The sequence below is a fragment of the Anguilla rostrata genome, chromosome 2 (assembly GCF_018555375.3).
Source record: "Anguilla rostrata isolate EN2019 chromosome 2, ASM1855537v3, whole genome shotgun sequence".
Lineage (NCBI taxonomy): Eukaryota > Metazoa > Chordata > Actinopteri > Anguilliformes > Anguillidae > Anguilla > Anguilla rostrata.
This window is the reverse complement of record NC_057934.1, coordinates 74,163,332-74,235,420: the sequence shown is the minus strand read 5'-3', so window position 1 is coordinate 74,235,420 and position 72,089 is coordinate 74,163,332. Positions and strand designations below refer to the sequence as shown.

The 72,089-nt window shown below is 45.7% G+C and overlaps 3 protein-coding genes across 16 annotated transcripts; 1 reads left to right on the top strand and 2 right to left on the bottom strand.

The window, feature by feature from the left end:
- Nucleotides 1-14,049: 14,049 nt before the first annotated feature.
- LOC135249132 (dynamin-2) lies at nucleotides 14,050-45,619 on the bottom strand. 6 transcript variants are annotated; one of them, XM_064324427.1, is made up of 20 exons: nucleotides 45,186-45,619; nucleotides 40,479-40,552; nucleotides 40,247-40,396; nucleotides 39,883-40,086; nucleotides 38,176-38,274; nucleotides 37,239-37,399; nucleotides 36,945-37,087; nucleotides 36,050-36,185; nucleotides 35,821-35,888; nucleotides 34,791-34,929; nucleotides 28,866-28,952; nucleotides 28,390-28,460; nucleotides 27,975-28,026; nucleotides 23,999-24,109; nucleotides 22,958-23,067; nucleotides 21,723-21,834; nucleotides 21,117-21,281; nucleotides 20,227-20,453; nucleotides 17,584-17,808; nucleotides 14,050-15,919 (listed from the first exon to the last, which is right to left on the bottom strand). In XM_064324427.1, exons 1-20 carry the CDS (start codon nucleotides 45,344-45,346, stop codon nucleotides 15,850-15,852), a joined length of 2,565 nt encoding a protein of 854 aa, XP_064180497.1. In that variant the 5' UTR covers nucleotides 45,347-45,619; the 3' UTR covers nucleotides 14,050-15,849. The 6 variants fall into 6 exon arrangements, with proteins under 6 accessions (XP_064180497.1, XP_064180499.1, XP_064180498.1 ...); XM_064324429.1 differs by having other exon boundaries at nucleotides 14,050-15,916; XM_064324428.1 differs by lacking the exon at nucleotides 34,791-34,929 and adding an exon at nucleotides 33,279-33,417.
- A 9,612-nt stretch (nucleotides 45,620-55,231) lies between these two features.
- Nucleotides 55,232-56,858, top strand: LOC135249542 (beta-1,3-galactosyltransferase 1-like). The gene has a single exon (XM_064325153.1). It carries the CDS (start codon nucleotides 55,369-55,371, stop codon nucleotides 56,659-56,661), a length of 1,293 nt encoding a protein of 430 aa, XP_064181223.1. The 5' UTR covers nucleotides 55,232-55,368; the 3' UTR covers nucleotides 56,662-56,858.
- A 5,085-nt stretch (nucleotides 56,859-61,943) lies between these two features.
- On the bottom strand, nucleotides 61,944-70,531 carry LOC135249130 (PDZ domain-containing protein GIPC1-like). Of its 9 annotated transcripts, none has more exons than XM_064324419.1 (8): nucleotides 69,582-70,531; nucleotides 68,697-69,293; nucleotides 66,114-66,299; nucleotides 65,575-65,755; nucleotides 64,854-65,084; nucleotides 64,733-64,769; nucleotides 64,275-64,356; nucleotides 63,464-63,603 (listed from the first exon to the last, which is right to left on the bottom strand). In XM_064324419.1, the coding sequence occupies exons 2-7, from the start codon at nucleotides 68,976-68,978 to the stop codon at nucleotides 64,275-64,277; spliced, it is 999 nt and encodes a 332-aa protein (XP_064180489.1). In that variant the 5' UTR covers nucleotides 68,979-69,293; nucleotides 69,582-70,531; the 3' UTR covers nucleotides 63,464-63,603. The 9 variants fall into 9 exon arrangements, 8 of the variants coding, with proteins under 8 accessions (XP_064180495.1, XP_064180489.1, XP_064180491.1 ...); XM_064324421.1 differs by having other exon boundaries at nucleotides 69,607-70,531; XM_064324418.1 differs by having other exon boundaries at nucleotides 68,697-69,752; nucleotides 70,304-70,531.
- Nucleotides 70,532-72,089: the final 1,558 nt, after the last annotated feature.

The following is a 72,089-nucleotide window of genomic DNA, read 5'->3' as shown; positions in this document are numbered from 1 at the left end:
CTGTAATTGGTAGTCCCTTTCACCCCTTTCTAATTGAGAGCACCTGGGGGTAAACCCTATAATAAGGAAGCCCCAGTGCTTTCTGGGCCGCTTTTTCTCTTTCTTTCTCACTCTGTTCCAGGTAATCCTGCACCAGGTCTGGCGGTTGGACGGCCCGCGGGTTTTTCCCTTCACCCTCTTTTCTTCACAGGTTTTGCGTGGTACATTCACATCCCATATTTGCACACGCGCATCCACACACATTTAATACAAATACCCTATATTTCACTCATACATGTATCATTGTTTTCGTCTTAATAAATAATTCCTTTGTTTAAAAGTATACCTTGTTGTGTTGTCTCCCTTTTTGTCACGACTATAGCTTAAGTCGTAACAGTGGTCTTACATTTTTGGTCTTATAGCTCTACTGGCATTGTTACATTTTGATCACTGGCTTTTTGGAATATTCTGCCATCTTTTGGTTTTTTAACTTTGGCCTTCGTTACCTTTGATAATTAAACAATCAAATAAAATAAATTTATTTTACACGTCAGAAGTATGAACTGTTGATGATCTTGTGTTCTGTGATCAGATTGCCAAACATTAATTGAGGTTGTTAGCTGTTAAACTGCTTGATTCAGAAACTGTCATTTTAAACAGATTCTCACTTCCCTGACAGGTTGATAGCGTATTCCTTAGATAGTAGCAGACCTGGGTCAAATACGTATTTGTTTTGGATACAAATAATTTTCTGTGCTCTATTTATCTTCTCTGGTGTAATTGCACCTGTCAATATAACCAGAAGGTGGGGTTTGCACTTTTTGAGAGTACTTCATTGGTTCCAATACACCAGAAAAGATCAGTAAAGCGTAGAAAAGTATTTGAATCCAAAACAAATATGTATTTGACCCAGGTCTGGATGGTAGCAATGGGCCTCATTCACTAACGTTGCGTACACACAAATCTGTGCTTAAACCCTGTGTATGCATGTTTTAGGCACAATTGTGGGATTCATCAATATGTTCTTGAATTTGTTCTTATTGTGCGAACAAATTTAGAGCTGCCTCAGACCATGCGTACGCAAAAATCATTAAGTCTTCAAAAATAATTTTAAAATTGTAAATTCATCTTAGACAAATAGTAGAAAAGGGTAAATATTCAATATTTGAAATTGTAAATATTTACTAATAATGGAGCATCGCGTAGTTCTGGCAGGCCACGAGAGTCCAGCGCTCCGGCTGAATCAGCTGATGGCTCAGCTGAGTGATGTTCGCCTATCACAGTACATTCACTAACAGGGCGGTCTACTTAAACAGCCTCCCTCTACTCATTCGGCTGCTCCTCCTGCATGCAAGCGCTGCACGTTGCTGCGTAAATCGGCGCTTCTTCCTGCAATCCAGCTAGCCTACGGCACGTTGCCAGTCTAAATCAAGTCTACTTGCTACACGTTAGCTGCTAGTCTAAGCTCACAGCCTAGGCACTATGAAGAAGTCTCGCTATTCATGTGCATTGCTCCTTACCTCTAAGCTCCAGCTGCAGCAGGCAGGCGATCCATTTCGGGGCCAGCCACGCAAAGCGTTGTCTAAGCGGCTTATTCCAAATATCGAGGATACCGGTGCACTGTCCTCACTGCTAACTGGCCAGGGAGCTTCATTCAAGGAGCGCTGCTTTGCGGCGGCGCCGCCCCTCCATGGAGGACGCCATGTTCAAGCCTGGAAGCTGCTGCCACGTCCATATCTGCTAGCTGCAGATTTTTCCGGGTAATGTCATCAACCTTATTTAAATTCTGCTGAGCTCTGAGTCTAGCGTAAACGCATAATATACAGTGTTGCCAACTAATTCTATAGAAAGTAGCTATGGCCTCCTCTAAAAATCGCTAAATTGACAACACCGAATATACACGTTCGATTGCGGGGACGTCTCACAGAGGGGCTGATTCCACGAATATCGCAAGTCTTTCGCAAAAAACGGAAACGTTCCAACACATGCGGGAACAAGTTAATGGCATGCTTATTGTCGAGTTTCTCACCACCAGAGTCAAAGCTAGATGCGTCACTGCTAAAGAATTCCTGGCGTGAATGTTTTCGGCTACCTTCATGAACGCAGTAGAATTGGGTCGTACGCTACATCCTCTACTTGATTGAATTGAGAACGCCAAAGTTCTCAAGCTTGGCTGAGATTGGAAAAGTAGGCGTATCGATAAAGAATCTTTTGTTCATTACGAACGGCTGACGGATTAAGGACAGTCGCTAACACGCAGCTACTAGATAGCCCCATGCCTACTTCCTGGTGTAGACAGTTCCGGAAAAATTGGGCTGCGAGATGGCAATTAAACTCTGGCTGTTATAGGTTTGGCAGATTGAACATGGGCGGCAGGGCGTGTTGCAAAGAGCTGAGATGTCTAAATTGTTCAAAGCTGCATTCTACCCTTCGCTGAATCGCTACACTACACGGAGTGTAGGACTGTTACCGGCAAGTAAGCTACAGCCAATGTTGTAAATGCAAACCAGCTTCGGCTTCAACTTTCGGTTTCTGAAAGTTGTTCTCCACTGATTCACGATTTGCGCTTAAAAAGCCGGTTCCCTATCAGGACCCAATCATCGCGACAGAAAAATAAAAACAAATTCATATTGGTGTTAAATCTGCGAGGATACAATTTGGTTGGCTATCTAATTTAGCTGTCAGATCACGATGCTGAATGTTTAGGGATTGCTAATGATTATTGTAATGAGACAAATTAGGCTAACGTTGTCTTATCCAACTGGTTCTCTCAATATTGCTGTTGCAAGACGCGAATGTGTACGTTCCGCATTCATAAGTGTATCGTTGTATTTCATGACACCTAAACAGGCGTTTAGGCTTATCACAGGAGGAATTTCATGTAGCCTTCTCCGCGTCACTGCTCTGACCTCTTCACCGTGCATGTGATCAGGCATGTGACCACACGACTGAGCACACATGCTGAGGAAAACAATTATACCTCCTGCTACGGACATGCTCCACATAGCCTAGGTATTGGCTTCGCCGTCTCTACAATTGCATGCTCACGCGAATGGCGTGGCGCGTCATCCTTGGACCTGCTGCCGGTATGGCTGGTTCCAGGCAGATTTGTAGCATGTAGACTATTCAGCCTCATAACTGCGTTCACAACTGGTCTCTTAAGGCAAGTGTTTCAACCCCGGAGTACCCACTGTTGGAAACTGCATTTCTTTATGCTTCATGGTTCTTTATATGATCTCACCATGGCAAATATGCTTAAATTAGCTATATATTGTATACACCTCAAGCTTTTAATCTAAGAAAATGAAGAAAACTTGTGTCATTATTGCATACTAGCACTGTTTTCCGTCCTCTCCTCCATTATCCGGTACCTGTGGTGGCGCCCCCATGCGAGCCCTGAGGAGGGATTAACAAAACAAACTACAAAAGATTCTTCAGTTTGAGTTCTGAGAGTAGAACACGTGGCATAAATGACAATTAGCAAAAGGTAAATTCTGCCCAGACATTAGGGTAGAAATATATTTTATTCCCACGCAGAGTAGTCACTGCGTGGACTAGCTTGCCAGGTCATGTAGTTGAGGCAAAGTCACCCACTCCAATGGTCAAACTCACCGACTAATGAGCAAACTCACTGACTAATGAGCAAACTCACCCACTCTATTGAGCAAACTCACCCACTCTAATGAGCAAACTCACCCACTTTAATGAGCAAACTCATTCACCCACTCTAATGAGCAAACTCATTCACCCACTCTAATGAGCAAACTCATTCACCCACTCTAATGAGCAAACTCATTCACCCACTCTAATGAGCAAACTCATTCACTCACTCTAATGAGAGAGCTGACCTACATACTACTAATGTGTAGTTCGAAGGGGTACCCTGAATGGGGCAGCTGTAGTCTGGAGGGGTACCCTGAATGGGGCAGCTGACGTCTGGAGGGGTACCCTAAATGGGGCAGCTGTAGTCTGGAGAAATACCTTGAATGGGGCAGCTATACTCTGGAGAGGGACCCTGAATGGGGCAATTGTAGTCTAGACGGGTATCCTGAATGGGGCACCTGTAGTCTGGAGGGATACCCTGAATGAGGTAGCTGTAGTCTGGAAGGGTACCCTGAATGGGGCAGCTGTAGTCTGGAGGGGTATCCTGAATGGGGTAGCTGTAGTCTGGAGGCAGACCCTGAATGGGGCACCTGTAGTCTGGAGGGGGACCCTGAATGGGGCAGCTGTAGTCTGGAGGGGGACCCTGAATGGGGCAGCTGTAGTCTGGAGGGGGACCCTGAATGGGGCAGCTGTAGTCTGGAGGGGGACCCTGAATAGGGCAGCTGTAGTCTGGAGGGGGACCCTGAATGGGGCAGCTGTAGTCTGGAGGGGGACCCTGAATGGGGCAGATGTAGTCTGGAGTGATACCCTGAATGGGGCAGCTGACATCTGGAGGGGTACCCTAAATGCGGCAGATGTAGTCTGGAGAAGTACCCTGAATGGGGCGGCTATACTCTGGAAAGGGACCCTGAATGGGGCGATTATAGTCTAGACGGGTATCCTGAGTGGACCATTTATACTCTAGAAAGCGATCGTGAATGGAGCAGCTGTAGTCTGGAGTGGTACCCTGAATGGGGCAGCTGTAGTCTGGTGGGGTACCCTGAATGGGGCAGCTGTAGTCTGGAGGGGTACCCTGAATGGGGCAGCTGTAGCCTGGAGGGGTACTCTGAATGGGGCAGCTGTAATCTGGAGGGTTTATTTGAGAGACTTGAACTCCAATTAACATTTGTGAGAGGAGATATGAGGTATGTAGGGTTCGCAGACCACTGAATAGACACATGCTGGATCTGCTGAGGGAATGGGAAACTACTCAAACACCGATGCATCTTACCATTTTCCAGATTTCTCTCCAGTCTCTCAAGTAAGTCATTTTGTGGAATTCTCTTTAAAATCTCCTGTGTGATTGTCACCATTTTGTTACCATAGGAACTCTTCATCAAGGTAACAACACCTGTCACATCTTTGTCCTCGAGTTGACCCAGTGGAATGGGCCTACATCCTTCCAGCACCTCTTCATTCAAATAAAATGTGAACTTTTTTAATTCTTCTTTTGGAAGCTCCTCCAGAATCTCCAGGATCCGGCCAGCCATCAGAGACACCTGAAACAAGAAATAAGGTGATCAGTAAATCACCTTAATGGATATTTACAATTGCTGTTACCTAGTGCCAAATGCACGTTAAACAGGCCTTATAGTCTTGTTCTATTTGTGTACACCTCACTATTTGTGTACACCCTGGTACAGTATTATAATACACCACATTGATACAACACCCTGATACAGCACACTAATACAGGACACTAATATAGCACTCTGATACAGCACTCCGATAAAGCACTGCAATACATGACACTGATACAGCATCCTGATACAGCACCCTCCCTGATACAGCACACTAATATAGAACCCTGATACAGCATCCTGATACAGCACCCTTCCTGATACAGCACCATGATACAGCACAGTAATACAGGACACTAATATAGCACTCTGATACAGCACTCTGATACAGCACTCTGATACAGCACTCTGATACAGCACTCTGATACAGCACTCCGATAAAGCACTCTAATACAGCACACTGACGCAGCACACTAATATGGCACCCTGATACAGAACACTAATATAGCACCCTTCCTGATACAGCACTCTGTTGCAGCACACTAATACAGGACACTAATATAGCACTCTGATACAGCACACTAATACAGCACCCTTCCTGATACAGCACTCTGATGCAGCACATTGATAAAGCACTCTGATGCAGCACACTGATGCAGCACACTGATGCAGCACACTGATACAGCACACTGATGCAGCACACTGATGCAGCACACTGATACAGCACACTAATACAGCACCCTGATACAGCACACTAATATAGCACCCTGATACAGCACACTAATACAGCACCCTTCCTGATGCAGCACACTAATATAGCACACTAATATATCACTCTGATACAGCACCCTGATACAACACTCTGATGCAGCACACTGATGCAGCACCCTGATACAGCACCCTTCCTGATACAGCACTCTGATGCAGCACTTTGATATAGCACTCTGATACAGCACCCTGAAACAGCACCCTTACTTATACAGCACTCTGATGCAGCACTCTGATACAGCACCCTGATGCAGCACACTAATATAGCACTCTGATACAGCACCTTGATACAGCACTCTGATGCAGCACCCTGATACAGCACTCTGATACAGCACCCTGATGCAGCACACTAATATAGCACTCTGATACAGCACCTTGATACAGCATTCTGATACAGCACTCTGATAAGCAAGTAAGCAACTTAGTGCATACCTTAGCTCTAACGGTATCCTTGAAATATTCCAATCAGGGTTTAGACCCTACCTCAGCACAGAAACCGCTCTTATTAAGGTTACTAATGATCTACTGTTGTCAGCCGAGTGTAACTCTGTGTCGGTTCTTGTACTCCTCAACCTGAGTGCAGCTTTTGACACAATTGATCATGGAATTCTACTGGACAGACTCCGGGCCTGTGTTGGACTACATGGACAGGCACTCGCATGGTTTAGATCATACTTATGTGACAGGAAACAGTTTGTTAAATTAAAAGAAGAGTCCAGCTACTGAACAATGAAACATGGTATTCCACAAAAATCAGTGCTTAGACCAGTACTTTTCTCCCTTAATATGCTACCACTTGGCAATATTATCCAGGCACATGGCGTAGAGTTCCACTGCTATGCGGACGATACACAGATTTATATTTCAATGAAACCTGGTGAAGCATTGCCGCTTTCATGGTTAGAGGCCTGTATTGTAGATATCAAGGTTTGGATGCTTTCTAATTTTCTGCTCCTGAACTCGGATAAGACCGAAATGTTGGTTTTAGGTCCCAAAATATTCAGGGAGAAAATGTCTACTCTAACTTTATTGAAGAATGCTACTAAATAATCATATGAGTCTTTACCCAGGCATGGTATTATGGATCTTGAGCCCAATATGTCTCCAAATTTATGATTTAGTTTGTGGTGAGTAGCTCAGCAGACCTGGGTCTAAAAAATGTCCCTTTAAAGTAAGGTTACATTTTATAGCCACTTGTAACCTACCTCAAATCAACCGTATTTTCCATGCAGTCTTCATTTAACCAGCAAGTAGAACGCTGCTGCCTGTGCTGCCTGAGGTTTCGGATGGGGGAGGGGAGGGTGAGAATGGGGCGGGCGGACAATCTGACAGTCTGTTCTCTAACCTCATTCAGTTTCATTTGAAATGCAGGCTGCTGGAGTACAGGACCTAAACAAACATGGTGTCTGTACATATCAGCCTCGTTTGGGTCTGCAGTTTCAGTATTGACCACATCTGCATTTATCTCTGGCTGTCTCATCATCTGAATCAACCCTTCTCTCCTTTTTTCTGCACTGTGGTTTGACCTCATTCTGTAATGCTGCATATTCAGTCCGTGGCTCCTCCCTCTTCCTTCCTGGCAGCCTGTTTTGCCCAGGCTCTCTCTTCGTCTGCTTACCGCTGTGCCCTCTCGCTGCCCCCTCTCTACCCCTCTCTGCCCCCTCTCTACCCCCTCGCTGCCCCCTCTCTACCCCTCTCTGCCCCCTCTCCACCCCCTAGCTGCCCCCTCTCTGCCCCCTAGCTGCCCCCTCTCTGCCCCCTCGCTGCCCCCTCTCTACCCCTCTCTGCCCCTCTCTGCCCCCTCTCTCTACCCCCTTGCTGCCCCTCGCTGCCCCTTTCTGTCCCCGCTCTGCCCCCTCTCTGCCTCCTCCTTGCTCCCTCTCTACCCCTCCCTGCCCCCTCTCTGCCCGCTCCCTGCCCCCTCTCTACCCCCTCTCTGCCCACTCTCTACACCCTCTCTGCCCCCACAATCTCCACAGTCACATCCAGTCTCAATACCCCTTAATCACATCCACAATATCATTACCCCTTAATCACATCCACAATTTCAATACCCCTTAATCACATCCACAATTTCATTACCCCTTAATCACATCATTACCCCTCAATCACATCCACAATCTCAATACCCCTTAATCACATCCACAATTTCATTACCCCTTAATCGTATCCAGTCTCATTACTCCTTACACACATCCAGTCTCATTATTCCTTAGTGACATCCACAATCTCAATACCCCATAATCACATCCACAATCTCAAAGCCCCTTAATCACATCTGTAATATCATTACCCCTTAATCATATACAGTCTCATTACCCCTTAATCACATCCATAATCATTCCCCTAACATGAATCAAATCCACAATCTATTTACCTCTAAAATTAATCATACCCGATGTGTTTAACCTTAGAATCACTCACACCCACATTGCTGAAAAGCTTTCATATTACATTACATTACATTACAGGCATTTAGCAGACGCTCTTATCCAGAGCGACGTACAACAAGTGCATTAGTTCAAGGTGCAGAGGTGCAAAAGAAACACACTAGAGTAGTAAAGATCGTAGTGCCAGAAGTGACCACATAGATCAGGACTCCAACCCTGTAGAGCAGGGGTCCTCAATCTTATCCAGAAAGGGCCGGTGTGGGTGCAGGCTTTTGTTCCAACCAAGCAGTTACATACCTGATTCTACTAATCAAGATCCTTTGCAAAGAGGACTCTAGTGTTTGATTAGCAGAATCAGGTGTGTAACTGCTTGGTTGGAACAAAAGCCTGCACCCACACCGGCCCTTTCTGGATAAGATTGAGGACCCCTGCTGTAGAGTAACCTGTTCAGCAAACAACAATCCTACCAAGTACAAACTAGCACTGGAATCACATTTGCCTAATCAGACAAAAACAATCCTGCCAAATAAACTAACGTAATCGTATTGGCCTAACTAGGTACATTGAGCTAAACTATAGGCTAGGGAGGGGTGGGGAGAGGTGCAGCCTGAAGAGATGAGTCTTTAGTCTGCGTTTGAAGGTAGTCAGATTCTCTGCTGTTCTGACCGCCACAGGGAGGTCATTCCACCAGCGAGGGGCCAGGACAGACAGCAGACGGGAGCGGGAAGTACAGACGCGAAGAGGGGGAGGTGCCAAGCGTCCAGAGGTGGCAGAACGGAGAGGTCTGGCTGGTGGGTAGGGTCTGATGATCCTCTGGATGTATCATGTTAAACCGCATTGCTGCAACCCTCTCTACTCCATCGTTTGGCTATGGGCACAGAGGCAGAATTTCCTTAGGTGTTTATTTTTCATTTTCTCCACGGTAAACCTGATCCGCTTTCAGACCCACGCACTGGCCAACACAGTCCATCCCCCTGGCCCCTAACTGCATTCACTCAGAACTTCTGAATTTAAAGAACACAAGCCCATATCTCACCTGCAGAGCCCAACATGGATGTGCTGGTTACACAGATAGCACACAAGTTTCTCTGTTTTCAGGGGCAAAGTTTTGCCTTATAATGTTATTTCCCCCACTAGCTGCAAAATGTCAGGGTGGAACATTCCACACCCTACCAGCATACAGGTAAACCTGTCCAACCTGTTAACTCTTATCAATGTGCAGGTGTACCTGGCCCCTCCCATCCACCCCACATCAGCTGTGTGGGAGAAAATGGAAGGCCTTGTGTAGAACCAGCCAGGGTTCCCACTCAAAGCTTTCTAATCTACAGTATGTAATATTTATACATTAAATATAAATACTTATGTAAAGGAATTTTCTTGAACTGGACAGGGACCAACACCAAACAAGTTGACTCATTGTCACTATTAAAGATTCTCTAACAGTGCTGTGGAGGTGCCCTACTGAACTTTCCTGCATCTGCCCATCTAATTACCTCTGACACCTGATTGGCTCCGATTGGCCAATTCCTTGAATTCCCTCCTACACTCATTTCCCAGGTGAATTCAGTTTATTTCATTTCCCAGTCTAAATGAAGGAAAACAAACTCAACAACCGTGCCGTTAACATGGTCTCCTGTGGGCTGGCAGACAGCAGCACCCGAGACCTGTCCTTATATTCCACCATGTTTCTCCTTCAGGGGGCCTATCAGTTATAAGATTATGCTCACAGTACAGACTGTTATAAGATTATGCTCACAGTACAGACTGTAATGTTATAAGATTATGCTCACAGTACAGACTGTTTAAGATTATGCTCACAGTACAGACTGAAATATAAGATTATGCTCACAGTACAGACTGAAATATTATAAGACTATGCTCACAGTAGACTGTGTGTCATAAGATTACACTCAATCACAGTGCAGTTTGTGCTGTATGTGTGTCTCTTCTTATGTAACCGTCACCCAGTAGCTTTATTTTTATTTATCTGTATCCTTACCACAAGCCAACACCAGAACCATCACAGTCCAGGAAACCACCATGGCGCAATGTTACCATGACAACCGTTAAATTTACATTTATTTATTTAGTAGACGCTTATATCCAAAGCAATGCACATATCATGGTCATTGGAACAACTACAAAACACAAGTTTGATAAGGTACAATACTCATTTCGTGCAGTGATTTATAGCCAGGAACACAGTTCAGTTTACGCAGTGAACATTATTCTGACCTAATTTATGCCAAGTCAAACTAGGGGGAAGAACAAGCTACAATTTTAGGACAAAATACAAATTACAAAAAGTGCTGGAATGGGGGTACATGTAACATAAGTGCCATGAAAGGGGGATTTAGAGTTAAATGATTCACAGAGTGGTGGCAGTTAGTCCAGGTATAGTCTGAAGAGATGGGTCTTCAGACCGCGGCGGAAGATGGGTAGTGAGGGAGAGATTCAAAGAGGGACAGGGAGTTCGTTCCACCACTGGGGAGCTAGGGTGGAGAAGCTCTGTGATCCCTTTGCTCGGGTGGGAGGGGGTGTAAGGCGCCCTGCTGCTGCAGAGCGGAGTGGTCGAGCAGGCGTATACAATCGAATCATGTCATCTAAGTAGATAGGGGTTGTCCTGTCGGCTGTAGTGTAGGCGAGGGTCAGGACTTTGAACTTGGTCCTGGCAGCGACTGGTAGCCTCAGCAGAGGAGTGACGTGGGAGAACTTGGGGAGGCTGATGAGACGGGCAGCAGCATTTTGAACCATGAAGCACGGTACCACGGAAACTAGCAAGGTTCATACACTTTTTCACCAATGATTTTCAATGACTTTTTCATGACCTCCACAACCTTTAACTGAATTTCCATGACCAAAACAAATGACTTTATCTCAGCGGGACGATTTAAAATTATTTATTGTAACACTAAGTAACACTGTAAGTAAAATTAGGTCTGCATCTGAAACATATGGTGCCTCTCTAAAACAAATAAACACCAGACAGACACACTTAGATACATTCTTTCATATTTTAATTCGAATAGTTTAACATTTTGTCAATGTCTCAAACAGGGCTCGAAATTGCGACCATTTTGGTTACATATGCTCCCGAAATTTAATCTGTGCGACTTCGAAATATAATTGAGTTAGTACACTCAGTATGTGCCTTGTGAGCTGACGGTGACCCTTCTAACCAATCGTGAGCTTGACATTCTTACCTTTAATGCTGATTTTAAATTGGTTAATATTAGCCTTCAATCACTCCCTTCTGCAGCACTCCACTGTCACGCGACAGAGAGCTCATGCGTTTACTTATGTTACCTGAAGACAAAAGTTTATGTTCAATTTATTAGCGTTATCGAAAGCTGAAAAGATGAAGCGAACGATTACGGCATTTTTTTTAAAACATCAACGTAGTGTTTTGTGTAGTGACCTGGTTGAAACAGCTCATTTCTCCGATGCAGTTTACTGGCGGTTGATTTAATTAGAGGTATTAATGTGACGAGAAGCGCTTTGTCGTTTGAATGCATAACACGCAATTCCTTGAAGAGTCGACACGTTTCAGGCATGACAGTTTAACTGTTACTTGTAAACCGTACTGTTATATTGTCGTTTTTTATCAATAAAAAATCTATTGCATATATTGTTGGTGCTCCTTACATTTTGGTGGGTGCTCCTAACTTTTTGAAATTGGGAGCACCAGTGCTACCAAGTAAAAAAGTTAATTTCGAACCCTGATATATTATTGAAGCTGCACTTCCCTGGCATATTGTTGGCACAGTAGGGCCTACGTTTACTAACTGCTACATTAGCAGAAGCGTGCCTGTTGGGCGTGCCTGTAAACAGACTGAGCCAGACCAAATTAACTTCTCACACCACCAAAATACCGCGAAGGTTACGTGCCAATTTACGTTTTATTACTATACATACCATTTTTATGATTGGATTAATTAGCAATTGTATTTGATGCAACTTCAGCTATATTTCCACTACTTTTCAAAAAATATTATTTTCCATAACTTTTCCAGGGCCTGGAAATTGCATTTTAAATTTCATTGACTTTTACAGGTTTTTCATGACCTTACGAACCCTGAACTAGGAACTAAGTCAAATTATTTGCTGTAAACGTTTTGGCACCAAATCAAATGTGCAGGCAGGACAGAGTGGGGTTCTAAGGTACAGGCAGGACAGAGTGAGGTTCTGGAGTACAGGCAGGACAGAGTGGGGTTCTGAGGTACAGGCAGGACAGAGTGGGGTTTTGGGGTACAGGCAGGACAGAGTGAGGTTCTGGGGTACAGGCTGGGCAGAGTGGGGTTCTGAGGTACAGGCAGGACAGAGTGGGGTTCTGAGGTACAGGCAGGACAGAGTGGGGTTTTGGGGTACAGGCTGGACAGAGTGGGGTTTTGGGGGACAGGCAGGACAGAGTGAGGTTCTGGAGTACAGGCAGGACAGAGTGGGGTTCTGAGGTACAGGCAGGACAGAGTGGGGTTTTGGGGTACAGGCAGGACAGAGTGAGGTTCTGGAGTACAGGCAGGACAGAGTGGGGTTCTGAGGTACAGGCAGGACAGAGTGGGGTTCTGGGGTACAGGCTGGACAGAGTGGGGTTCTGGAGTACAGGCTGGACAGAGTGGGGTTCTGTGGTACAGGCAGGACAGAGTGGGGTTCTGGGGTACAGGCAGGACAGAGTGAGGTTCTGGGGTACAGGCTGGGCAGAGTGGGGTTCTGAGGTACAGGCAGGACAGAGTGGGGTTCTGAGGTACAGGCAGGACAGAGTGGGGTTTTGGGGTACAGGCTGGACAGAGTGGGGTTCTGTGGTACAGGCAGGACAGAGTGGGGTTCTGGGGTACAGGCAGGACAGAGTGAGGTTCTGGGGTACAGGCAGGACAGAGTGGGGTTCTGAGGTACAGGCAGGACAGAGTGGGGTTTTGGGGTACAGGCTGGACAGAGTGGGGTTTTGGGGTACAGGCAGGACAGAGTTGGGTTCTGAGCTACAGGCAGGACAGAGTGAAGTTTTGGGGTACAGGCAGGACAGTGAGGTTTTGGGGCACAGGCAGGACAGAGTGGGGTTTTGGGGTACAGGCAGGACAGAGTGAGGTTTTGCGGTACAGGCAGGACAGAGTGAGGTTTTGGGGGACAGGCAGGACAGTGAGGTTTTGGGGCACAGGCAGGACAGAGTGGGGTTTTGGGGTACAGGCAGGCCAGAGTGAGGTTCTGGGGTACAGGCTGGACAGAGTGGGGTTTTGGGGTACCGGCAGGACAGTGAGAGATTTTGGGGTACAGGCAGGACAGAGTGGGGTTCTGAGGTACAGGCAGGACAGAGTTGGGTTCTGAGCTACAGGCAGGACAGAGTGAAGTTTTGGGGTACAGGCAGGACAGTGAGGTTTTGGGGCACAGGCAGGACAGAGTGGGGTTTTGGGGTACAGGCAGGCCAGAGTGGGGTTTTGGGGTACAGGCAGGCCAGAGTGGGGTTTTGGGGTACAGGCAGGCCAGAGTGAGGTTTTGGGGTACAGGCAGGCCAGAGTGAGGTTTTGGGGTACATGCAGGACAGAGCGGGGATGTGTATACATTTGTGTGTGTCGTTGTGTGTGTGTGCTTATATATGTACGTGTGTCCATGTGTGTGTGCGCGTGTGTGTCTGTGGATGTGCATGTGTTTGTATGTGTGTGTGTGTGTGTGTAATTCTGTGCATGTACGTGTGTACATGTTTCCACTCGCTCTGCAGCTCTTAATTTATCACAATGATGGAAAAACCCACATTTCAATGCTTTTCTCAGTTTTAAACCCATTTTATTGTGTCAATCGCTTGATGAGTGATCTGATCTGGCTAGTGAGACCTTGTACACTGCAGTTAGACAGTGTGGCAGGAAGCAGTGATCAGAGTGTTTCAGAAAGATGGACACCATAGCTACAGGGTCTGTACAGGACTGACATGCACACACAGAGGAAAAAACACCATTTTCATATAATTAGTTACAAAAAAGAAAAACGGCAAACGTTACATCATGTTCCCTTGGCATTGAGTCAGAACCACTGCATTTTCCCCTATTTTAAGCTTTAATAAATGTCAGGTATGCAAATCTGTGAGGGGTCAAGCAGGGTTTGATGCAATCATAGAAGACTGAAATGTAAGTGTGTGAACTCCAATGAGGATAATGAGGTTATTTATCTCTATGCATTGCTCTGGTCCTGCTGGTCTGTAGAATACAGCTGTCAGGCTGCTCCTGAATGCATACACACACGCTCACGCACACACACACGCTCACACTCGCACACACACACATGTACACGCACACGCACACATGTATGCACACACACACACACACACACGCATGCTCACACACGTACACACACAGGCACACACACACACACACACGCACATGGTCACACATGCACACATGGGCATAGATTTTCATGCGTATATGCCGACATGCATTTACACACAAATGCTGACACACAAACACACGTGTATTTCTGCACACACACATGCATGCGCACACGCACGCGCACACACACACATGCTCACACACAGACAGCTGTACCTGTGTTTTTGCTTTGCTTTCTGCATAGTTAACATCTGAAAAGTGCTTGCAAAAATACATATATACAAATTTTAAATCATAAGCTTCAAACAACAAACTTTTACATTTGGGAAGAGAGGCTTGAAAGAATAGGTGTGGCGTACTTTAGTGCTGGCCAATCAGAACATTGTCTGGGGGACAGAACAGGAAACCGGGCCCCTCACTCTCTGCCCTAAACACAGCGTCCTGTTCCACGGCCATTCATTTTATTTATTCATGAACATTTTGCATTATTTTAATCTTGGAAAGGTGTTTTAACAAAATGGGCTTCCACTATTAAGACAGGGCAGGACCATCAACATCATTCATGTGAAAATTACAAAGGGCTGTAAAGCAAGGAACAAGGTGAAGAAAAAAAAAAAAACTCTTTTTGCAAATACACAAAAGAAAGAAATTAAGAACAGCCCCACTAAAATAAAAGCATACAAACTGCTTATTTTCAGTTTCAGGAAATCTATTATTCTCATCATTAGCATCATAAAAATTGAGTAGTGTGTTTGTGGACATTACAACAGAGGTAAAAGGTCAGGGGTTGAAGGTAAAACGTCAGGTGAAGGGAAGAAGGGGAAATCAGGGGTGAAAGGTCAGAGTGAGTGAATGTGTCTCTGTGTGAGTGTGTGTGTGTGTGTCTCTATGTGAGTGAACGAGTGAGTGTGCATGCATGTGTGTGCGTGTCTCTATGTGAGTGAATGAGTGAGTGTGCGTGCGTGTGTGCGTGCGTATGTGTGTGCATGTGTGTGCATGCATGCGTGTGTGTGTGTGTTTCTGTGTGTGTGTGTGTGTGCATGCATGCATGCATGTGTGCGTGTGTGTGTCTGTGTGTGTGTGCGTGAGTGAGTGAGTGAGTCAGTGTGAGTGTGCATATGAAAAACTTTGACCAATTTTGGGCCCAGCCCCTATATTTGGACCCCCCTCAGTTACCTGGGTTTACCCTGTGGCTCCGCCCCCTGGCTGATGGCCATCCCAGCAGCCCCCCGAACCCCCAGTCTAGTCCAGTAAAGACGGCTCAGCTGGGCGGATTACAGTGGGACGAGCTGGGGCAGTGGGGGGCCTTCTGCTGCAGAGAGAGAGGGAGGGAGGAGAGAGAGGGAGCAAGGAGGGGTAGAGAGGGAGGGGAGACAGGGAGCAAGGGAGGGAGGGGAGGGAGGAGCGGGAGAGAGGGGGAGGGAGGAGCAGGAGAGAGAGGCAGGGTAGAGAGAGGGAGGGAGAGAGAGGAATTCTGCTAATTTCCATTTATTTCCCTTGTTTTACTTACAGAACTCAACCTGAAGAATCTCTTGTAGTTCACTTTGTTGATCCCCTTCATGAATTTAAAATCCTCAATAAAATCACCCCTAAGACTCCTTTTACTAAACTTGAACAGATTAAGCATCTCAAGTATTTCCTCGTAGCTTTTAAGTTTCAGACCAGGAATCAATTTAGTTGCTCTTCTTAGAACCTTTTCAAGAGCCTCGGTATCTTTCTTGTAGTACGGTCCCCACAACTGCACACAGTACTCCAAACTGTGGTCTAAAAATGTATTGTATATGATAAATATAACTTACTGGGATCCTTCGACTATATATCCCAGAATCCTGTTGGCTATTTTTTTTTTTTTACTGCTAAACCACAGTGCCTAGAACCTGAAAGACTTTGATCAACCATTACTCCCAAATCTTTTTCAAATTGAGCACATTTCAATTTTGTTCCTCCCATAAAGTAATCCTGCCTAATGTTTTTATTTCCCACATGCTGAACTTTACATTTGGCTATATTAAATTTAATTTGCCAGGTCTCCGCCCACTTTTGTTTAAATTTCCGTGGATTACTTCAGTAAATTCCAAACTATTAGCTGGGCTTTCCAGTTTTGTGTCATCTGCAAATTTGACTAATGTACATTCTACATTCCTGTCAAGGTCATTGATATAAATGAGGAAGAGCAGTGGTCCCAGCACCATCTTTGTGGGACTCAATTTCCCACAGTACCCTGCTCAGATAATATCCCTTCTACAATCACTCTTTGTGTTCTACCCTGTAGCCTGTAACCTTAGCACATATATTAATATTTTCAGTCTTACTACTCACAGTGCTATCATTTTTATATATCTTAGACCTCCTGAATGGCTTTGTTCATCCACTGGGGAGACCGCTTATTCAACTTAATTGGTAAATGGTAAATAAACTGTATTTATATAGCGCTTTTATCCAAAGCGCTTTACAATTGATGCCTCTCATTCACCCATTCACACACACACACCAACGGTGTAAGGCTGCCATGCAAGGTACCAATCAGCTTGCTGGGTTAGGTGTCTTGCTCAGGGACACTTCGACACGCCCAGGGCTGGGGATCGAACCGGCAACCTTCCGACTGCCACACAACTGCTCTTACCTCCTGAGCTCCAACTTACTTTTCCCTATCTTTGGAATAAATTTACATTGCACCTCAAGAGTAATCCTTTTGAACCAGCAGACTTTCATTCGCAGTCTTGCAGTCAAGAAGCTGCATCCGGTCAATATTTCTTAAATCTGCTTGCATCTCGTTAAAATCGGCTTGCCTAAACTTAAAAATTCTGGCCTCGGTAATTTTGTGGACTGAATGGGTTCTCATCATAAATCACTGTCCATATATATATTTTGAGAATATTTGCTGTTAATTGATGGTGTATTGTGTGTACAGATAAAGGTGCACGCATGTGGGTTATGAGTGCACACAGGTAACTGTGGTGACAGGTGCAGCCTTACTTTGGGACACCAGGGGGCAGTGCAGGGGGCACTCTCGCAGGGCGGGATGGGATCTGAGGGGGGTCTGAACCCAAGGCATTGACAGGCGGGCCTGGGCGAGATGGGATGGGCGGAGCTCCGAATGCAGGGCTGGGATTCAGGGTGGGGGCTGGAGTCGGCCCCCTCACTGCTGGGGGGCGGCCAGGGGGCGGGGCCACAGCTGCAGCTCTGTGTGATGCAGGAGGACTAGAGAGAGAGAGGGAGGGGAGAGAGGGAGGGAGGAGTTACTTGAAACAATTTAGGAAACACCGGGTAGCATTGCTTTGGAATACATCTTATTTAATTTGTGTATGGTAAGATAGCCAAAATTGTTCCTTGTAACCTGGTGAAATTTTGATATCAATACTTTCAATGGCAGGTCTAGATTTTGCCAGTTTGAATTAATGACTAAAAGACAGTGCTTTGTATGTGTCAGTAACTTTTTTGTGCGTTGAAAACGTTTTTCATCAGGTATAATTTCTTTTTGTACTGTATTTGTAATGAGTAAGTGATAATAGTAATTCACATATGCATGTCTGTCATAGCCTACATTTATAACATAAATGCATGCAAACAAACAGCCTACATTCTGAAAGAAACACATAGACATGGATTTAATCATTTTTCTTTACCATGAATGACAAATCAATGAGTTTCCATAACAAACCGGTGCCTGCCTGCAGCAGATGGGTCCCCTCTCTGAGTCCGGTTCTACTCGAGGTTTCTTTCTGTTATCAGTCAGGGAGTTTTTCCTTGCCATTGTTGCCCTAGGCTTACTCTTTGGGGGCCGGTTCTCTGTAAAGCTGCTTTGTGACAAAGCTCCTTTGTTAAAACACTACACAAATAAAAATTGACTGATTGAATGAGTGTGTATGCAATATTTTTAATTGGATGTGTTTTTAATGGGCTATTATACACAACAAACCTACAAATAGTTTGTATGTTGGTAGAGGATCTATAGAGCTAGTTAACATTAATTTAGAAATGTAGCATTGTAGGGTAGCTACAGAAGCTTAGTTTATAAGTAGTTATCAGTACAGATGCAGTGGTGAGTGTGAATCGTTTTGACGGTTTTGATATACCCAGCATGAAGAAATCATTATCTTCGGCAATTACATCCGGCAATGACACCTACTGAATCGCAACGCAGATGCTGCCTCTTAATTTCATCTGTGCTAACGAAATCGCTCAGTCTGCCATCTGATTAGCAAGGTAGCTAACGTTAAACTCAGTGAAAATGCAGAAAGCGGAACTGTCTAAAGTGTGCATGTCTTTCATTTGGATTTCAGAAATATAAATGAGTTTCCCTGCATAGATTTTACAGATGCAAAAGCAATAGTTTAAATGTTTCATTTTTAGTTAGACAGCAAGCCAGTGTAATGAGTTAGAGGCATGCCTCAGCCCAAGGGATTTGAACCTGGGTCTCTCACTCGTCCAAATAGTTCTATAGGCATACACGCTACCTAGTGAGCAAAGTTGTGTTAGTTTAAATGTGTCCACTTGTATATATGTCCATTTTGTGTGTATTCAATGCTTTTATTGGCTGATGTACCTAAATGTCCAATGGGGAGACATTCTTTGTGGCCCTTGCGATGATGTAATCGGGCAGAAAAAAGTAGAAGAATGAAAAAATGAAAAATCCCCTGTTTGGGCCTTTAGTGTATGGATGTGTGAATTTATTTGTGAATTCTGTCTTTAGAAATGAGGACAGAAATGGATGTTTTTAAGGGCTGAGAGTCTGTGGACATTGTGATTATTTCTGTAGGGAACCCTAAAAAATGCTGTATAGGTATGGGGCATGCCGCCCCACTAAGGCGTAACTTGGCGGGATGGCATACCTGCCATGGCAATATTCATGTAAAATTCATAAACAGTTGTGATAATATCATATTACTATTATAATATTAATAAGCACTCCTTATTGATAACATCATATCAATGGTCTACATCAATAAATCCTTGTTATTAATATCATTATCTGTTCACTGGAATTAACACAATTTATGAATGTGTTTATTCAAAGAAGTAACATACCATTGTTGCACATGGTGGAGAAATATTAGGATACATTCATTTTTTTTTGGCAGTTTGTGCAGTAAGAATAACTGGGAACTACACAAACGACGTGTGGTCAGCACAGAGCTACAGTCTCGCAACAGTGTTTATCAATAACATTGGTGCCCTCTACTGGCCAATATATGATAGAACAATGACACTATGTCCAGTCCATTAACCAGATTGCTACGGTAAAATTCCATTTGATTTTAATATTCAGAATTTTCTTGGGAAAAACATTTTAATTGGTGTATGTAAGTATGCACAGTTGCATTTGCACATGTGTATGTATACATGTATGTGTGTGTGCAGGTGAATATCCAGTTTTATAGTGATTATTTTTGTATTTGAACAACGTTGGGGATGATGAATGACATCACATAAGCCCCACCAGTCACATGACCCCACCAGTCACATGACCCCACCTGTCACATGACCTCACCAGCCACATGACCCTACCCATCACATGACCTCACCCATCACATGACCTCACCCATCACATGACCTCACCAGCCACATGACCCTGCCAGCCACATAACACCACCAGCCACATGACCCTAATCCACTCACCTGGGGTCATTCTGTATCCAGTCGTCATCCACGGGGGGGGGCATGGGGGTGGAGATGGTGGAGGTGCTGATGTCTCCGATGATCAGTAGCGCCTCCTTCAGGGCGTGGTACATACGCAGCATGTCGTCCCGTCTCTGGGCCTGCTCCACCGACTCCTCCATCAGAGAGTTCTGATCTCCCGAGGAGTACAGGTACGCCAGCAGCTCTGAGTGGATGAAGTCCTTCGCCTAGAGAGCGAGGGAGGGAAAGAGAGGGCGGGAGAGAGAGGGACAGAGAGAGACGAAAGGAGAGGGAGGGACAGAAAGAGAGGAGAGGAGGGAGGGGCAGAAAGAGAGGAGAGGAGGGAGGGGCAGAAAGAGAGGAGAGGAGAGGGAGGGGCAGAAAGAGAGGAGAAGAGGGAGGGACAGAAAGAGAGGAGAGGAGAGGGAGGGGCAGAAAGAGAGGAAAGGAGAGGGAGGGACAGAGATTTTTTTTGTATTTTTGTTAACAAACCCCCCCCAACCCCACCACTGTCATTGCTATTGTACATTATTTCTGTTGATATAGTTGTTACCACTAGTGCTGTTCTTTGTAAACAATCGGTTTGGCAGGACTGCTGATACGTGGTAATGCCAAAAGAGCTTATTTGAATTTGAATTTTGGAGGAAGGGAGAGTGAGGGACAGAGAGGGAGAGATGGAGAGAGTGAGAGAGCAGGAGAGAGAGGGAGAGGGAGAGAGAAAGACAGGAAGGGAGGAGAGAGGCAGAAAAAGGGCAGGATGCATGGTAAAATGTTAGAGAGAGAGAAGAAAGGGAGACGGCAAAAAGAAAGTGAAAAGAGGGATAGGAGGAGAGAGTGAGTACACGTGAAAAAGAAAACTGCATGCTGGGTAATAAGGATGGCAGACTAACGCTGTTGATCATCAGGTGCATGATGGTCTTGGGCATGAGGTCACGGATGGACTTGTTGACGATGCCAATGTAGGAGTCCACCAGGTTGCGGATGGTCTCCACCTGCCGCTCCAGCTGGGGGTCCATGGAGAAGGTGTCGGCCGGTACCCCCTCCTCACTCTCCACCTGCGCACCATGCAACACAGTCGCCATGTGACCTACCTGCGCACCATGCAACACAGTCGCCATGTGACCTACCTGTGCACCATGCAACACAGCCTCCATGTGACCTACCTGCGCACCATTCAACACAGCCGGCATGAGACCTACCTGCGCACCATTCAACACAGTCGGCATGTGACCTACCTGCGCACCATTCAACACAGCCGCCATGTGACCTACCTGCACACCATTCAACACAGCTACTATGTGACCTACCTGCGCACCATGCGACACAGCCACCATGTGACATCTTTACACAACTCCACACTGTCCCTGTTTCTGAAAGCATGCACAGGTATTTTGGGTTACCTGTGAGCAGGCACACAGGTATTAGGGGTTACCTGTGAGCAGGCACACAGGTATTAGGGGTTAACTGTGAGCAGGCACACAGGTTTTTGGGGTTACCTGGTCTTTTTCGGGGTACACTCCTGCCCGGAGGAATGAAGCTTTCCAGCTGTCCACATCCTCCTGAGTGTCACAGGCCAGCTCCACCTGCCGCAGGTCCTTATACACGTTCCTACACACGCACACACGCACGCACGCATACACACGCAGGCACACGCATGCACGCATATGCACGCACACACACACACACGCAGGCACATGCATGCACGCATACCCACACACACACACGCATGCACACACACACACACACACATGCATGCACGCATACACACACACACACACTCATACACACGCAGGCACACGCATGCACGCATATGCACGCACACACACACACACGCAGGCACATGCATGCACGCATACCCACACACACACACGCATGCACACACACACACACACACATGCATGCACGCATACACACACACACACACTCATACACACGCAGGCACACGCATGCACACATATGCACACACACACGCACGCACGCAGGCACACGCACGCATACGCACACACACACATGCACGCAGGCACACGCATGCACGCACACACACACACGCGCACACACACACGCAGGCACACGCATACGCACACACACACACAGGCAGGCGCACGCATACGCACACACACACGCACGCAGGCACACGCACGCACACACGCATGCACGCATACGCACACACACACACACGCAGGCACACGCATGCACGCATACGCAGGCACACGCATGCACGCATACGCACGCATACGCACACACACACGCATGCACGCATACGCACACACACACGCATGAACGCATATGCACACACACACATGCACGCATACGCACACACACACACACACACACACATGCACGCATACACACACGCATGCACACACCCGCACGGATGCATGCACACACGAGCACACACATACGCATACACATGCACACACACACACACACACACACAACCACACACAACACATGCACACGCACATGGGCACACGCACACGCATGCAAACATACACACACGCACATGTGCACACAAACATACACGCACGCACACACGCATGCAAACATACACACACACAGGCACGCAAACATACACGCACGCGCGCACACATACACGCACACACATGCAAACACGCACACACATATCAACATCCACACACACAAACACATTACTGAGAGCTCCACCTTCCTCAGGTCCTTATGTAAGTTCCTGCACACACACACACACACATTACTAACAGCTCACACACACCTCTGCTCTGTGTTGAAGATGGCAAAGATGTGTTTAGTGGACATGAAGCCTTTCTCCACATCTCTAAGCTTCAGGTTATCCAGCGGCAACATGTACTTCTTCTCCTTCTCCTAAAAAAACACACACACACACAATCAGTGTTATACACAACCTCTCTCTCACACACACACACACACACACACAATCAGTGTTACACACAATCTCTCTCTCTCTCACACACGCACAATCAGTGTTATACACAACCTCTCTCTCAAACAAACACACACACACACACACACAATCAGTGTTATACACAACCTCTCTCTCTCACAGACACACACACAATCAGTGTTATACACAATCTCTCTCTCACACACAATCAATGTTATACACAATCTCTCTTTCTCTGTCTCTCTCACACACACACACACAATCAGTCTTATACATAATCTATCTGTGTCAGTGCATATAGGTGTGTGTGTGTGTGGTTGTGTATAGATGTGTGTGTGTTGGTGCATATAGGTGTGTGTGTGGGTGGATATAGGTGTGTGTGGGTGGATATAAGTGTGTGTGGGTGCATATAGGTCTGCGTGTGGGTGGCTATAGGTGTGTGTGGGTGCATACAGGTGTGGGTGGATATAGGTGTGTGTGTGTGGGTGCATATAGGTGTGCGTGTGGGTGGTTATAGGTGTGTGTGGGTGGATATAAGTGTGTGTGGGTGCATATAGGTGTGGGTGGATATAGGTGTGTGTGTGTGGGTGCATATAGGTGTGTGTGTGGGTGGATATAGGTGTGTGTGGGTGGATATAAGTGTGTGTGGGTGCATATAGGTCTGCGTGTGGGTGGCTATAGGTGTGTGTGGGTGCATACAGGTGTGGGTGGATATAGGTGTGTGTGTGGGTGCATATAGGTGTGCGTGTGGGTGGTTATAGGTGTGTGTGGGTGCATATAGGTGTGCGTGTGGGTGGATATAGGTGTGTGTGTGGGTGCATATAGGTGTGGGTGGATATAGGTGTGTGTGTGTGGGTGCATATAGGTGTGTGTCCGTAGTAAAAAGATCACCTCCTCATCCTTGTACCAGGACAGGGACTCTGCTGTCAGGACAAACCAGTAGTCTTTGGACCCCCCCTTCATGATACTGATATTGAGGGTAAGCCAGCCTCTCCGTATCACCTGCACAGAGCGGGGGGAAGGCACACATATTAACCCAAAATAACCAATAACCTGTTTCTCTAATCTCAGGCACTTCCTCACTCCCTTTGCAACAAGCTGTCCATGGAGGGGGGGGGTTATGTGTGTGTTTCTTGTCAAGCTGTGCAGAAAAGTCAAATAAAGAAATTGAAGTCCATTTAATTTCTACTCCTATGTAGGATTGGGTAACCGGTTCCCATACCACACCGAATCAAACAGATTCCTGCTGGTTTCCACCATGCTCCGGCACTTTGAAACAGAAGTTACAAGCCACCCATGCCCCTGCGGCACACCTAAGGTTACACTCGCCATGGACTCAGTCAGTGACAGCAGGCACCATAAGCAAGCTAGCTAATGCTACACTTGCTCTGTCGACTCAGCCAGTGACAGCAGGCATCGTTACCAAGCTAGCTAACGTTACACTCGCCATCGACTCAGTCAGTGAAAATAGGTACCGTTAGCAAGTTAACACTTGTACCGTTTACAATACTAATAGATTAGTTATTCATAGTTTAGTTAGAAATAAAGTTCCATAAATGAAATCGTCTTGGCAAAAATGAAAAAATTAAGTTGTTCACCTTCAGCTATTGTTGGTTGAATCTTTTTTCTGATAGAACACACATTTTTGGTGGGGAAAGAATATTTTTATGAACTCCCAGATTGACGCTATTTTTAAGTGTGTCATGCTTGGGGGGTGTAGCTGCAGATGAGACTGCAGGGATGGGGTTGCTTGATAAATGGATGACCTACGGGACAATGGTGGCATTTAGGAACTCCATATCAGGCATTGTTGTTTCATATCATCTACTAATAAAGCTTGAACAGAGTTTGTTGTTTCCACTCATAGATTAGTTGCAGCAGCATCGAATGTCTGAGTTAAGCAATATTGTCTTGGACAATCCATTTGTGAAATATGCACTCATTTCATGGTCCGCCCAGATCCGCTCTGCGTGGGGTTTGCATGTTCTCCCCATGTTCACACGGGTTTACTCCGGGTACTCTGGTTTCCTCCCACACTCAAAGACATGCATGTTAGGTGCGCTCCTGCAGGTGCCCTTGACCAAGGCAGTCAGAACTGGAGTTGGTCCCCGGGCGCTGCACTGTGGCTGCCCGCTGCTCCTAAGTAACTAGGATGGGTCAAATGCAGCGGTTAAATTACCCCACAGGGTTCAATAAAAAAGTATATCTTATTTTTTATCTTGTAACACCGGGGTACCTTCCAAAATAGCTGTGTGTAATACCACACATGTTGTTTACGTGTTGTTGCCCTTTTTAGTACACTCTGGCTTGACTGACAATTATTTTATCCAGTAGGCAGCGGTATATGCTTTCTAACAATGTATAATATGTCTAATTTTACTTCTGGAATAGTGTTTTATAGCCCAGCGTAACCAAAAGTTTTGTCTCATCATTGTTGCCTAATGCATTTGCTCTGTGGTAGCAGTAGAAGACACCGCACCTGGTGAAACGTAATAGTTGAGTTCCATCATTTTTTGGAAAATGTTGTTATTCCTGAGAACTCCTGAGCATGGCTAAGGCATTGGTAGCAGATATACCTAGCTGGTATTGTTTTCTGGAGTAAATCAGAAGAGGAGAATGACCGCATTGATTCTCTGGAGGAGAATGGCTATGAACACATATGATTTCATCCTTGATATGTACAGTATTAGTGCTCAAAATATATATGAGATATATACGTTATTTTTGAAAGTGAGTCTGTAAATAGGTTTGTGCTATTTAATAATGAGGACAATTCACACTGTAGCATAAGCGTTCGTTGGTACTGTAGCTCAGTTGTGTTTATGTTTCATGAACCAGATTTGATGAGAAAGTTTAAACATCGACAAAACAGTGGAATATTGTATGCCGTCCCATCCCCATGCAAGAAAACATTACAAATTCTAGAGTACAGAAAAACATACGGGAGTTAATGATTGCACATTTAGGTACATGTACCACAATGTCAAAATGTTTTTTGCATTTGCATTTATATCAAAATATGATATAAATCTTTCATCTTAAGCCATCATAAGGGGCAATCTCATAGCATTTCATCGCAAACTAAAAGAGAATTTTATTTTTCCTTTTTTGCCAAGATAATTGCATTTGTTGCACTTTATTTCTTCCCAAATTATAAGTACTAACTAATCTGCTTCTATTTTGCTTCATAGAACTTTAGTAGTATCACCCTCAGATTCAGCATACATTTGATCAAGGGGTTTATGATCCAGGGCACGCATATAGTTTTACCAGCTATATACTGTATGTGATTTCTCAGGATTTCATTTCAAACTTTATTTTTGCATTTTTGCCAAGATAATAGCATTTATGGCACTTTATTTCTATTAGTTAGTATTGCAAATGGTGTCTTGCTTCATTTAAACCATTTTCTAATGCTCTGTGATGCTCACACCTGGAGTTATAAAGCTTTAAATGGGGTACCTCCCTAAATGGGCAATGATTGGCCAGATTTGGCATCTGGGCAAAGGGGTTAAGGAATGCCACAGCCAAGTGCCCAGATCTAAATTTCAATGAAAATCTGAGGTATGAAAACCGCTGACACTAACCCAAACCTGACAGAGCTGGAGTGCATTTGGTGGAACTGGCATTACAATCACCTTCAATTTCCACATGAGGAAAGACATCTAAATCACCTTCCATGAGTGGGGTACCTGGTTTAGAGGTGAGTGGGGTACCTGGTTTAGGGGTGAGTGGGGTACCTGGTTTTGGGGTGAGTGGGGGTAACTTGTTTAGGGGTGAGTGGGGGTAACTTGTTTAGAGGTGAGTGCGGGTAACTTGTTTAGGGGTGAGTGAGGTACCTGGTTTAGAGGTGAGTAGGGGTAACTGGTTTAGGGGTGAGTAGGGTACCTGGTTTAGAGGTGAGAGGGGGTAACTGGTTTAGGGGTGAGAGGGGTACCTGGTTTAGAGGTGAGTGGGGTACCTGGTTTAGGGGTGAGTGGGGTACCTGGTTTAGGGGTGAGTGGGGGTAACTTGTTTAGGGGTGAGTGGGGGTAACTGGTTTAGGGGTGAGTGAGGTACCTGGTTTAGGGGTGAGTGGGGTACCTGGTTTAGAGGTGAGTGGGGGTAACTGGTTTAGGGGTGAGTGAGGTACCTAGTTTAGAGGTGAGTGGGGGTAACTTGTTTAGGGGTGAGTGGGGTACCTGGTTTAGAGGTGAGTGGGGTACCTGGTTTAGAGGTGAGAGGAGGTAACTGGTTTAGGGGTGAGTGGGGGTAACTGGTTTAGGGGTGAGTAGGGTACTGGATTTAGAGGTGAGTGGGGGTAACTGGTTTAGGGGTGAGTGGGGTACCTGGTTTAGAGGTGAGAGGGGGTACCTGGTTTAGAGGTGAGAGGGGGTAACTGGTTTAGGGGTGAGTGGGGGTAACTGGTTTAGGGGTGAGTGGGGTACCTGGTTTAGAGGCGAGAGGGGGTAACTGGTTTAGGGTGAGTGGGGGTAACTGGTTTAGGGGTGAGTGAGGTACCTGGTTTAGAGGTGAGTGGGGGTAACTTGTTTAGGGGTGAGTGGGGTACCTGGTTTAGAGGTGAGTGGGGTACCTGGTTTAGAGGTGAGAGGAGGTAACTGGTTTAGGGGTGAGTGGGGTACCTGGTTTAGAGGTGAGAGGGGGTAACTGGTTTAGGGGTGAGTGGGGGTAACTGGTTTAGGGGTGAGTAGGGTACTGGATTTAGAGGTGAGTGGGGGTAACTGGTTTAGGGGTGAGTGGGGTACCTGGTTTAGAGGCGAGAGGGGGTAACTGGTTTAGGGGTGAGTGGGGGTAACTGGTTCAGGGGTGAGTAGGGTACTGGGTTTAGAGGTGAGTGGGGTAACTTGTTTAGGGGTGAGTGGGGTACCTGGTTTGGCATGGCCCTCTTCTTGTTCACGTGAGCACTCCGTTGCTGGGCACTGTTGAAAAGAAAAGACAAATAACAAACAAAGATTTAACAGTTTAACAAAACGCACAACCGCACAAAATAGACTGCGTTCACTAACACTACAGTAACATTCTCTGAGAGGACAGGTTCTGGGTTTACTACCCCCAATTTCAATTGTTACATTAGCTAAAACTTTGACAGTAGGGACCATCAGGTTTCACAGTGGCTCCTAGTGTTTACCCAAAATGCCATCCTATGGATGAATAGTCAAACCAAGGCTGATCCCAGAACAGCACGCTGGGCTGTCATGAGATAATGCTGTTTGATAATGTTTATTTTGTGCTGCAGTGTATCCCTAAGCTAGTGATAAGACTATGATGTCATAGTTACGCACTTGGCGAAGCCAATGAAGTCCTCATGGTTGGTGTTGATGTAGGACAGCTCAATGTCAATCAGCAGCAGAACCTGGTCAGAACCAGAAGAGAAATGAATGTGAAAGCTCTGCAAGACCTGCATGGCTTCCGGGCTCCAATACTGCTCCCCTCACACCCCCTCACACCCCCATAAACCACCACTCACCCCCGCACACCCCCATAAACCACCACATACCCCCTCACACCCCCATAAACCACCACTCACCCACTCACACCCCCATAAACCCCCACTCACCCCCTCACACCCCCATAAACCCCCACTCACCCCCTCACACTCCCATAAACACCACTCACTCCCATAAACCACCACTCACCCCCATAAACCCCCACTCACCCCCTCACACCCCCATAAACCCCCACTCACCTCCTCACACCCCCATAAACCCCCACTCACACCCATAAACCCCCACTCACACCCCCATAAACCACCACTCACCTGGTCCTTGGTCTTGCCCTCTCTCTCACGGACGTAGGTGGTGACAATCCTCTCGGTTTCCTCTCTCAGTTTGGGGTAGGAACCCAGCTGTGAACAACAATCACACAGCACTACATACACATATACACAAATTACACACACCCACTATACACATAGCACAGCAGGTACTCACACAGAAACACAAATTTCACTCAAACTCCACTGCAGGTATATACACAAACACACAATTTAAACACTCATTATGAGCACACACCAATGCAGGTACACACACACACTAATCATACACAATCACAATGCACACACACACAAGACAGCAGGTACATGTTTATAAACATGACATACACACCACACACTTGTTATGTGCGCACGCACACACACACTATACACTTGCTGTGCAAACAGACACATACTCACACTATACAGGCACAACAACCACACTCACAGATATTTCAACACACATCTACGCACTGGCACTGATTAATAAGTGAGAGGCAAGTACAAGTTAACACTGACATGCAATGCCTGGTTCATCACCAGTTTGCAGTGTCCGGCTTTAACTAAGCTAGTCCACATCTGACCCTAGACCACATCTGATCCAGTTTGACAGGGTTTGAACTTTCAATTAAAGTACTACTATCATTCAGTAATGGGTGAATAAAATGGTCACTCCAACCTGGCGATGAAAGCAGACTGGCTCTTACAGTATTAGCAAGCTGGGAAAAGAGGGTTCAGTCAGGATGGAAAGAAACTGCACTTCCGCTAAGATGAGGGAGGTAGAGACTAGCATCCTGGAGATCATGACTCCATTCACTACGGCAACAGCACTTGTGTGGTTACTTAGCCAAGTATTAATAGCCATATCTGCTTAGGTAGATATCAAATGTGCACATGTAGGCCTAGCCTAGGTAGTCAATATAAATAGTTGTTTATCCATATATAGCAAGACATCTAATCTGATTTCTGACATTGGAAATATGGTAGAAGGCATGATAAAGTGGTCAATAGTTAAAAATAGCTTGCTAATATACAGCTCAGGACAATCAAAATTATGACTCCTAGTATGAACTGACTGAAAATAAAAATCCCGCTCTGAAGGTAGTGATGCTTTTGTCATCAGAATGGACTAGTATTGGTTTTCACATGTACGGCTGAATTGCTCCAATCCTATGGCTAATTCAGTTTCTGCATACTTTTTCATGTAGTTCTACATGTTTTGTTACCTACCTAAATGAATGCTAGCATGATTCCTTTCAGTGGGTAGAATGAATATTCCTCTTTATGAAAGTTTTATGGCTTTTATGGCAACTTGGGAAAGGGCCATAGCTGGGCTCCAAACCACAGGTACCAAACAGGTAGAGTATACAGTGCCCTCCAAAAGTATTGAAACGGTAGAGTGAAATTAGTTATTTTTGCTATATACGTTAAGGCATTTGGGTTTATGCAAGATTGCATTTGGAGTCAGAGGCATACACCACCATATAGACCAGAGGACTAATTATGGCTGAAAAACAACTAATATGTAAGCTGAGACCACCAACGAAATCCTGAACAAGAATAGCACAGACTGAGTTTATCAACTGCAGCCGTTTAGAAAGCCTGGAAAAAGAAAGAAACCACTGGTGGACTCAGAAATAAGCACCATACAGGTTGTCTGACGAAAACAACTGCAGATGATGACAGATGAATCCTAAGAGTTTTGAAGAAAAACCCCAAAAATAATAGTCAGCAATGATCACCAGCAGTCTCCAGAGAGCAGGGGTGAAAATATCACTAGACACAGAAGAGCAGAATTATAGAGGCTACACTGCAAGATGTAAACCTCTCGAAAAAAAGATGAGACAAAATATACCCTTTCCAAAGTGATGGAAATTTGAAATCATGGAGAAAGGAACGGTCCACCACCACAACTGAATTATGGAGGAGGTACTGTTATGGCTTAGGCATGTATAGCTGCTTCTGGAACAGGCTCACTCATCTTTATTGATGATGTAACAGAGGAGGGCAGCAGTAGGATGAATTTGGAAGTGTACAAACAGATTATGTCCGGCTATGTACAAAAAATTTCTCCAACCTCATCGGACAGTGCTTCATCCTGCAGAAAGACATCACCCCAAACACATTGTCTATGCAACGAAAGCATTCATCAATGGGAAAATGTGGAGCGTTTTTGACTGGCTAAGACAATTGCCTGATTTAATCTATTCGAGAATGCATTTAACGTGAAGAAGAGGAGACTGAAGACAGAAACTCCCTGAAACAAAGATCAATTGGAAGAGCTTTCTCCTACAGGGCCCCACTATTGTGGAACCAGCTTCCAAAATTCATAAAGGAGTCAGACTCAGTCTCAATATTTAAATCTAGATTAAAAACGCACCTCTATGCTCAGGTTTATAATCAGTTATAGTCTGGAGACAGGGTGCGAGAAGCCTGTAGTCATAGAGCTTTGTAGGTGGCAATCCTTTCCTTACTGTCACCTGGGCTGGTTACATGGGCTGGCTCTTGATAGGCGGGTATGTTTGTCCACCCCTCATGACTGCATGGGCTCTCCATCCCTGTCCTAGTAGCTATGCAGCCATATATTACTCCTGGCAGGGTCCCCCCAATACATACTACTGCCACTTTACCCACTGTCTGCTATATTGCAAATTCCCTAATTGCCGTTTATACCCTCTGCCCCACGCTGCCGGCGGGGCTCTTGCCCCAACCCTCGAGAGTGCTTCGAGAGTCGTCCGGTCTCCCCCACCTTTGCGGTCCAGCCCCTCTTTCGTCATTGCCTCCACCCTGCCCACATCTATCGCCACCTGCTGTTCCCCATCACCGCCACCCATCATCTGAGCCAACCTTATAAAACTGACTGACATGTTGGTCACCAGTCGGCACCCTGAGCCGACCAGAGGAGGATGGGTTTCCCCCTTGAGCCTGGTTCCTTCCAAGGCTTCTTCCCATCTGCCACAGGGAGTTTTTCCTTGCCACTGTTGCCTTAGGCTTGCTCCTGTGGGGGTTTAGGCCAGGGTTGTCTGTAAAGCGTATTGTGACAACTGCTGTAAAATACACTATACAAATAAAATTTGATTGATTGATTGATTGGCTGTAGTGAAAGCGTGAAAAAGCATTAACAAAGAAGATACCAAACGTTGGGTGATGTCAATGGGTTGTAGACTTAATGCAGTTTTACAGCAAAAGTGACAACTTTCACTCTACCGTTACCATAATTTTGGAAGGCTCTGTAACTGTACTGCTGATGACAACGTGATTCCCTTTGGTGAGCTGGGAGTGCAGTTGCTACATAGCATCATAGAATGACAGTGTGTGGAATGACAAACAGGGTAGAATAAGGGATTGGGTAAGATTGATGGAGGCTATAAGGAGGTGGGGTCAGGAATGGGAGTATCTTTGAACGTGGTGCAGGGTAGAACACAAACAGAAAGCCATGAGAGAAGGGACTTGCTATCTCCAAACCACGCCCCCAAGAGATTCCATTTCTTGATGTGTTCTCCTTAAAAAAAGGTCATGTTTACAGTCTCTCCTGCAACCTCTCCAAGGTTTAAATTTTCTCCTGCAACTGCTTTAAGGTTTACACTCTCTTCTAAAACGACTCCAAAAGGTTATGCCTTGCAACCTCTCCAAGGATTATGCTCTCTTCTGCAAGTGTTGCAAAGTTTACACACTCTTATATAAAAGATCTAAGGTTGACGCTCTTTTCTGCAACCCCTCCAAAGTTAAAGTTTTTTGCTGAAACCCCCCCAATGTTTACGCTCTTATGCAACCTCCCCAAAGTTGACGATCTATTCTCCAACCCCTCCAAGGTTTACGCTCTCTTCTGTAACCCCTCCAAAGTTTACGCTCTCTTCTGCAACCCCTCCAAAGTTTACACTCTCTTCTGCAACCCCTCCAAAGTTTACACTCTCTTCTGCAACCCCTCCAAGGTTACTGCTCTATTCTGTAACTATCTGACACCAGGACAGTTACATTACGGCAGTGTAGTATAACGGTTAAGGAGTTGGTCTTGTAACGCAAGTTTGAATCCCCAGTAGGACACTGCTGTTGTACCCCTGAGCAAGGTACTTAACCTACATTGCTCCAGTATGTATCCAGCTGTATAATTGGATACAATGTAATTCTGCTAAATGCCTGTAATGTAATGTTCCTGCCTTTGTACCCAGTAGAGAACACCACGGGAGGCTAGGGAGAGGCTATATGATCAGGGTTGGGGGGTAATCACTGAGGTTGGGAGAGGCTATATGATCAGGGTTGGGGGGTAATCACTGAGGTTGGGAGAGGCTATATGATCAGGGTTGGGGGGTAATCACTGAGGTTGGGAGAGGCCATATGATCAGTGTTGGGGGGGTAATCACTGAGGTTGGGAAAGGCCATATGATCAGTGATGGGGGGTCTGGTCTGGGTCCTGGTTACCTTCTCAGTGCATTTCTTGATGAGCATACTCAGTTCTGACACCACCAGGTCCACACACTTCAGACTGGGTTCTCTGAGTTTTAGAATCTGCTTTTTCACAATGGCCTCAAAGGCCAGGTCAGGTGTGAACAGACCCGTTCTGGAGCAGGCCCAGATGGTTATTTGGCAGAAAAGGAGATTGGGCATAAGAGATTTAGAGGGAAAATTCAGCAATGGCAAGAGTGATTGAGATGGAAAGAGATACAGACAGGAAAGTTAGAGAGAAAAGGGGAGAAAAGGAGTGAGGAGAAAAAAAAGAAATCGGGAGAGGGATTGGGAGAAAGAAAGGAAAATAAGAAAAAATATTTTGTTTAGTCCATTAGTTTTCACTTGCATCTGCAAAGATCAGTAAAAACAAGTACAAGAGAAAACAAGCTGCAGGTTACTAATCAGGATCCCTTCGTGTCACACTGCTACCCCACAGATTAATATGAATGAATGAATGATTGCATTTATATAGTACTTTTCCAAATTCTCAAAGTGCTTTACAGTGACAAGTGGGGACTGACCTCACTCACCACCAACGTGTAGCACCCACCTGGGTGAAGCACGGCAGCCATTTTGAACCAGAACACTCACCACACATTAGCTAAGGTGGAGAGGGAAAGAACATTTTATAGCCAATTAAATCAGGGGATGATTAGGCGGCAACTCTGAGAGCCAGGTTCGGAATTTAGCCAGGACACCAGGCAACCCCTAACATTTTGCGACAAGTGTCATGAGGTCTTAAATGACCACAGTGAGTCAGGACCGCATTTAATGCCACATCCAAAAGACGGCATCTCCTACAGCACAGTGTCCCTATCACTGCACTGGGGCATTGGGGTTTATTTGACCAGAGGGAAAATTGCCCTGTGCTGGCCCACCAACACCACTTCCAGCAGCAACTTAGTCTTCCCAGGTGGTCTCCCATCCACATCCTAACCAAGCCCACACTTGCTTAGCTTCAGCCATTCGGCAGGAGCAGGGTGCATGGCTGCTGATAATACACAATACCGTCATCCTTTCAACACTGTAAAAAGGGAAGTGTACACTGTGCTGAAGATGATATTGTGCTGTGCTACTGGTTAGACTGTGCTGTGGATTAGATTGGGCTGCACTGTTAGATTGTGCTGTGGATTAGATTGATGTGCTGTCAGATTGTGCTGTGGATCAGACTGTGCTGTGCTGTTAGACTGTGCAGTAGATTAGATTGAGCTGTGCTGTTAGATGGGCTGTGGATTAGATTGTGCTGTTAGACTGTGCAGTAGATTACACTGTACTGTGCTGTTAGATTGTGCTGAGGATTGTGCTGTACTTTTGGAGATGGAGAAATGGACATAGATGGATAGAAACCTGCAACTTGTCCCCCCGTGACACCACAACTGCAAACACAACAACCATGCCCAAGCAAGTGTGAGGCTAGTGGCTCCAGCGCTATGCTGAGCGGGTTGTGTGGCTCCACCCCCATGCTGGGCAGAGTCTGTGCAATACCTTGTTGGTGCACTGCCTGACTGTGTTGATGAGCTCTTGAATGACCAGATCGATACATTTGAGACACGGCTCTTTCAGCTTAACCAACTGCTTTTTCACGATGGCTTCAAAGGCCAGGTCTGGAGTGAACAGGCCCGTTCTGATCACAGACAGACAGACAGACAGAGACATGGAAGCAGTCAGACAGACAGACAGAGACAGGGAAGCAGTCAGACAGACAGACAGACTGACAGACAGACAGAGACATGGAAGCAGTCAGACAGACAGGAAAAGTCTAAGAGGCAGGGATAGGAGATGGGAGGGCAAAACGCACACACACACTTACAATCCCACTCACATGTACACACACATGCACACAGCAAGGTGGAGTGGAAGTAACTGAAGTATAGTTGGAGCAAAAGTGGGAGAGAAAAGGAACCAAGCAAGGAAGTAAAGGGTGGAGATGTAATGTAGCAGATAAAGTCAGAGGTATCTCATGGCAGACACCATTAAAGTGTTTAACAATGGCAATAACACTGCTGAGACTGAGGAGTACAAACACAACAAATATAGACATTGGAAACAACAATGAACAGACACTAGGGTACAGACACAATGAGGTACACAGACTATGAGACACAGGCAGCATGAGGTACAGACAATGTGTGGAACAGACACTGTGAGGTACAGACAGTGTGAGGTACAGACGCTGTAAGGTACGGGCAGTGTGTGGAACAGACGCTGTGAGGTAAAGACAGTGTGAGGTACAGACAGTGTAAGGTACAGGCAGTGTGTGGAACAGACACTGTGAAGTAAAGACAGTGTGAGGTACAGACACTGAGGTACAGGCAGTGTGAGGAACAGACACTGTGAGGTCCAGACAGTGTGTGGAACAGACGCTGTGAGGTAAAGACAGTGTGAGGTACAGACAATGTGTGGAACAGACACTGTGAGGAACAGACAGTGTGAGGTACAGACGCTGTAAGGTACAGAGTTTGTGGAACAGACACTGTGAGGTACAGACGCTGTGAGGCACAGACCGCACACTTGCCTCACACCATGGATGTTCTTGATAGCATAACTTATCTCTCGTCTCAACTCTTTCTCATCAAACTCCATCTAAGAGAGAGAAATTGTGGGGGGGGGGGTGTAAGAGAGCGAGAGGAATAATATAGGGACAGAACATTATATATTCTTTTTGTTAGAATTCTGGTTTTGAAGGTGTATGAGGATGTGTGAGCAGTGGAGGGTGGGTCACTCATTGGCTGTGGGTGAGGTACCTTGACCAGCTCAAAGGGGAATCTCTCGTGGAAAATCCGATTTATCCTGGCTCCACCCGACAGCTCCACCGTGTCCACCTGGTCCCCAGAACCCTCAATCCGTTTTTCAAAGTCCACCCCAAACTGCTGCACCATCCTGGAAAGGAGAGGGTACTCACTGCAGGACCTGCACTCCAGTGATGGTCACTGCAGGACCTTTACTCAAGTGATACTCACTGCTGCAGGACCTTCACTCCAGTGATACTTACTGCTGCAGGACCTTTACTCCAGTGATGGTCACTGCAGGACCTTTACTCCAGTGATACTCACTGCAGCAGGATCTTTACTCCAGTGATACTCACTGCAGGACCTTTACTCCAGTGATACTTTCTGCAGCAGGACCTTTACTCCAGTGAGTATCACTTCAGCAGGACCTTTACTCCAGTGGTACACTCACTGCAGGACCTTTACTCCAGTGATACTCACTGCAGGACCTTTACTCCAGTGATACTCACTGCAGGACCTTTACTTCAGTGATACTCACAGCTGCAGGACCTTTACTCCAGTGATACTCACTGCTGCTGGACCTTTACGCCAGTGATACTCACTGCAGGACCTTTACTCCAGTGGTACTCACTGCAGCAGGAACTGTACTCCAGTGGTACTCACTGCAGGACCTTTACTCCAGTGGTACCCACTGCAGCAGGACCTTTACTCCAGTGATACTCACTGCTGCAGGACCTTTACTCCAGTGATACAAACTGCTGCTGGACCTTTACTCCAGTGATACTCACTGCAGGACCTTTACTCCAGATATACTCACTGCTGCAGAACCTTTACTGCAGTGATACTCACTGCATGACCTTTACACCAGTGATACTCACTGCGGCAGAACCTTTACTCCAGTGATACTCACTGCAAAAGGGCCTTAGTCTTGCGGGTGGGGTCATCAGGGCGAAAATTCTTGTACTCCTCAACCTCCTTCTCCAGAGAGAGCAGCTGACTCTGCAGCTTACTGCGTAGGCCTGGCAGAGTGTCTCGTATGTGATTGGTCAATTGCTAAGGGGAAAGAGAGAGGGGGGGAGAGGGAGAGAGAGAGGTAGAGAGAGAGAGAGAGGGCAGTATGTGAGTGTATGCGTGAGACAGTGCAGTGTGTGTGCGTGCGTGCGTGAGGCAGTGCACTGTGTGAGTGGTATGTAAAAGCACACACCTGGTTGAGGGTTTTCTGCAGGTGAGGGGTGCCCATGCGCTCGGCTAGGTGTCTGTACCCAGGGTGAGACAGGAAGAACTTTCTCTCAGCAGCCAGCGCTGCGCGGATATCCTTCCTCCCGTCAATGTCCTTCTGACTGCGGTTCACCACACCAATGTAGCCTACAGACATAACATGCATCTCTTTCTGACTGCGCCTCACCAATGTAGCCTGCAGGCATAACTCTAATAGCATGAATAACATACAGCAGTTACTGCAACATATTCTCTTTATAGTGCGACCAGAAGTGTGTGCATGTTCACATGTGTTAGCGCATGCGTATATAAGTGTGTATAAGTGACTGCAAGTGTTTACCCCTGTGTAGCAGTAGTGTATAAGTGTGTATAAGAGCCTGTAAGTGTTTACCCATGTGGCAGTAGTGTATAAGTGTGTATAAGAGCCTGTAAGTGTTTACCCGTGTAGCAGTAGTGTAGAAGTGTGTATAAGAGCCTGTAAGTGTTTACCCATGTAGCAGTAGTGTAGAAGTGTGTATAAGAGCCTGTAAGTGTTTACCCGTGTAGCAGTAGTGTAGAAGTGTGTATAAGAGCCTGTAAGTGTTTACCCGTGTAGCAGTAGTGTAGAAGTATTTATTACATTACATTACATTATAGGCATTTAGCAGACGCTCTTATCCAGAGCGACTTACACAACTTTTTACAAAGCATTTTTACATTGCATCCATTTATACAGCTGGATATATGCTGAAGCAATGCAGGTTAAGTACCTTGCTCAAGGGTACAACGGCAGTGTCCTTACCCGGGAATCGAACCTGCAACCTTTCGGTTACAAGTCTAGTTCCTTACCCACTGTGCTACACTCCGTCCTTTATAAGAGCCTGTAAGTGTTTACCCGTGTAGCAGTAGTGTAGAAGTGTGTATAAGAGCCTGTAAGTGTTTACCCCTGCGTAGCGGCAGCAGTTTGTTCTCCAGGATGTCTCTGGCATCTGTTCCCTCGTCCATCAGGTCCAGCTTGGTGATCACGCCGATGGTACGCAGACCTGGCAGGAGGTGAAAAGGTCATCTCTATATTCACAGTGTGAGCACGCCCTGGGGTCAGGAGGTCATCTCTATATTCATAGTGTGAGTACGCCCTGGGGTCAGGAGGTCATCTCTATACTCATAGTGTGAGTACGCTATGGGGTCAGGAGGTCATCTTTATACTCACAGTGTGAGTACGCCCTGGGGTCAGGAGGTCATCTCTATACCCACAGTGTGAGTACGCTCTGGGGTTAGAAGGTCTGGCTGCTCGGAGCTCTACTTGGCTGCTCAGAGCTCTACCTGGCTGCTCGAAGCTCTTCCTGGCTGCTCAGAGCGCTACCTGACTGCTCAGAGCTCTACCTGGCTGCTCAGAGCGCTACCTGACTGCTCAGAGCTCTACCTGGCTTCTCAGAGCTCTACCTAGCTGCTCATAACTCTACCTGGCTGCTCAGAGCTCTACTTGACTGCTCAGAGCTCTACCTGGCTTCTCAGAGCTCTACCTGACTGCTCAGAGCTCTACCTGACTGCTCAGAGCTCTATCTGGCTGCTCAGAGCTCTACCTAGCTGCTCATAACTCTACCTAGCTGCTCATAACTCTACCTGGCTGCTTGGAGCTCTACCTGGCTGCTCAGAGCTCTGCCCCCCCTTCCTCACCACCTACGCAACCCAGCTCCTGGTCCAAGCGATGGTCCTGTCCCGCCTGGACTACTGCAACTCGCTGCTGGCTGGTCTGCCAGCATCCGCCATCAGACCCCTGCAGCTCATCCAGAATGCTGCAGCGCGTCTGGTCTACAACCTCCCCAGACATTCCCATGTCACCCCCCTGCTCACTGACCTCCACTGGCTGCCTGTTATGGCTCGCATCAAATTTAAGACCTTGGTGCTTGCATACCAGGCAGCTAAGGGGTCAGCACCAGGGTACATCCAGAGAATCATCAGACCCTACACACCAGCCAGACCTCTCCGTTCTGCCACCTCTGGACGCTTGGCACCTCCCCCTCTTCGCGTCTGTACTTCCCGCTCCCGTCTGCTGTCTGTCCTGGCCCCTCGTTGGTGGAATGACCTCCCCGTAGCGGTCAGAACAGCAGAGAATCTTACTACCTTCAAGCGCAGACTAAAGACTCATCTCTTCAGGCTGCAACTCTCCCCACCCCTCCCTAGCCTATAGTTTAGCTCAATGTACCTAGTTAGGATAATACGATTACGTTAGTTTATTTGGCAGGATTGTTTTTGTCTGATTAGGCAAATGTGATTCCAGTGCTAGTTTGTACTTGGTAGGATTGTTGTTTGCTGAACAGGTTACTTTACAGGGTTGGAGACCTGATCGATGTGGTCACTTCTGGCACTACGATCCTTACTTCACTCTAGTGTATTTCTTTTGCACCTCTGCACCGTGAACTAATGCACTTGTTGCACGTCGCTCTGGATAAGAGCGTCTGCTAAATGCCTGTAATGTAATGTAATGTACCTGGCTGCTCAAAGCTCTACTTGGCTGATCAGAGCTCTACCTGAGTGCTCGCACCCCTACCTGGCTGCTTGGAGCTCTACGTGGCTGCTCATAACTATACCTGGCTGCTCAAAGCTCTACCTGGCTGCTCAGAGCTCTACCTGGCTGCTCAGAGCCCTACCTTGTGGATCCACCTCCTTTGCAATCTTCAGGGCGTCGGAGTTGGCCAGGTCAGTGTTGGCAGGAGTGACAGCCAGAATCAGGCAGCTGTCTTTAGTGATGAACTGCAGCAGCATGTCTCTGATCTGGTGCTCGATGTCCAGGGGCTGGTCCCCCACCGCCACCTTGGTCATTCCCGGGAGGTCAATCAGGGTCAGGTTCAGCACTGACAGAGAGCAGGGCGTAAAACTGAGGTCTACCCAACACACACTTCTGTTATTAGCACCCATACCACATGCAACCATGTTACCAATACGGGAATATAGTCTCAGGTTAAGGGTAATACCTGTGTATGTAATGTGTGTAATTTACAGGCAGTGTGTTACCATGCGGAGAGTACACTCTCAGGTTGATGGGGATGGGGGAGATGCCCTTATTGGATCCTGTGATTCTGTCTGTTTCTGCTTCAATCTCCATCCGCACCTCCTCAAAATCCACAAACTTCCGTCCCTTACAGTGCAGGAACTCTGCATATTCTACAGAGAGAGAGAGACGATAAGAGAGACCAAAACACACACACACACACACACACACACACACACACACACACACACACACCTGCTTTGTTGTGCACCAGTTGAAGGATAAGAGGCCTGCGGGTGACAATGCCTGACCCTCGAGGAAGAAAATCCCTGAAAAACAGAATAAAACAGAATCAAACTGAAACAATCACACTCACTAGGGGTGGGAGGTATACACGGTATACCAGTAGAATCACACTCACTAGGGGTGGGAGGTATACGCGGTATACCAGTAGAATCACACTCACTAGGGGTGGGAGGTATACGCGGTATACCAGTAGAATCACACTCTACAGGGCTACAGGAACAGCACAGCTACAGTAAAGAGGGCTACAGGAACAGCACAGCTACAGTAGAGAGGGCTACAGGAACAGCACAGCTACAGTAGAGAGGGCTACAGGAACAGCAGCACAGCTACAGTAGAGAGGGCTACAGGAACAGCAGCACAGCTACAGTAGAGAGGGCTACAGGAACAGCAGCACAGCTACAGTAGAGAGGGCTACAGGAACAGCAGCACAGCTACAGTAGAGAGGGCTACAGGAACAGCAGCACAGCTACAGTAGAGAGGGCTACAGTAACAGCACAGCTACAGTAGAGAGGGCTAGGGTTACAGTAGAGAGGGCTACAGGAACAACAGCAAGTGAAGAGGGTTACTGAACACTGTGGCCATGTCACATGACTTACTGCAAAATGAATGAATGTGAAGCAAATGTATTCATTATTAATGATGGAGAAACGATACCCGAGCCCAGAGAATCAGCACATTGGCCTTCGGCTTGGACTCTGGAACAACCAGCTTTTGTGTATAGACAGGAGCTAGTCCATGTCTTGCATTAAAAAACAACAGAATCTTAAACTCTTCTAAAACAAATTTTAAAAAAACCCTGGAATCCAGTGTAGTATTGGGGTTCGCTCATTATTATTTGTGAGTGCATGGCAGCCAAAGACACAACTGTGCTTCTACAGTAGAGACATCTGTGCTTCTACAGTAAAGAGTCACCTGTCTTTCTACAGCAAAGTCACCTGTGATTCTAGAGTAAACTCACCTGTCTTTCTACAGCAAAGTCACTTGTGATTCTAGAGTAAACTCACCTGTCTTTCTACAGTAAAGTCACCTGTGCTTCTACAATAAAGTCACCTGTACTTCTACAGTAAAGACTCACCTGTGCTTCTAGAGTAAACACACCTGTGCTTCTAGAGTAAACACACCTGTGCTTCTACACTCTAATCACCTGTGCTTCTACAGTAAATTCTATTTCTAATTCTATTGTACAGACAATTTTTTATTAAGTGTCAAAATGCCAATCTACTGTGCTTGTTTTTAAAAAAATCTGATTGTACATCATACGTCTCAAACTCATCTTTTCATCTCAAATCCAAATGCCTCAGTCATATAGCAAACATAACAAATTTCACACTCCCGCTCCCATACTTTTGGAGGGCAATGTATTCCTCCTCATTAGCCAATATCCAAGCAGACACCCACAGGGCTGAAGCACAGTTAAACCTGTTTGTTATCGGGCTGGGATTTGCACTAAAGAGCTAGACGACTACATGCTGAAACAGGACAGGGGAACTACCCAGGGGTGGCACAAGGAATGTTTCCCCAGAGCAGCAGCTACCACATATGCTCAGGGTGGTGCCCCCGACACCACCATGCCTCAGACCATATTGCTCAAGGTTTCTACCACAGAGTACTGCAACACAAGAACATAGTAAAAACAGCACCTAGTCACAGTCCTACAGTCGAAAACAGCACCTAGTCACAGTCCTACAGTCAAAAACAGCACCTAGTCGCAGTCCTACAGTCAAAAACAGCACCCAGTCACAGTCCAACAGTCAAAAACAGCCACTAGTTACAGCCCTAGTCAAAAACAGCACCTAGTCGCAGTCCTACAGTCGAAAACAGCACCTAGTCACAGTCCTACAGTCAAAAACAGCACCTAGTCACAGTCCTACAGCCAAAAACAGCACCTAGTCACAGTCCTACAGTCAAAAACAGCACCTAGCCACAGCCCTACAGTCAAAAACAGCACCTAGCCACAGTCCTACAGTCAAAAACAGCACCTAGTCACAGTCCTACAGTCAAAAACAACCACTAGTTACAGCCCTACAGTCAAAAACAGCACCTAGTCACAGTCATACAGTCAAAAACAGCACCTAATCACAGCCCTACAGTCAAAAACAGCACCTAGTCACAGTCCTACAGTCAAAAACAGCACCTAGCCACAGTCCTACAGTCAAAAACAGCACCTAGTTACAGCCTACAGTCAAAAACAGCACCTAGTCGCAGTCCTACAGTCGAAAACAGCACCTAGTCGCAGTCCTACAGTCGAAAACAGCACCTAGTAACAGTCCTACAGTCAAAAACTGCCACTAGTTCCAGCCCTACAGTCAAAAACAGCACCTAGTCGCAGTCCTACAGTCAAAAACAGCACCTAGTCACAGTCCTACAGTCAAAACAGCCACTAGGCACAGTCCTACAGTCAAAAACAGCAACTAGTCACAGTCCTAAAGTCAAAACTGCACCTAGTCACAGTCTTACAGTCAAAAACAGCACCTAGCCACAGTCCTACAGTCAAAAACAGCACCTAGTCGCAGTCCTCAGTCAAAAACAGCAACTAGTCACAGTCCTACAGTCAGAAACAGCACCTAGTCACAGTCCTACAGTCAGAAACAGCACCTAGTCACAGTCCTACAGTTAAAAGGCGAATGAGAGGCATCAATTGTAAAGCGCTTTGGATAAAAGCGCTATATAAATGCAGTCCATTTACCATTTACCATTTAAAAGAAATGCACCTGTAACCTGCTGCAGACCAGCCAGTGGAGGACAGGCACCCCCTCAATATGGGGAGTTTTTTTTCTCATCACCATTTGAGGGCTGTTCTCCCTACTTGGAGTTGTTCTTTTTTTAATTTATTTTTTTACCTCATGTGCTTGTGCTTTTTTACCATTTGGGCATTCAGGCCTGGCTTTTGCTTTATTTTTCTGTTTCTTTCTCTTTTTCTGCTACTCTGTAAAGGGTCTTTGTGACCGTTCTCTGTAAAAAAAATCACTGTACACATAAAATTGATTTGATATGATTTTAAATGTCTCTCTTAAGAGACACGTGGTTGAATATATAACTAAAAAATTGATTGAAAAATTGAAAATGATTTTCATAAGATTGTTTCACTTATGAGTTAAGTGCATAGCATTGATAATCGTTATTATGTGAAATCTCTGTGTTTAGCTTCATTGACATCGTTGTTTATAACCTAGTCGTTACAGGTTTGACCCTGCTTTTGATTAATACATTACAGCAAATATTAGTTTTCATTACTGTAATTATGAAACACCAACTTAAAAAAAACATAGAACACAGCATGGGCCTGCAAGACACACTGCAATTTCAATGACATTGTGGAATAGCCTGCCAGGTCACGTAGTAGAAGTAGAAACTTTAGCTGTTTTCAAGACTAGGCTTGATACAGTGTTAGATACTATATAGTCTGTAGGAAATCAGAGCACTAATTTAGTTAGGGAAATGGAGAGCACTGTTGGGCTGAACGGCCTGTTCTCGTCATTATATTATGTTATGTGCGCTGCTTGCAGGGCAAAGGCCGTCACGTGACCACACCTGTCCGCGAGGACACCTGACTTACAGCAATCCTCATCTCCAGATCATTCAACAGTTAATGACGATATATCGTAGCATTAGCCGGAGAATTCGCAAAATGTTTTAATATGCTAAGAGCGAATCCGTTATTAAACTATATTTTCAGTCGGTTTCACTTAAGTGGATTTCTATAAGAGCACTTGTGCTCAAAGTAACAGTTAACTTCCATACTCAGGTGAACGTTCCACCTTAGAATTGAACATTCGCTGTGTAATTTTCTATACCTGGGCTATTCTGAAAAGGCTTGTGGATCTGTTAAGTTACTAGGTTGTCTGAACAACTATCATACATAAAACAGGGCAACATTTGATATCACAATTGATATAACTGCGTCTGACACTCTCTCTTACCAGCCAGCTACGCGACGAAAATAAATCGAGTCCACGTGCAAACGTCTGCAATCGCTATTTCAACGAAACATTCAACGGACAATTCAAACTTTTCCCCCCCTTTCTTTCGGCTGTTCCCGTTCGTGGTCGCCGCAGCGGATCATCCTGATCCGCATATTTGATTTGGCATATGTTTTACGCCGGATGCCCTTCCTGACGCAACCCTCCCATTTATCCGGGCTTGGGACCGGCACTACGAATGCACTGGCTTGCGCATCGCCAGGGGGACATTGGCCAGGATACGAACCCGCGCCGCCGGCGTAGCAGACGGGAGCTCTACCACTATACCACCAATGCCCCGGACAATTCAAACTTTATTTTAATATCACAACATGGTTCCCGTGTTTCCTAACTAAATTCCACAACTCTCCGCCTATTTTCTCCTTGTTCCAGTTTCCGTAGTTTTTCGGCGCGCCACGCAACAGCCGCAAAATACGACAGTTCCCTTACTTTTTCCCTGCTGTACGCCGTACACTTCCTTCCTGAGCGCCTCCACTACGGCAAAAGCGCAACTCTTGTTGAAAAATGGTACCGTTCCAGCACGGAAAAGTAGTCACTTAAAACGAGAGCACAGACAGACAAACTCACAAGCAAAAAATATGCCAATGAATTACGCAGGCTGTCCAATGATATTGTTCGCTTATAACGTTACATATGCTTCTTAAGACAATGCATAATAAAACTGATGTTGGGGTACCTCCCGACGAAATTTTCCAAGACTGAGCTTTTCCCGGCGCTCTGCCCTCCAACCACAGCGATTTGCGGTAGGTCCAAGTTACAGCTCTGTCCGATGGAACTGAAGGCGTCTTGCAATTTATTGATGAGGGGAATCAAGTCCTCCATCCCCCGGTTCCCCATAGCTGTTTACCGCTAGGTTTGGTTTTACTTTGGATTCGTAAACTGGGAATGGATAGATACTTGGTCCACTTTTGTTTGGAAGCAGTCTCTACTTCTGTTTGTTTTGTTTAATAGTTCTCAATAGAATAATCGAACATCCAGAAATATAAGGAAACTATCGTTAAAGATTGCAACGAAAGGCACTAGTAGACTCAATACGAGAAATAAAACTCCAGTCGCTACACAAAACTTCTACCATCCGGTCAGGCGACTCCCGACCTCCGCAAGAGCTTAGAGGTCCGCCTCCTGTCAAGCAAAAACACTTCAACCATTGGCGAAAACTGCTGCCACTCTTCTGGATGTTGGGCTGGGAGAATGGGTGTCGCTTTTTGACATCCTGAGGAATTCCCGTTTGGGTCAACGTAGACGGATTTGATTGCTGTAATTAAACGGCAACGGCCCAGCACCCGCAGCTGTGGGATATTGGATATGCGTATTCTAACTCTGTTCACCTTCCGCTCGAGCTGACAGGGACTGTTTTTCTTCTTGCCAGCCTGATCCATTTTTGTCTGGGTGTTTTGACTTAGCGAATGGTATTTGATCATGTGTAAGCCATTGACAATTATCATTCCATGTCACTGTCGCTGAATTTCAGGCTGTCATTTTGAAATGTGTGATGAGTGAGAAATTATTTGCCAGTACCTGGCTTGCATATATAAAGTTGCCAGTAGGCCTTTTGCACGTTGACATGTTTTTGATACGTTCAATTGAAAACATTTTTATCAGGCAAAGTGTCTTTCCCCGGTCTTCCAAAGTGCTGCCATAGGAAATACGGCATATGACCACAAGGGGACTCTGTAACATTTGCAGCGCTTCATTATGGAAGACCAAATTTGATAAACAAATAAGCAATGAGATAAATATGTCTTAATTATTTTGTCTCATTTATTTCATGACATTTTTTATTTCTGAAGGACACTTTGTATTTCGGCTCTTTTATTAATTTCCTGGGTTATTTATTCCATTTGTATTTCAACGCGTATTTATTTCAAACGATTCGGGCTGTCAGTCAACAGGAAAGGGGCGGGGTCACCTATGATCACAGTGCATAAATATGACGCCTCCACGGTGGGGGAAAACAATCCGTTGAACTCCATACAGTAAAAATAATGCGTTTTATTTATCAGGTGCCTTTTTGAACATTCAAGGTCACCTTACATGGTATTAAACAGTTAGAAAACAACATTTTAAATATAGTTAGTATTAACAGTCAATGGATTATCAAGATTATAAAAACGACAAAAAGTTGTGTGGTGGCTGTACAAATAATTCTAAGACAAAATTTTTATTTGAAACTGCAGTCAGGTTGACTGTTGGAACTATATTTTACAGCACACTTTAATAATTTCAAATTTTACAATCCTAGTTTGTTGGTGTATATGTTCACAGCACAGGAAGAGCAAGGAGAAAAGAACAGAGAACAGTACCCACCTGTGCACATCGCAGCAGCACCCATGGCAACAGCACACACACACAGAAAGACCCCACCCTCACTGCACAATCTCTGCAAACTGTATTCTGCAAAATCACACAATCTCTAAAAAATGACTGTATTTTATAAAATCGCACAATCTCTACAGAATTACTGTATTTTATAAAATCACACAATCTCTACAGAATTACTGTATTTTATAAAATCACGCTATCTGCGCAATGAGTGTTTTCTACAGAATCACACAATTTTGACACCCAGACACACACATTTTCTCCTCTTTATCTAGTCTCTCTCACTCTCTTTGTCTCTCTCACATACATGCAAACAAACACATATGTTGTATTGCACACACACATACACACACCATACAACAATGTAGAAGGTCTAAAAGAACGTTCTGGAGGGAGCTGATGTTCCATTCTGTGCTGAAAGACAGGGGATGGAAAGAATTACAGCCACTTAACCTCTGCCTGTCACTCAACCTCAGCCTGTCATTCAACCTCAGCCATGCCTCCCTGAAATTTCCCTCAGCCTGTCAGTCAACCTCAGCCACGCCTCCCTGCAATTTCCTTCAGCCTGTCACTCAACATCAGCCTGTCACTCAACCTTAGCCATGCCTCCTTGCAATTTCCTTCAGCCTGTCATTCAACCCAAGCCTGTCACTCAACCTCAGCCACACCTCCCTGCAATTTCCCTCAGCCTGTCATTCAACCTAAGCCTGTCACTCAACCTCAGCCATGCCTCGCTGTTACTCGGACCGAACACAAACCAGACATGTGCAAATAACTAGAAAAGCAGACATTTCTGTCAACAACCGTATGTCTAGCAAACCTAGTTGGATAAGTAGAGGTAATATTACTTACAGGTCCAACAGCCCTTGGCAAACATCAGCTTGAATGCTGCCCGTGTTGGCTTCTCTTTTTGCTTCACTGTATCTAGGGAATTGCAGTGGCTAGCTAGCTCTCAACAAACACTCCGCTGATCCCAAACCACAGGCCCAGTAGCCACACCCACCACCGCCTCCACACAGAAAAGAGTGCCACGCCCCAAAACGTCCCAAACACATTTTAGAATAACAAATACAGGTAAAGGTGAACAAATTCATTAAAAGTGTATAAAGACAGATTGTCAGTCCTTAGCATGGATATTCTATTATATTTTCAAGGTAATAATCCTGCATGGCATGCATTTAAGGCAAAACCACAGCAGCCAACCTGGAACCTGCAATCTGAGAGACAGGCCCACTTTCTTGGCCACTGTCCTGACCTGCTACCTGTCTGTAAGGCCTGCTGCCTCTCTACCTGTCTGGAAGTCCTGCTGCCTCTCTACCTGTCTGTAAGGCCTGCTGCCTCTCTACCTGTCTGTAAGTCCTGCTGCCTCTCTACCTGTCTGTAAGTCCTGCTGCCTCTCTACCTGTCTGTAAGTCCTGCTGCCTCTCTGCCTATCTGTAAGGTCTGCTGCCTCTCTACCTGTCTGTAAGGCCTGCTACCTCTCTACCTGTCTGTAAGTCCTGCTGCCTCTCTACCTGTCTGTAAGTCCTGCTGCCTCTCTACCTGTCTGTAAGTCCTGCTGTCTCTCTACCTGTCTGTAAGTCCTGCTGTCTCTCTACCTGTCTGTAAGTCCTGCTGTCTCTCTACCTGTCTGTAAGGCCTGCTACCCCTCTACCTGTCTGTAAGGCCTGCTACCTCTCTACCTGTCTGTAAGGCCTGCTACCTCTCTACCTGTCTGTAAGTCCTGCTGTCTCTCTACCTGTATGTAAGGCCTGCTGCCTCTCTACCTGTCTGTAAGACCTGCTGTCTCTCTACCTGTCTGTAAGACCTGCTTTAATATCCACATTGCTTGTGTGGAAGTGCCACAGGCGGGATATGGCTACAATGGGAATTCCTTGTTTGTGTAAAGGATTTTGTTGAATGTTGGTTTATTTTTGACATTGAACTGTTGAATGTTTGACACGAACTGATTTGCTCTGCTAATATTTGTTTTGTGGGAGTAGAGGGAGGGGTGTCCAGGGAAAGGCAAACGAGCTTGCTTTATTTGTGAGGAAACGCATACTTATGCATTGAATAACGCGTGTGTGCCGTGCTTCATATTTTCACTGGTTGCACACACTCTTCCCTGCCTGAGTTAGTGGCAGGTTTAACGGCCAAGCTAAGCTTGTTTCAGATTCCAGCCAGCACTGAGACTGCTGTAAAAAGCCTGGGGATACTGAGCTCAAATACACCCGCTGACACCCGCTTACCCATCAGCACTGCCCAGGAAAGATAGAAGAGGAGCATCTGCATAAGGCACCTGAAGAAGAGGCTGTGACTGGAAGTTCTGAGTGCCTGGTGCATTATGGGCCAGCTGCAGCTTTGAGAGAAACATCCACAGCAGAGCAAGCAGCACATTGGAAACTACACCACCTCTAAACACCCGCCAAGGACAACGCAACAGGCAAGTGCATAACATGTACTGCGTGTATGTAACATTTACTGTGTGTGTGTGTGTGTATGTGTGTATGTAAAACATGTACTGTGTGTGCGTGTGTGTATGTGGATATGTGTAACATGTACTGTGTGCGTGTGTGTGTGTGTGTATGTATGTAAAACATGTACTGTGTGTGTGCATGTGGGTATGTGTAACATGTACTGTGTGTGTGCATGTGTGTATGTGGGTATGTGTAACATGTACTGTGTGTGGGAAGAAAAGGAATACTCTTACCCTTTGTTTACTTTGGCCCCCAGCTGACATTATTTGTCCTCAACCAAATCCACTGACTTTCTTTCAATGCTTCTTCCGACATCTCATTTACCGCCTTTCGCAAACTCCTTCCACAAATCCCCAGCTCTCCCAATAATGATATAGTCGATCGAGCTATAAACCCTCTGCATCCCACTTCTACCGGACAAACCCTAGTTTTCCATCCTCGCTGTTCAGTTTCTGCTGCCAAATCTGCATATCTAAGCTTTTTCCTTTCATAAGCCTCCTCCACTGAATCCTCCCAGGGCACCGTCAATTCTATGAAATAAACTATCCGCTGACTCGCAGACCATAGCACTAGGTCAGGCCTCAAGTTAATGTTAACTATCTCTCGTGGAACAACGAGTTTTCCTCCCAAATCTACCTGCATCTCCCAATCATTATCTCCTTTTAGGTGGCCTGACTCCTGCCTGCCTAAAACCCTGCCTCCTCTACCTTACTCTCCCTCACGGACACAATGAATGGCTGCACTCTCTACCCGATTACATCCTGAATTCACCTGTACTCTTCTGCTTTCAATTGCTGCTGCTAAGCTTTTCAAAACCTGGTTATGTCGCCATGTATACCGACCTTGAGAAAGACTAGTCTTACAGCCTGACAGAATATGCCTCAAAGTTGCTGTCACTGAACACAGTGGACACGACAGGTCCCCATCTACCCACTGTGGTGATGGCAGCACATCATAAGTAGCCCCTATCAGGAATTTTATACGATATTCCTCCATACTCCACAGGTCCCTCCAGCTAAGCTTCCTCTTCTCTACACTTTCCCAGTTCATCCACTGTCCCTGCTTAGCCTGGGCCACAGCCTTTGTACGCCTCATTACTTCCTCTTGTCGACGTACCTGCTCTACTACCAGCTTCCTCCTTTCTGTGGGACCTGCTTTGCACCATACCGGTTTCCCTGAGCTGAGCCCTAAGCCCCCCCTGCCCTGTTGCACCTTACCAACAGTGTCTGTATGCCTAAGAGCTGCCTTTGCTTCCTGTACTGCCTGTCTTGGGTTCCATTTCCTCCCTCTAGTTGGATTTGGGACCAAGTTACTAACTGCTGTATCTTTGCTCCCTGATAGCAACAACTCTGTTCTCACCTTCGTACACTTAAACTCCTCTGTTAGACTAGTTACTGGAGCTGGAGAATGCCTTTCCCATACAATGCCACACTACTAATACACTGAGGAACTCCTAGCCATTTCCTAATATACGAATTAACTAACCTCTCAAGCCTTTCCACCTTTGATATTGTCACTTCATATACTGACAATGGCCACATCAACTTAGGGAATAAACCAAACTGCAAACACCATAACTTTACCTTGCCTGGAAGCCCTGACTTCTCTATCCTTCCTATCCCCTCTGAAACGTCTTTACTAAGTTGTTCTGTTCTGTTCACTGTCATTCAATTTCCCATTATACCACCTACCCAAACTTTTCACTGGTTTGCCCCTTATAGATGGAATTTCTTCCTCATCTACGTAAAACTTTGTCTCTATTACCTTCCCTCTGGTCAATGAAATGCTTCTTGACTTATTAGACTTAATCTTCATCCTAGCCCATTTGAGATTCTCATTGAACTTCTCTAGTAACCTTTTTGTACAAGGCACTGTCATGGTCCCCAGTGTCATGTCATCCATGTAAGCCCTAATTGGTAGGATGCGTCTCTCCCCACCTATCACCCACGTTGATCCTCTAATAATTACTTTCATCGCCATTGTGAATGCTAGTGGGAAAATGGTAAACCCTGCCATGATGCCTGTCTCTAGTCTCTGCCATGCTGTTGTAAAATCTGTAGTACTAAAACACATTCTAATATCTTGGAAGTATGCTTTCACCAAGTTTACAATCACCCCTGGCACTCTAAAGAAATCAAAAGCACTCCAAATAAGGCTATGCGGTACCAAACGAAACGCAATTGCCAGGTCTAAAAATACCACATGTAAATCTCTTTTCTCTATCTTGGCTGTCTGAATCTGGTGACAAATCATGCAACTGTGTTCTATGCACCCTGCAAAACCTGAGATTCCTGCTTTCTGCACTGTGATATCTAGTAAACTAGTCCTTTCTAAATAGTTTGCTAGCCTCTGCGCCACTATACTAAAGAAAATCTTACCTCCCACATTCAGGAGGGAATTCTGATATAGTGAATTAAAGCTGAAATAAATCTGTCTCTAATCGATTGTTTTAAAATTACCTCTGATGTGAACAAAGTAGATGCCCTAATTGACTTGCCAAAATAAATGTATGCTAACATGAAATGTGCGGAGTTGTGAAAAACTGAGTTTGAATCTTTGTATCTTTAGTCTAGTTGTATGTAAACTTTTGGCCTAAACTGTATAATCACTGGGTTTACAGAGGATGTGTAGAAGACGTGGAGTGTGTTAAGATGGGTCCATGCTGGAGGTGTGTAGTGTGTTAAGATGGGTCCATGTTGGAGTTGTGTAGTGTGTTATGGTGGGTCCATGTTGGAGGTGTGTAGTGTGTTAAGATGGGTCCATGTTGGAGGTGTGTAGTGTGTTAAGATGGGTCCATGTTGGAGATGTGTAGTGTGTTATGGTGGGCCCATGTTGGAGGTGTGTAGTGTGTTATGGTGGGTCCATGTTGGAGGTGTGTAGTGTGTTAAGATGGGTCCATGTTGGAAGTGTGTAGTGTGTTAAGATGGGTCCATGCTGGAGGTGTGTATTGTGTTAAGATGGGTCCATGTTGGAGGTGTGTAGTGTGTTATGGTGGGTCCATGTTAGAGGTGTGTAGTGTGTTATGGTGGGCCCATGTTGGAGGTGTGTAGTGTGTTATGGTGGGTCCATGTTAGAGGTGTGTAGTGTGTTATGGTGGGTCCATGTTGGAGGTGTGTAGTGTGTTAAGATGGGTCCATGTTGGAGGTGTGTAGTGTGTTATGGTGGGTCCATGTTGGAGGTGTGTAGTGTGTTAAGATGGGTCCATGTTGGAAGTGTGTAGTGTGTTAAGATGGGTCCATGCTGGAGGTGTGTAGTGTGTTAAGATGGGTCCATGTTGGAGGTGTGTAGTGTGTTAAGATGGGTCCATGTTGGAGGTGTGTAGTGTGTTATGGTGGGTCCATGTTGGAGGTGTGTAGTGTGTTAAGATGGGTCCATGTTGGAGGTGTGTAGTGTGTTAAGATGGGTCCATGTTGGAGGTGTGTGTGTTAAGATGGTCCATGTGGAGGTGTGTATGTGTTAAGATGGGTCCATGTTGGAGGTGTGTAGTGTGTTATGGGGTCCATGTTGGAGGTGTGTAGTGTGTTAGATGGGTCCATGTTGGAGGTGTGTAGTGTGTTATGGTGGGTCCATGTTGGAGGTGTGTAGTGTGTTAAGATGGGTCCATGTTGGAGGTGTGTAGTGTGTTATGGTGGGTCCATGCTGGAGGTGTGTAGTGTGTTAAGAGTGGGTCCATGTTGGAGGTGTGTAGTGTGTTAAGATGGGTCCATGTTCGGAGGTGTGTAGTGTGTTATGGGGGTCCATGTGGAGGTGTGTAGTGTGTTAAGATGGGTCCATGTTCGAGTGTGTAGTGTGTTAAGATGGGTCCATGCTGAGGTGTGTAGTGTGTTAAGATGGGTCCATGTTGGAGGTGTGTAGTGTGTTAAGATGGGTCCATGTTGGAGGTGTGTAGTGTGTTAGGTGGGTCCATGTTGGAGGTGTGTAGTGTGTTAAAGATGGGTCCCATGTTGGAGGTGTGTAGTGTGTTATGGTGGGTCCATGTTGGAGGTGTGTAGTGTGTTAAGATGGGTCCATGTTGGAGTGTGTAGGTGTTATGGTGGGCCATGTTGGAGGTGTGTAGTGTGTTAAGATGGGTCCATGTTGGAGGTGTGTAGTGTGTTAAGATGGGTCCATGCTGGAGGTGTGTAGTGTGTTAAGATGGGTCCATGTTGGAGGTGTGTAGTGTGTTAAGATGGGTCCATGTTGGAGGTGTGTAGTGTGTTAAGATGGGTCCATGTGAGGTGTGTAGTGTGTTAGTGGGCCATGTTGGAGGTGTGTAGTGTGTTAGATGGGTCCATGTTGGAGTGTGTAGTGTGTTAAGATGGGTCCATGTTGGAGTGTGTAGTGTGTTAAGATGGGTCCATGTTGGAGGTGTGTATTGTGTTAGATGGGTCCATGTTGGAGTGTGTATGTGTTAGTGGGTCCATGTTGGAGGTGTGTAGTGTGTTAAGATGGGTCCATGTTGGAGGTGTGTAGTGTGTTAAGGGGTCCATGTTGGAGGTGTGTAGTGTGTTAAGATGGGTCCATGTTGGAGGTGTGTAGTGTGTTAAGATGGGTCCATGCTGGAGGTGTGTAGTGTGTTAAGATGGGTCCATGTTCGAGGTGTGTAGTGTGTTATGGTGGGCCCATGTTGGAGGTGTGTAGTGTGTTATGGTGGGTCCATGTTGGAGGTGTGTAGTGTGTTAAGATGGGTCCATGTTGGAAGTGTGTAGTGTGTTAAGATGGGTCCATGCTGGAGGTGTGTAGTGTGTTAAGATGGGTCCATGTTCGAGGTGTGTAGTGTGTTATGATGGGTCCATGTTGGAGGTGTGTAGTGTGTTAAGATGGGTCCATGTTGGAGGTGTGTAGTGTGTTATGGTGGGTCCATGTTGGAGGTGTGTAGTGTGTTATGGTGTGTTCATGCTTTATGTGGTTACTGAGAAATTAATACTTTTATTATTCCCGTTTACATGCAGAGGTGCATAATCCAATTAAACATAAAATGGGCGTGTAACATTACATCCCTTAAGCTCTTTATTTATGTTCTAAATTTTTTAAAAGTAGGATAGTTTCTCCCATCAACCAGAAGTGCTGAGTCTTTTCTGCAGGGCCTTCCACACATGTGCCCTGCGAGCTGCTAGCTGTCTAGCTCATATCTAAAATGCCATCGGTAGCCTAGCAACAGCAGGGCTGACTGTAAACAGCACCCTCAGGCCGTATGTGTTTCTAACTGTCGTCAAAACCCCGATTGAGATGAATATTCGGAATAAGCTGAATAAGCTGTATACATGGCCAAATAGCGCTCCAATAACACAAATATCTGCATATGTCACATGTCTTAATCATAATATGCCATATTTACAATGAGGCCTTATTTGGGGTATTTAGTCAGAAGATTCTGTTTTCATGAGCCATGTCTTAAACGGAATTTTGTCCATTGTGAATGGTGAGTGAATGGTGTGTGTGCCCTGCGATAGATAATCAACCTGTCTAGGGTGTATTCCTGCCTCACGCCCAATGCACGCTGGGATAGGCTCCAGCACCCGCCGCGACCCTGCTCAGGATAAGCGGGAATGGATGGGAATATGAGTGTGCATGTAAACGTACCCACTTTGAGGTCCGTCTGTACTCATCACATCTATCCCTTTCTCTCAGATATGAGTGAGCATATAAACATACCCACTGTGAGGTCTATCTGTACTCACCACATCTATTATGTTCAGACAGAATTTCAGGGACTTCCTGATGTGTGACAGCAAGTTGCCCAGACAATCACTGGTGCAAAGGTAAGAAAACAGACATGCACTTGTGACATTATCACACCGTACTGTATAATATTAATGTACCATTAAAATGAATATACAAACCCTGAACACTGAATCCATAAACCCTTCTGGGCTGCAGCATTCATTCTGTCTCAGAAGGTCTGTAAAAATAGCATTACTTAGCTGTACAATCTCAGAAGTGAATATACCAAACTGCTGTTGGTTGACTGGTCCATCTGGGCTCACCTGTGAGGGTTAAGGTAAATATGAGAGAGGTATTAGAAGGTGTATACTGAGAAAGGTGGTTTTTGCATTCCTCAGGAGGGGGCGGAGCTGTCGACAGTGTGTGCTGGGGGGTGGCATGCTGCTGTGCGTGGGGCTCCTGCTGATGAGCTATGTCAGCTCAGACCCCTGGAGTGCCACTGTGCAGGGCAGGGCCTGGTGGTGCTGGAGGGTGGGTGAAGGCATGGCCTCTGCTTCCTCTTTCAGCTACTGGAGCAACACTGCCTGTACTACACCCAACACCACCCGCACTGCACCCAACACCACCCGTGCTACACCCAACGCCACCCACACAGCACCCAACACCACCCGCACTACACCAAACACCACCTGCACTGCACCCAACACCACCCATGCTACACCCAACACCACCCGCACTACACCCAACATCACCCGTGCTACACCCAACACCACCCGCACTGCACTCAACACCACTCGCACTACACCCAACACGATTACACCCTTGATGGGTGCAGTCCCCCACCTCACCCAGCCCACACCCTGGAAGCCGCCAGGCCCGTTTGAGGTTGTATACCCTCACCTGTATCACTTTATCCTGGACCAGCCAGATAAGTGCCAGGGCCTGGACCCCTTCCTGGTGCTGATGGTGCCGGTGGCACCCTGGAACAGAGAAGCACGGGATGCAGTCCGCGCTACCTGGGGGAACCAGAGCCTGGTGTCGGGTGTGACCATCCGCCGGCTCTTCATTCTGGGGCTAGCGGACAGGACGGGGCTCCAAGAGGAGCTTTTCCGAGAGAGCTCTGAGCACCACGACCTGCTGCAGGGTGACTTCCTGGACAGCTACCGCAACCTGACCATCAAGACCATGCTGATGATGGAGTGGCTGGTGGCCCACTGCCCAAATGCAGCCTATGCCGCCAAGGTAGACACAGACATGTTCCTCAATGTGAAGCTCCTTATCCGCCTTCTGGACCCACATGCCTCCCGGCCCAAACATAACTACATCACCGGCGCCATTATCACCGGTGGTGTGGTCCGCCGCGACAAGGGCTCCAGATGGTACATGCCCCCAGAAGTGTACCCCAACCCCACATACCCACTGTACATCTCGGGGAATGCCTACGCCTTTTCCATGGACCTTCCTGGAAAAATTCTGGAAGCTTCCAGAGTGGTGAAACCCATCTACCTGGAGGACGTATACCTGGGCATGTGCCTGGAGCACCTGGGACTGGAACCCACACCCCTGCCGGACCCGGGGCTGTTCCACCTGTGGCCCCTCCCCTACAGCCGCTGCCATTACACCAACATCGTCTCAGTTACTGGGATGAAGCCTCACCAGCTGCTTCTGTACTGGGCCGACTTCCACAAAGCAGGGCCACCCTGCCCCCACAACCCACAGACACCCCCATAACCCAAACCCAAACACCCCCAACCCTAAAACACACCCCCAAACCCAAACACACCCACACATATCTAACCCACCCCCAAACCCAAACACATCTCCCAACCAAAACACACCCCCAAACCCTAAGCCCCACAACCCACAGACACCCCCATAACCCACCCCAAAACCCTAATCCCCACAACCCACAGACACCCCCATAACCCAACCCCAAAACCAAACACCCCCCAACCCTAACACATACCCCCAAACCCTAACCCCCACGGCCCACAGACACGCCCAAACCCTAACCCCCACAACCCACATATACCTCCATAACCCACCCCAAATCCTAACCCCCACAACCCACAGACACCCCCATAACTCACCCCAAACCCTAACCCTCACAACCCACATATACCTCCATAACCCACCCCCAAACCCTAACCCTAACCCCCACAACCCACAGACACCCTCACAACCCACATATACCTCCATAACCCACCCCCAAACGCAAACACATACCCCAACCAAAACACATCCCCCAACCCAAACACACCCACACAAACCTAACCCACCCCCAAACCCAAACACCCCTCCAACCCTAACACACACACCCAAACCCAAACACACCCACAAAAACCAAACATAGCTTACGTAACCCAAACACACCCCACAAACCAAACACATCTCCACAAACTTAACCCACCCCCAAACTCAAACACACCCCACAACCCAAAGACACACACCCAAACTCAAACGCACCCTCATAAACCGAACCCACCCATGTAACTAAGATCTACCCCCATAACCCAAACACACCCCCACAACCCACATCCCAGCCAAAACACCCCAATCCAAACACATCCCATAACCCAGTCACTCCTTTATAACCAAAGCCAGGGTCAAACGAGAACCGAAAAGATCCATATTTTTTATTTTCCATTAATTTGCCTGTTTTTCACTTGATGTTCCCTTTACATTTCTTGCCATAGAGACTAATTATGTTTTTCTGAAAAAGACAACTGTAGACCTTTCAAATGCTGTCACTAAGAAAAGTGACTGTTTGTGTAACTCACACACCTTGGCTGTAGCCCTGGAGTGTCTAGGTGTGCAAACTGATAAAGTTGTGCATTGACCTGCAACCTGCGCATTACACAACAGTGAACTTGCAATCTGCACTTTAGCAGAATCATTATAAAAGGATGATGCCATTAATTCAATGCTTCATTCTGCAGTAGTGTGCAGGTTGCATTTCATAGTACAGCTAAAAAAAAACATTGAGTGTGAAAAACTGGATGTACATAAACTATAAAAGAACAACTGTAGTAGTGTCTTATATAGCATCTTAAACCTTTGTGAATTTATTTGCTCTGGTTGTGATTTGAAGGGCCTTGCATGTTATATTGGCATGGTCCTGTATTTTTAATGATCCTCTATCTGATCACCTATTATATAACCGATGCTAGACTGCAGTCTCCTTTATAACAGATGCTAGACTGCATCCCAGGAAATTGACCCCATTAACTGGTCAAAGGATGTGTCTCCTAGTTTCCAAGGAAATAAGTGTTACACATGAAGGTTCCCCTAACTTAGGTCTGAGCATGACTGGTAAGACTGTGTGCTGATTAGACTGTGTGCTGATTAGACTGAGTGCTGATTAGACTGTGTGCTGATTAGACTGAGTGCTGATTAGACTGTGTGCTGATTAGACTGAGTGCTGATTAGACTGTGTGCTGATTAGACTGAGTGCTGATTAGACTGTGTGCTGATTAGACTGAGTGCTGATTAGACTGTGTGCTGGTAAGTTAGCTGCTTAGCAACAGTGTTTATCAGTTTCACGTGGCATCTTAAATTTGATGTTTACCACTGAATAAGGTATGATTAAACAGAAAAAACGGAAAGGCACATCACGAGATCACTGTTCCATCACCCAGCAGTACATGCACTACATCACCCAGCAGTACATGCACTGCATCACCCAGCAGTGCATGCACTACATCACCCAGCAGTACATGCACTGCATCACCCAGCAGTGCATGCACTACATCACCCAGCAGTACATACACTACATCACCCAGCAGTGCATGCACTACATCACCCAGCAGATCATGCACTACATCACCCAGCAGTACATGCACTGCATCACCCATAAGTGCATGCACTACATCACCCAGCAGTGCATGCACTACATCACCCAGCCCTAGTTTCCAAAGGCATAAGAACAGATTAATTTGACAGATTAATTAGATAAAAATATGACTTTTCATATTGTGCTGGTTTTTCTTCCTTTAGCAAAGAGTGGTCTCAGCTTGCATGTGCCACAGGAAATAGTTCTGACCAAAAATAATATTAAACATTTTTTTAAATGAGTAATCAGGTAATAATCATATGTGCAACCTCCGGAGGCAGAATGTTGACATCAGAAACCTAATATCTGTCATCACAAACAAAAACCGTCTTGAATAAAAATAATCCTAGAAAGTGAACTATCCTCAGTCAGTGTCGCCATCTTACATATTCCATCAGTCAGTGTCCATCCATCTATCCATTATCTATACACACATATCCTGGGAAGGGTCGCGAGGGGTGCTGGAGGCTATCCCAGCGTGCATTGGGTGAGAGGCAGGATTACACCCTAGTCAGGTCACCAATCTATCACAGGGCAAACACACCATTCACTCACATTGGACTGTGGGAGGAAACCAGAGTACCTGGAGAAAACATGCAAGTAGACACAGGCAGAACATGCAAACTCCACACAGAAACACCAGAACCAGGACCTTCTTGCTGTGAGGACACAGCGCTACCCACTACACGGGCCACCCCATCAGTCAATGTCTCCATCTTAAATAACTCCCTCAGTGTCTCCATCTTAAATAACTCCATCAGTCAGTGTCTCCATCTTAAATAACTCCATCAGTCAGTGTCCCCATCTTAAGTAACTCCCTCATTGTCTCCATCTTAAATAACTCCCTCGGTCAGTGTCTCCATCTTAAATAACTCCCTCAGTTCTTGTCTCCATCTTAAATAACTCCCTCAGTCCTTGTCTCCATCTTAAATAACTCCATCAGTCAGTGTCTCCATCTTAAATAACTCCCTCAGTTCTTGTCTCCATCTTAAATAACTCCCTCAGTCCTTGTCTCCATCTTAAATAACTCCATCAGTCAGTGTCTCCATCTTAAATAACTCCCTCAGTCGGTGTCTGGATCTTAAATAACTCCATCAGTCAGTGTCTCCATTTTAAATAACTCCCTCAGTGTCTCCATCTTAAATAACTCCGTCAGTCAGTGTCTCCATCTTAAATAACTCCCAGTGTCTCCATCTTAAATAACCCCCTCAATGTCTCTATATTAAATAACTCCATCAGTGTCTCCATCTTAAATAACTCCCTCAGTGTCTCCATATTAAATAACTCCCTCAGTGTCTCCATCTATAACTCCCTCAGTGTCTCCATCTTAAATAACTCCCTCAATGTCTCCATATTAAATAACTCCCTCAGTGTCTCCATATTAAATAACTCCCTCAGTGTCTCCATCTATAACTCCCTCAGTGTCTCCATCTTAAATAACTCCATTAGTGTCTCCATCTTAAATAACTCCCTCAGTGTCTCCATATTAAATAACTCCCTCAGTGTCTCCATCTTAAATAACTCCATTAGTGTCTCCATCTTAAATAACTCCCTCAGTGTCTCCATATTAAATAACTCCCTCAATGTCTCCATATTAAATAACTCCCTCAGTGTCTCCATATTAAATAACTCCCTCAGTGTCTCCATATTAAATAACTCCCTCAGTGTCTCCATCTTAAATAACTCCATTAGTGTCTCCATCTTAAATAACTCCCTCAGTGTCTCCATATTAAATAACTCCCTCAATGTCTCCATATTAAATAACTCCCTCAGTGTCTCCATATTAAATAACTCCCTCAGTGTCTCCATCTATAACTCCCTCAGTGTCTCCATATTAAATAACTCCATCAGTCAGTGTCTCCATCTTAAATAACTCCATCAGTCAGTGTCTCCATCTTAAGTAACTCCCTCATTGTCTCCATCTTAAATAACTCCCTCAGTGTCTCCATATTAAATAACTCCCTCAGTGTCTCCATCTATAACTCCCTCAGTGTCTCCATCTTAAATAACTCCATTAGTGTCTCCATCTTAAATAACTCCCTCAGTGTCTCCATATTAAATAACTCCCTCAGTGTCTCCATCTTAAATAACTCCATTAGTGTCTCCATCTTAAATAACTCCCTCAGTGTCTCCATATTAAATAACTCCCTCAATGTCTCCATATTAAATAACTCCCTCAGTGTCTCCATATTAAATAACTCCCTCAGTGTCTCCATATTAAATAACTCCCTCAGTGTCTCCATCTTAAATAACTCCATTAGTGTCTCCATCTTAAATAACTCCTCAGTGTCTCCATATTAAATAACTCCCTCAATGTCTCCATATTAAATAACTCCCAGTGTGTCTCCATATTAAATAACTCCCAGTGTCTCCATCTATAACTCCCTCAGTGTCTCCATATTAAATAACTCCATCAGTCAGTGTCTCCATCTTAAATAACTCCATCAGTCAGTGTCTCCATCTTAAGTAACTCCCTCATTGTCTCCATCTTAAATAACTCCATCGGACAGTGTCTCCATCTTAAATAACTCCATCAGTCAGTGTCTCCATCTTAAGTAACTCCCTCATTGTCTCCATCTTAAATAACTCCCTCAGTCAGTGTCTCCATCTCAAATAACTCCCCCAGTCCTTGTCTCCATCTTAAATAACTCAATCATTCAGTGTCTCCATCTTAAATAACTCAATCATTCAGTGTCTCCATCTTAAATAACTCAATCATTCGGTGTCTCCATCTTAAATAACTCCATCAGTCAGTGTCTCCATTTTAAATAACTCCCTCAGTGTCTCCATCTTAAATAACTCCATCAGTCAGTGTTTCCATCTTAAATAACTCCATCAGTGTCTTCATCTTAAATAACTCCCTCAGTGTCTCCATATTAACTCCCTCAGTGTCTCCATATTAAATAACTCCATCAGTCAGTGTCTCCATCTTAAATAACTCCATCTTAAATAACTCCCTCAGTGTCTCCATCTTAAATAACTCCCTCAGTGTCTCCATCTTAAATAACTCCCTCAGTGTCTCCATCTTAAATAACTCCCTCAGTGTCTCCATCTTAAATAACTCCATCAGTCAGTCTCCATCTTAAATAACTCCCAGTGTCTCCATCTATAACTCCCTCAGTGTCTCCATCTTAAATAACTCCATCAGTCAGTGTCTCCAGCTTAAATAAATCCCACAGCAGAAAGACAGAAACTTTATTTCAGTGCCAAGTATCACATGATTTTTTCCTTCATATCAAAAAGACATTACATAGTGGCTATTCAGTGAGTACAGTAAGTAAATAAAATTATTTACATAATTATTACTAGAAGAATCACTTTGTGTCACAGAGCCTAACATTACCTGACCCTTCAAGTTTAACAGTGATTAACATTTCATATTTAACTAATACTGTTTAACAGCATTCAAAATGACAACTGATATAGCCACACTGTTATAAAACTAGATTTATCATATACCTACGTAAAAACTGTCATTACACGCAGTCAGCTCTACCACCTTCCTCCTGTACTGCTGTTTGACTGTAACACTGTTTTACTGTAACAGTTTGATCAGTGCTGTTAGACGGTGACGCTGTTTGACTGTAGCGCTTTGACTGTAATGCTGTTTGACTGCAGTGCAGTTTGACTGTACCACTGTTTGACTGTAGTACTGTTTGACTGTAACACTGCTTGACTAACTGTTTGACTGTAATGCTGTTTGACTAACATTGTTTGACTGTAACAGTTTGATCAGTGCTGTTAGACTGTGATGCTGTTTGACTGTAACACGGTTTGACTAACACTGACTGTAGTACTGTTTGACTGCTGTGCTGTTAGACTGCAGTGCTGCTTGACTGTAGTACTGTTTGACTGCTGTGATGCTTGACTGTAGTACTGTTTGACTGCTGTGATGCTTGACTGCAGTAGTTTGACTGTAACACTGTTTGACTGCAGTGCTGTTTGAACACTGTTTGACTGTAATGCTGTTTGACTAACATTGTTTGACTGTAACAGTTTGATCAGTGCTGTTAGACTGTGATGCTGTTTGACTGTAACACGGTTTGACTAACACTGACTGTAGTACTGTTTGACTGCTGTGTTGTTAGACTGCAGTGCTGCTTGACTGTAGTACTGTTTGACTGCTGTGATGCTTGACTGTAGTACTGTTTGACTGCAACACTGTTTGACTAACACTGTTTGACTGTAGTGCTGTTTGACTTCAGTAGTTTGACTGTAACACTGTTTGACTTTGGTGCTGTTTGACTATAGATCTGTTTGACTGTACTTCTGTTTGGGGAAAGTCAGGTAGAAAGTTCAATCCTTGAGCAGAGTGTAGTGGTCCCAACCTTAAAAAAAAAAGCTAAACCATGCTGTGTCCTGGGTGAGTCAGGTATTGCTCAGACAGCAGTGCATTCTGGGAATCTGGGCACCTGCCCGAATGCCTGGTGGTTTGGTCTCCATGCAAACAGGCAAGAAGTGTTCTGCACTTTTCAGCATGCCAAGAGAGGGGCCATCACTGACACCCCAGAGATCACTGCTGTCCTATCAGATTCAGAAAGCGCATACAACTCACATCCCAAATAACACTGACAGAAACACAAAAGGAAATCAACACAACACCTGCTAAAGCATAAAAACACACTAAAACAACTACAGTGGTCATGTGCCACTGCAGCGTTGGCTCTTCAGTCCCTCCAACTCCTGTGCTCACACGCGTCCCACCTTGGCGTCACCAATGGCACCCCAGACGTCAAACACAAACTCGTCGGGGAAAGCAAAGTCGCCAAGCGACTCATCCAGAGCCTCGGCAAACTCATCTGGGTTCCGCTTGTCTCTCCCCAGCTCCACCATGGAGGCAGCTAAACGAGACAGCAGGGAGTCAAATACACACACAGATTACACACACACACACACACACACACACACACAGTCAAACAGGCACACACACGCACACACACAGAGTCAAACAGGCACACACACATACACACACACAGATTACACACACACACAGACACACAGTCAAACAGACAGGCGCACACGCACACGCACAGAGTCAACCACACACACACAGATTACACACACACACACACACACACACACAGACACACACAGACACACACATACACAGAGACGAACACACACACACACACATACAGATTACACACACACATGCACACGCACACGCACACACACACGCGCACACACAAACAGTCAAACACACGCACGCACGTGCACACACACAGAGAGTCAAAGACACACACACACGCATGTATGCACACAAACACACAGAAACACACACGGGCACACACACAGTCAAACACACACACACACACACACGCACACAAACCCACAGAAACACACACACGCACAAACATATGCACCCACACATGCACACAAGCAAATATGCACACACACACACCAAGCACATGCACACACCAGCAGATATGCACGCATGCAAGCACACACACACACACACACCAGCAGATATGCATGCACGCACACACACCAGCAGACATGCATGTACACACACCTAGTTCGCTGTCCCGGATTCCCATGTAATTCTCCAGCAGGTCATCCACCTTTTCAATGGCCTTCTCCTCAAATGCAGATGGCTAGGACACAGCAACAGTTATTACAAAATGTGAGTTTAAATTTAGAATCACTCATTAGAACATGTTCCTGAAAATCTAAATTATTGATGGGATAGCAGTGCTGATCGCAGAAGCAGGAACAGCCACAGTACTATGCTAATGTATGACTCCACCATGCTGCAAACTCCTGCCCTTACCCTGCACAGTGCTGACTCTGTGAGTACGGGCCCTTCCCAGTTCCTGCACAGTGCTGACTCTGTGAGTACGGGCCCTTACCAGTTCCTGCACAGTGCTGACTCTGTGAGTACGGGCCCTTACCCTGCACAGTGCTGACTCTGTGAGTACAGGCCCTTACCAGTTCCTGCACAGTGCTGACTCTGTGAGTACGGGCCCTTACCAGCTCCTGCACAGTGCTGACTCTGTGAGTACGGGCCCTTACCCTGCACAGTGCTGACTCTGTGAGTACAGGCCCTTACCAGTTCCTGCACAGTGCTGACTCTGTGAGTACGGGCCCTTACCAGTTCCTGCACAGTGCTGACTCTGTGAGTACGGGCCCTTACCCTGCACAGTGCTGACTCTGTGAGTACGGGCCCTTACCAGTTCCTGCACAGTGCTGACTCTGTGAGTACGGGCCCTTACCAGCTCCTGCACAGTGGCGGGGCCTTTGGCCCGCAGGCGTAGCGTCCCTCTTCCTGTCCCCATCTGGACCCCAGAGGCTGAGCGCCCCGCCCCACGCTGACCGATCATATCTGAACACACACACAAAGATTACACACACACACACATTATGCACACACACACACACATTATACACACACGCGCACACACAGATTACACACACACACACACACACACAGATTACACACACACATTATGCACGCACACGCACACACACACACATTATACACACACACACACATTATACACGCATGCACACACACACAAAGATTACACACACACACACACACAGATTACACACACACACACACTTAATAGAGCAAGATCTGGAGTGGGAAAAACAGGATCAAATATGGTTGGATGGGGATTGAGCGAACATGGGAGATGCTTATGTGGGGCAGAAAACCAGGATATGGACCACATCCTAAATAATTGTCTCTTAAGTCCACCTGTGATGGAGTATGAGCTCCTAGAAGCAAATGACATCGCATCACAGTGGATATTGGTTTGGCGCGATAAGATATGAATGAATGACCTGCACACACACGCATACACACTCACCAAAGGCCTTCAACGGCTCCACCAGCTTGAGGCAGAAGTCCCGCCCCTTGGGCAGCTCCTTCAGCATCTTGGCAACCTCGTAGTGCCGGCAGCCAATCAGAACGTGCCCGTTGATGGATTCGATCATGTCCCCTACATTTATTACCTGGATTCTGTCTATTATGCTTCCTTCTCGTATTCTCTGAAAAAGTCACAGAATATGTGTGTTTGTATGTACATGTGTGCGTGCGTTTGTGCATGTGTGCACGCGTGTGTGTGTGCACATGAGCGCACCCGTGTGTGTAGTACAAGCATTTACCCTTTGTACAATAATATACACCAAATATGAGGTGAAAGTAATTAAAAATGTATTAAATATAAAGGTTGACATACATTAAATGGTTGTTAAATCATTAAAAGGTTATAAAACATTAAAGTTGCTAAATGTTTAGGAAGTTATTAAATGTGATTATTTCATTATATCTCACTATAAGATTATGAAACATGAAGATTTAGGGTTAGGGTTAGGTTACTGAACACACAGAGACTTCAGTCCCTACTTTGATGAAGGCGTATCCGGCTCCGTTGTCGGTGATGGTCAGCCCGAGCGCGTCCTCACCCTTAAACACATCCACTTCCTTCCTCTGCCCCTTCACATGGGCAAAGATGAAGTCCTCCAGCCCAATCTGCCCCCCCAGCAGCTTCTCCATGTCCACCTTATGGGTATTCAGCGTACAGAACATCACCTGCCGAGGGTGGAGAGATCATTTCATCTTTTCTCTTTCAGCACTCACTGTTCTCCTATCAATTTTATTCTTGATATTAATAATTATATTCAATTTATATCTGAATAGCACTTTTTAAATGGTTACAAAGCAGTTATACAGCGATCCAGACCTGGATCACATACCAAGTCACATAAATAAATTAATGAACGAATGAAACGCCTGTCACACCCCCCCATAGCCAACACACACCTGCACCACACCTACGCCCACCCACACAGCAACCCCCAAACCCACCAGAATACTCCACTTAAATACAAATGAACAGTTCCCCATCCCTGCTCACGCAAACAGCGCCATCTACAGTACACAACAAACATTCTGAAATGCAAGTAGATCATTCACAAAGCTAAAAATCTCATACTAATGTCCTAATGTGCACGGAGACCGAGAGAGAGCGAGAGGGAGAGAGAGAGGGAAAGCGAGAGCAAGAGAGTGAGAGAGAAGGAGAGTGGGGTGACAGGTCAGAGGTTTGATTCCCCGTTAGGACACTGCCGTTGCATCCTTGAGCAAGGTACTTAACCTGCATTGCTTCAGTATATATCCAGCTGTGTAAATGGATACAATGTAAATGCTGTGTAAAAAGTTGTGTAAGTCACTCTGGATAAGAGCATCTGCTAAATGCCTGTAGGGAGAGGGAGAGGAGAGAGAGAGAGAGACGAGAGAGCAAGAGACAGACAAATTTGACCCTAATATTTACCAAGGAATCTGTGTCAGCAGCAATCTAGGGAAGGTTTTCTGCAACATTATCAATGCCAAAATGCTAGCCTTCCTTATCAAACACAATGTCTTGAGCAAAGGACAAATTGATTTTCTACCAAACCATGGCACAACTGATCATGTTTACACCCTACACACCCTAATTAATCAACATGTACACCAAAAAAGCGGAGGTAAAATGTTTGCATGCTTTATCGATTTTAAAAAGGCTTCTGATTCTATTTGGCAAGAAGGATTATTATAAAACTCCCCAAACTGGTGTAGGGGGTAAAGTTTAGGACATAGTCATATCAACTTATGTGAATAACAAATGTGGAGTAAAAATTGGGAATAAAAGAATACATTTCTTCACTCAGGGATGAGGAGTTTTTCAGGGATGCAGCTTGTCGTCAACTCTCTTTAATATCTATAACAGAGCTGTTGGAACAATCTGCTACCCCTGGCCTAACCCCAAACAACAAGGAAGATCAATTTTTGCTCTATACGGATGGGCTGGTGTTGCTGCCACCCACAGAACAAGGGCTACAGCAACATTTGGATCTGCTGGCGCAATACTGTCAGAACTGGGCACTGACAGTAAACTTATAAATAATGATATTCCAAAAGAAACCCCGATCTCAGGAAACCAGACGTGTTCACTCTAGGAAACGCTGCACTAGAGCACTCCCTGTTCTATGACTACCTGGAGCTCAAAATAAGCGCCTCAGGAAACTTTGGTCTGGCAGTGAATGCACTGAAAGAAAAAGCCTGCACAGCCTTTCATGCAATTAGAAGAAAATTTCACAAAATAGACCTACCAAATTCGGCATAAAATATTTGACTGTGTAATCCAACAAATGCCTTATATGGAAGTAAAGTATGCTGTCGAACTCAGTTATCACGATTACACTAGGTGGGACAAGCATCCTATAGAGGTCTTGCATGCAGATTTTTTATGAATGGTACTAAACATCCAAAGGAAAACACCCACCAATGCTTGCAGGGCAAAATTAGGCCGATACCCACTGATAATTAACATAAAAAAGGGCACTTAAATTTTGGATGCATTTTAAATCAAGTCCCCAACACACATTGCAATTTCAAGCACTGAAAACAAGAGACAGACAGAGAGAGACAAAGGTAAAGAGAGGGAAAAAGACAGGGGGGGGGAGAGAGTAGAAGAGAAAGGGAGATAGTAGGGGAGAGAGAGAGAGGGAGAGAGAGTTGGAGAGGGAGGGGGAGAGAGAGAGAGTTGGAGAGGGAGAGCGAGAGAGAGAGAGTTGGAGAGAGAGGGAGAGCGAGAGACAGAGAGAGAGAGAGTTGGAGAGGGAGGGGGAGAGAGAGAGTTGGAGGGAGGGGGAGAGAGAGAGTTGGAGAGAGGGAGAGCGAGAGAGAGACAGAGAGAGAGAGTTGGAGAGGGAGGGGGAGAGAGAGTTGGAGAGGGAGGGAGAGCGAGAGAGAGACAGAGAGAGAGAGTTGGAGAGGGAGGGGGTGAGAGAGAGAGAGAGTTGGAGAGAGAGGGAGAGCGAGAGAGAGAGACAGAGAGAGACAGAGAGTTGGAGAGGGAGAGCGGGAGAGAGAAAGAGAGAGAGAGAGAGCGAGTTGGAGAAAGGGAGGTTGTACATACACTCGTATTTAGTACAGTCCCTGCTCCCTCACCTCTGTTGGCGGGATGCCGAAAGCCTGGCCGATCTTGGCGTAGAGCTCGCGCACGTTGCTGAAGCCCTCGATGCGGCCGGTGGGGCTGCCATGTGCCAGCTGTGTGTGGAAGACCAGGCGTGGCCGCAGATTGGCGGGGGGCGGGGGCAGGCCTTGCAGCGAGTCCACATCACCTGCCCCGCCCTCCAGCCCGGCCACAGTCAGCCCCGCCCGCACAGGCTCCGCCTCCTCATTCTCCACCAGTGGAGTAGCCTTCTTCCTGCGGCCCAGGCCCAGAGGCATGCTCTGCCTGTCTGTGTGTCTGTCTGTCTGTCAGTGTGAGAGCTTGGTCTGCAGCTGCTCAGACACACGCCCCCTTCCCCTTGTGCATGCCAGAGCAAACCACCTGCCTCCGTCAACACAGCCACCACAGTCTGGATCACAGCGCTGACACCACCCGCTAAGTGTGTACCTCAGCTGTGAGCAGCACAGGCTGCCAGGCTGCTGTTGCCTTCAGTCAAACTGCAGCGAGAGTTCATCGATTTACACGCAGCTGGGTTTCCTTTTTCAAAAATGACCCACTGAATGGGGTCTTCTCAAGATTTACACGAATGACACCTGGAGGTGAAATGGAAGGAGAGAATAACTCCGCTCATATCAACACATGAATAAAACACATTGCTATGACATCAAAGCCTCCTGCATTCATTATCAATTATATTTGAGCCTCCTGCCACTTTAAGAGACTGGCTCTTGGGGACTGAGTGTAATGGTTTTACTGGAATACAGGGTGTAGGCCTATGCTTTTATCACATCCTAAATTTGTCAACACCCTTTCTTTTTACTGTTCTATTTAACTAGTTAACAATGATTTGCACTGTTTAAATTTCTCTCTCTCTCACTCACACACAAAAAAGAAAGATGAGCAGACCCGTCGTATTTCATCGTCGTAATGTAATTTTGAATCGGCGGTGCGCGCAGCCAAAACAGATAGAATGGGAGGGCGCAGTTGTTTCCTTGGTTAAATAGGGTCAAGCACCAAACGCTCACTGTTGTTCATCCACCGAATTCAGATCCCTAATTTGGTTTAGATTAGGATTGCATTAGTCTACCGTTAGCGCACTTCGTGAGATATCAGATACAGTGCACACGCTAATTTAAATTCAGACGCACAGCCACGGTCGCAAATGTAGCTGTCAGTTTCATAGCTTAGCTCATATTAGCTTGCTAACGTTAATTCTACCAACCCACTGATTTAGAAAACGAACAGCTGCTGTCCATCGATGCGATACATCAACTGGTGCAGTTTGAAATGACAAGTTTAGTTACTGTTAGATTACCAGCTAGCGCTAAAATATAAATATTAGACTACTGACAGCACGGGTAGTCTAAAGTAAACTGCTTAACTCGTTCGATCAGTTAGCGCCATCGTGGCATCATAGCAGTTTTCTTTATTTTAATTTTTATCACATCTCTAAGATCGCTAGTCTACCTAAAACAAAACACACCCCCGTTCACCATGCGGAAGAAGCAAACTCAATGCGTAGTCTAGTTCAAAATTTCTTGTCGAGCAACAGTCGGCTAACATAGCTGTCCTAGCTAGATAGCGCTAGCTGCTAGAAAGCTACCTTTTGTGCAGTAATGTTCCCCGTTCTCAGTTGCAGTTGGTGGAATTAAATTGGATCTTGTAAAATCTGCGAAAACACTAACCAGCCAAAATGGTGGGTTGCTCCATGCAAACCACTGCGCCCAATCTAAGTGGTAAACTAAAAAAGAGGAGCAACTGACGTTAACCAGATAAACATCCAAGCAACTGTGTGAGTTAGCCAACAAAAAATAATACAGAGAATGAACGGACAGGGTTATGAGGTACATCCGGGTAGGGCGGAGCTTACTTAATGACAGCCAATCAGAATTACGAAGAAGTAGAAGATAGGAAATGAATGATTCCTGTACCATTCGACAGAGTAAAGCACTTCAAGTTGATAACGGCACGTACACGTGCCATACCTTGTATAAATTGTTTCAAACTTGATTTTTTTAAAAATCTGAAAGTATTGTGACATGAGCTAAGTTACCCATATAGGATAGAAATTTGTTAAAAGTTTCATGTTGTCTTAAAGTTTTGGTCAATAACGACGTTATAGCAATACTTAATATTTTCCTGTTACGTGGTCCACTAAGGCCCTAGTTTACTAACACACACAAAACCTTTTAGGTAAAAAAAAGTAATAACATTGCCAATGATTGGTCATGACATTTGTTTTGCACCAATCATTGGTGGTGTTATTAGTTTTGCTAGAAGGTTTTGCACATGCTGAAGGTCTTAGTAAATCAGGCCCTAAGTCTGTGTTATAACTAGCTTCAAGTAAATGCATAATTTTGCTGGCAGTGTAGGAACTTAGTACTATGATTTACATACTGCAGTATTAGTTACGTAAAGTATGTGTTAATGCCAGTTAGCCAGTGCTACAGTGTAATGCATGCAGCATGTGCAGTGAGATTTTGTGAAATTGATAAATTGGATAGACTAATTTTATTCGTGCACCATTTACGTTTGTTCTGTCCAGGTTAATGTGTCTGTTAGCTGTATGACATAAAATTGTACAGTAATGTAGTGGGAGGTCACAACTTGACTCCATCCTTCCTTTGTAAAAGTAGGAAATGCATTGCACATAGAATTTAACGCAGTGAGTTCATGCAGGACAGTAAGAAGGCCATTTCCTGCCCAACCCAGTCACCATTGCACAAGTGCTGAATCTGCAGATGGAAAATCACTGCTTCCCTTGATCTGTCAGGGTACAGGTGTGAAAAGCTTGTCACTGCAGTGCCAAGATGGTGGTTCATTTATTAGCCCTTTGAGATTGGTTGGCCAAATGGAATCAGACCTGGGCCAAACATGTTTTTGAGATATTAACTCACTAAATGCTAGTAAAGTTTGAAAACACACATGTATTCTGTATTTGACCAGTTATCACTGTAACACACCAGATCCAGCTCCATAAGTCCTAGGACCTGTTACTAGGCTATACGCTGTGTAGTCTGTACTATGCAATATGTAATCTGTTCTGTGCGTTATGTAGACTGTACTATGCATTATGTAGTCTGTTCTGTGCATTATGTAGACTGTACTATGCATTATGTAGTCTGTTCTGTGCATTATATAGACTGTACTATGCAATATGTAGTCTGTTCTGTGCGTTATGTTGACTGTACTATGCAATATGTAATCTGTTCTGTGCATTATGTAGACTGTACTATGCATTAGGTAGTCTGTTCTGTGCATTATGCAGACTGTACTATGCATTATGTAGTCTGGTCTGTGCATTATGCAGACTGTACTATGCATTATGTAGTCTGTTCTGTGCATTATGTAGACTGTACTATGCAATATGTAGTCTGTTCTGTGCATTA

Bases quoted from the DNA above. Each gene is read 5' to 3' on its own strand.
- LOC135249132 (XM_064324427.1), bottom strand. From the start codon at position 45,346: ATGGGGAACCGGGGGATGGAGGACTTGATTCCCCTCATCAATAAATTG. The intron at 38,275-39,882 runs GTAGGGCTCTGA...ACCTCCTGCCAG, and splicing joins AAAGGAGGTGGATCCACAAG to GTCTGCGTACCATCGGCGTG. The intron at 37,400-38,175 runs GTAAACACTTAC...TTATGTCTGTAG, and splicing joins ACTGCTGCCGCTACGCAGGG to GCTACATTGGTGTGGTGAAC.
- LOC135249542 (XM_064325153.1), top strand. From the start codon at position 55,369: ATGCTGCTGTGCGTGGGGCTCCTGCTGATGAGCTATGTCAGCTCAGAC.
- LOC135249130 (XM_064324419.1), bottom strand. From the start codon at position 68,978: ATGCCTCTGGGCCTGGGCCGCAGGAAGAAGGCTACTCCACTGGTGGAG. The intron at 64,770-64,853 runs GTAAGGGCCCGT...GTGCAGGGTAAG, and splicing joins TCAGCACTGTGCAGGAACTG to GGCCCGTACTCACAGAGTCA. The intron at 64,357-64,732 runs GTAAGGGCCCGT...GCTGTGTCCTAG, and splicing joins TCAGCACTGTGCAGGAGCTG to CCATCTGCATTTGAGGAGAA.